Source organism: Dunckerocampus dactyliophorus, chromosome 9 (genome assembly GCF_027744805.1).
Source record: "Dunckerocampus dactyliophorus isolate RoL2022-P2 chromosome 9, RoL_Ddac_1.1, whole genome shotgun sequence".
NCBI classification, from domain to species: domain Eukaryota; kingdom Metazoa; phylum Chordata; class Actinopteri; order Syngnathiformes; family Syngnathidae; genus Dunckerocampus; species Dunckerocampus dactyliophorus.
This window is the reverse complement of record NC_072827.1, coordinates 32432138-32504226: the sequence shown is the minus strand read 5'-3', so window position 1 is coordinate 32504226 and position 72089 is coordinate 32432138. Positions and strand designations below refer to the sequence as shown.

The following is a 72089-nucleotide window of genomic DNA, read 5'->3' as shown; positions in this document are numbered from 1 at the left end:
AATGGAGCGATTGGGGGATTAGAAAAGAGTCAAATGCCACATTCCCTTGGGCTCATTTGTCCTAATTTAGCTTTCAGTTTTGACCTATCTCAGGTTGACGCTTGATGTTCTGTTGCCCCCCTTGCTCTGTCCTCCTGCACAGCGTCAGTTCTTGGCTGTAGGCAACGGTCCTTCTTGCATCTGAGCATCGTCCACCGAGCCCTCCGGGAGATGAACGGTCATGGTGCAGGCTCGGATCCCCCCCAGAGGCTCCAAGACGTTGAAGACACGGTCCCAAACATCGCCCTCTGGGTCGTAGCACTGCACGATGTCCACCATACACCTGCTGTTCCACGAGTACCCCCCCACCACGTAGATGCGACCCTGGAAGACGGTCACGCCCACGTCGCTCTGGCCCCGCGGCATGGGTGCCACCACGGTCCACTGGTTGGCGGCGGGGCTGTAGTACTCGCAGCCCAGCACGTCGTCGTAGTCGCTGCTGCCTCGGAAGTGGTTGCCGCCCATGACGAAGAGTCTGTCGCCCACCGTGCACATGCAGTGGAGGCCACGCAGCTCCATCATGTCGGCTTTCCGGCTCCACGCATCAGATGCCGGATTGTAGCACCACAGTTCTTTCTGGAAGGTGTCGTGGGTGATGCCACCTTTGGGACATCATAGGAAACAACGCATCATTATTGTGCTAACCCAATATGTGGCAGTAGCCAATACACATTAACTCACGAAATACGCACATTTACACAAGTGCTTGAATTGAAAGTCGGTCGCTGCTGAATATCGTGCAGTTTTTCAAGACTGTGAAGCCATGTTGTCATCTACAGTATCTCTCACAAAAGTGAGTAGAGCCTTCACATTCCAGCAACACAAGAAAGTAGCAAGATAGTTGTGCCTTGCCTCCAGTCAAGCATGGTAGTGGTAATGTGCACGAGTGCTGCCGGGACTGGGAGCTGCAGTATACTCCCCCAGTGCCAGCAGCACTCGTGCATCCTCAGACCATGATGGTACTACCACCATGCAAGACTGTCGACAAGATTGTCAATTGTTTTGCTCCTCACATGTTGGAATTCAAGTTTCCCCTCAATGAACCGCAGGTCCCCCGGTGCCGGCAGTACTCATGCATCCTACAGCCAACGACAGTACCACAACCATCCAAGACTCTAGGCGTGTTGAAATTCATGGTTTCCTTCATCAAACCGCATCTCACCCAGTGCTGGTAGCATTCATGCATGCTCCAGTCAATGATGCTCCCACATGCTAGACTGTAGGCAACACACATTTATCTTTACTCACGTGTATTGTAATTCATGTTTCCCCCCAATAAACCGCTGCCCGCCCGGTCTTGGCAGCACTCATGTATTCCCCAACCCATGATGCTACCACAACTATGCAAGGCTTTCGGCAAGACACAGTTATCTTGCTATTCACATGTTTTGGAATTCATCTTAATAAACTGCAACTCTCCCAGTAACGGCAGCATTCATGCATCTCCAGACCATGATGCAACCACCACCATTAAAGAATGTCAGCAAGACACAATAATCTTGCTACGCACTTGTGTGGGAATTCAGGTTTCCTCTGAACGAATCGCAACTCCCTCAGTTCCAGCAGCATTTGCGCACGTTACCACCACCATGCTAGACTGTAGGCAAGACACAGTCATCTTGGTACACAAGTGTTGGAATTCTTGTTTCCCTTCAATAAACCACAGCTCTCCCAGTGCTGGCAGCACTCATGCATCCCCAACCAATGACGCTACCACAACTATGCTTGACTGTAAACGAGACACAATTATCTCCTTACTGACATGCATTATCATTCATGTTTCACCTCAATAAACCACAGCTCCCAATTGCCGGCAGCATTCGTGCACGTTTCCACGTCCATGCTTGAGTAGGCAAGACATAATTATCTTGCTCCTCCTTTTGCCAGATATTTACACAGTAATGTCTGTGTGTTGACAGTAAATCTATACTGCTAGAGAAGCTGTACACTGAGTACTCCAAAGTATATTACTAAGTTTACTTTTTGTAGTACTGTCTCTTGACAAGATATACCATCATAAAAATGCTTGGTGAATGAAATGTGAGGGCTGTACTCATGCGTATGTGTGTGTGTGTACTGTATGTTGTGTATTACTTGATCTAAGCACACGGGTAGCAGCTGCAGATGTTACAAAAAATGTACGTGTTTGCCGTTCTTCAGTGCGACAGATGGAACTTTGGTCTCTGAGCAGACACCTGTTTCCTGCGCGAGGCGCATACTATACATACGCCTCCTGCGAGAGTGCGCTTGTGCAACAGGAAGTGGTTCGACAAAAAGGTCAAATAAAAGGGGGAACTTTTAAAGTCTGGTTTGTGGGTCACGAGTCTGCTTCACGTCGGAGTCCATCCTTGTTTAGCCTGCTTTTTGATTTACTGTAGTTCATGGTAGCTTTTCTACTGCAGTTCATGCCGTTATTTCATGATTTGATGCCAGAAAGTATCGTGACGGTGTTGAATGAATCACAATATGAATGCATGAAAATTAGAAATGGAGTTTGAAATCATTTTTAATCCATCCATTTTCTATGCTGTTTATCCTCACTAGGGTTGTGGGGCTATGCTGGCGCCTATTCCAGCTGACTGCAGGGTGGTACGCTGGACTGGTCAGCAGCCAATCGCAGGGCACATATAGACAAACAACCTATAGCGTTTTTACTCATTTAACCAATTTTAATATTTTTTGAACCATTATTTCCCATCTAAGAGACAACGGGCGGGTCTATAATCTAACGGCTTGAGCTGAAAAGAAAGCTGCTTTGCTTTGTTCGCTAGATTTCTCGCTAGTTGCTCACTGGCTAGCGCTGCTAATGCTGTTAAAATCCATTCATGTCTTCAGTCGAGCTAAGCTACAGAACATGTGCGACAATCGTTTCACCGGCAGCCCAGGCTCTTGCGTTTAAGAGTCTGTCAACTGGTTGCTAGTTCTGCGATACCCGGTGCAGGTCTCTGCAGTCAATTAATCAAAGGATTTATTGCTGATTCTTATCTTAACAATGCAGCCGCATCTCTCGCTTGTCAAACCAGATATCTGGTCGCATCGGTCTATTTTTCACAACCCTAATAATAAGCTTTTTCACTTATATGACAAATATGAGATGCAGTTTTTTCTTGAAATATGCAGTGGTACCTCGGTTCACATCCGCCCTGGTTAGCGCGTTTTTCAGTTAACGACCAAAATTCTTTGCGTTCGACTGCTTGTTGAGAGTCCAAAATACCGTCCGGTTTGTGTATGCTGCCATCTTGGATCATGTGGCCAAGATGAAATCTTGCGATACTTGTCTAATGTCTCTGTCATTGGCTGCGATGCACACCCATCTATTCCAGTTCCTGCGTAACAGTTTATCAACCCGGGGGTACATCGAGTGAGACACTTGAGGGTGTTTCTACCTGTCTCATTTTGCATCCATAACACTCATTTCTCCTTCCAACAACAAAACAGAAGCATTCAAACCTACTGTAGCATGTTTGTGGCAGCTTAGTCTGCAAGCTTAGTCAGTCTGCTTATTTAGTGTTATTTCATTAATTGATGGTTTGGTGTTTTTTTTCCAACAAAACTAGGTAAAAGTGATGTTAAATGTTCAGTTGTCATTTCAATCTTTTTTTTGCATAGTTTTCTGCATGTTAAACTCTATTATCTATAAAATGTGTTTTGTGTTAAGAAGTTTGGGACAGATTAATTGGATTTACATTATTTTCTATGGGAAAATTTGCTTTGGTTAGAGTCCGCTTTGGTTTGAGTCGGATTTTCTGCAACGGATTAATGTCGTTAACCGGGGCACCGCTGTCTATAACTCCTTAGCATATCTACGTGTGTTTGTCTCTACAGTATGTGGCCCTCGCTGGAAAAAGTTTGGACACCGTGTCATTTGAAAACAGCAAGTATAGGCCATTCCCAGGCTAGGTTCCTACACTGTCACTAATAGAAGCATTACCTGAGATGTACATCAGGTCTCCGTGGACTGTCCCAGCATGTCCGTAGTGAGACTCCATCATGTTGCTCACAAACGTCCACTGGTTTCTCTTCAGATTGTAGCACTCCACCGTGGCTGGTGTAGATTGTTTTAAATATAATAAACCCAAAAAAAAAAAAAAAAGTTTGGATGAATGAAACGAGGCGATAAAGGGTAGTCGTTGTTTACACACTTTGCAACCGTTTGACTTTACGAAAGCGTACCAAATCACGGCAGGTTAGGTTTGCATGGGTAAATCCTGATGTGTATGGGCTTGATGATCAATTACGCAGAGCACGAGTAAATGAGCATACTGTAAATCAGGGGTGTCCAAAGTGCAACCTGTGGCCCATTTGTGGCACGCGGCTGTTTTTTTCACATTCTAAAAATACAATTTAATAAGAAAATGAAAAAAAAGTAATTTTTCAAGGATAAAGTCCAAATATTAAGAAAACAGTTTTAATCTAATAAGAAAAAGTTATAATTTCACAAGAATAATATTGTAATATTATGAGGAAAAATAACTAATAATAATTGCAGCACAATGTTGAAATGAGGGGTGCATGATAATTATGATGTTCTACCGATAAATCAGCAATATACAGTAAATCCGATAACATTAAAAATAGCTCTGATGTATGTTTGCCAGCAGAGTATGACATGATCACCACACTCCTGCGTGTAAAATTGTGACTTTTCTCGTAATGTTTCAAATTTATTGCCGTAAAAAATTTTTTTAAGTTTTTTTTTCATTTTTGACTTTTTTTTTCTTGTAATTTTTCTTGTTTTTCCAACTATTACAACTTTATTCTCGTACTTATGACTTTCTTTCCCTAATATTACTTCAGTCTTATCATATTTTGACTAAAGAAAATGTACAAAGATTATCTAAGAAGAAAGTTGAAATTTGACATAAAAGTATAAAATATTAGAAATAAACAACAGCAAAAGTGAGGAAAAAAGAACAAAAATAGAAGTTCATACTAATAGGCTTTTTCAACTATATCACAAAGCTTAGATGCATTTTTTTTCTTTCATTTTTCAGTATGTGGCCCTCGCTGAAAAAAGTTTGGACACCCCCGTACTACTGCGACCGTGCTGAAAAGTGTGACAGTACTGCTCTGATATTTTGCGACTCTATAATGTAAACGTTATGGTTGAGAGAAGTTGAGACGTCATTAGCCTCTATGTCAGAGAAAAACGTTTTACAGACTGAAAACCTTAGAAAAGGGTTTTAAAAAAGTCTCTTTTCTCAATGGTGAGTATGTCATATTCAAGCGGTCGTTGTTATCTGTACTCGGCGTATGTCCACAACAGATGCTTCTTGTCTAAGCGTGTCGTCCAGGTTAACTTGTGCCACATCGGTTGTAACGCAACATGGTCGTAAACTGACGGCGACCTGCGTGAGTCTTTAAAAGCAACTCACCTATTTCTCCTGTGGCGTTTCTGCCGCCGACTGCGTACAATCTTCCCTTCAGAGCGCAGAGGTGGAAGAAGGTCCTCTTCTCGTTGAGCGAAGCAATCTGAAGCCACGCATTAAAGCGCGGGTCGTAGCGGTAGGCACTGTCAATGGCCGTCTTACCCTTGGTGTCGTAAGTGCTCTGACCTGAGAAGCCAGGAAATCAACAGCAAAGCGGTCAAAATTGAATTGTTTTTCGGCCGCCGTGACGTTCTCACCTCCAACGATGAAAAGGAAGCCGCCCAGGAGAGCTACGCCGTGCTGGTAGCAAGGCACCTCCATCGGCTTCAGGGCTCTCCAGTGGCCGGTGTTCTCGTCGTACATTCTCAGCTCGCGGCTCACCACAAGCTGCTGCCGCATCACGCCTCCCAGCGCCACTATGTGCGTAGCGTCCGAGCGAATCTGCGTGCGCTCACTTTGCAGAGCCGGCTGCATGAAGGGCATCATCTGGTAGTTGCTGGCCTCTAGCAGGAGGTTCACGCAGGAGGTGTCTGAACGCATCAGGGAGTCTTGTTCATCTTCCTCCTCCTCTTGGGAGATGTGGATAAGCTCGCAAGGGCTCATCAGCGGGAAGCGGATGTGACGCATCAGTGCAAAGACGGATGAATTGCGCTTGGCGGGGTCGTGACTCAGCCACCCTTTGGCGATGTGGTAGAGCTCCATTTCAGAGAAGCCCTTCAGAGAGTTGCTGGCGAGAGCGCCGGTGATGGTCTTCTCTGAGAGTTGCAGATGGCGACCGCACTGCACCATCGCCGATAGGTTGTGGCTCACAAACTCAGCTAAAGGAAAAAGTGTCAGCAGCGAAGCTAAGGAAGTTAGTATTCTGTAAATATAGAAAGCCCGGCTTCTCGTTCCTCACCAATGTTCTTCTGCACATCCTCCAGAAGTAAGTCAGAAGCAATGCTCTCCACCTCCACACAATTATCAACCGTGATCTGCAGCATTAAGGGGATGGAAGCTACAGTTACTATCCCACAGGTTTCCCTAGAATGCGACACGGCACGCAGAGGCTCACCTCGCTGCTCAGAAGCTGATTACAGAAGGCGAGAACGGGCATGACCTGCAGGAAGTTTGCAGCTTCCAGAGTGTCCTGGAGGTTGCTCATATCGAGGTTGACTTTGGACGTGTAGATGAAGTCCAGAATGTTCTTTAAACCCGATTTAGTGACTCCGTGCAGCTTGATCTCTGTCATCTCCTGCTCCCGCATGCCTCCTGAACAAAAAAGTGGATAAGAGTAGGACGCGATGACGCCCCGGTAGAGGAACCATCCATACCTGCAGGGACCTTCATAGATAACTCGCCTGTGAACATAGCCTTGAAGTAGTCGCTGGATGATGCCATGATGACTCTGTGCACTGGGAACCTTTCCTGACTGTCTCCCGCGACCAACACGACATCACACAGGACGTAATTTTCCCGAAAAGCATCCAAACCCTGTAAAGAGCAAACAATTTAGTCACTGAAATCTTCTCAGCTTCTGTAGGCTGTACAAGATTTTGTACCTGTAACACGGCAGAGCCGTGCTCACAACTACTGAACACCTTGCACGGAGGCCGAGGTGGCAGTTTGGGCTTGGTGGTTCTGTCCGGCCGTTTGGGATGCGCTTTGACGGCCAGGGTAGGAGGTGGAGATAGCAGAGCCCGTGATGGAACCTGGGGTGGAGCTGGTGCTGGTGGCGGAACAGGGTCTGGCAAAGGAACCCTGTCATCTTACAGAACCAAACGGAAAGCAGAAGTTGGCTAGGATATCATTCAATAAAGTGTAGACCTCATTGTACAGAAAAGTGTTATCAGTTCGTTAGCATGCTCCTTTCTGATTCAAGGATGATTACTTCATGTGGTATACTGTTAACCCAGGATCTTCGCAAGCTAGAGAGAACGCACCTTGTTGAGCTGGACGCTCCGGTGGCGCTGGAGATCTGTTGGGCTGAGGCGGTGCTCTGGCAGCGTCCCTGGAATGATGCCTGCCGCTAAAGCGGGAGAACCTGCGACTCAGCCTTCCTGGCCCGCTGTCATCTCCGACCCTACAGCACAACGTAATAGATGCCGTATATCACATAAAATGTAGTAACACTAAAGGAGCGGGACAGGAGGGCACAAACGTTAGCAATGCTAGAATAGCTGCAGTGCTCGCTAGCATTACATTTTAGCATCATGCAAGGTTAGCATCCTATTTAATGCAGGAAAACAAGACAATCAAACTTACAGCTCCCATGTCTGCAGCTGGCTGATAGATGGCAGAGCTGCATTTTAAGATGTCTAGCGAAGCCTGCTTTTTATTTTTTTTTACAAAGAGGCGGGTGTACACAAGGGTTGCGCTCATCTAGATAGGGGCAGGTCGGGGTGGTATCATTTCCATGAGGATGGATGTTTTTCCTTCACAATGTCATCAAAAGACGCCACATCAAATGCGAGTGTTTGAGCGCCTACTCCAAGGCTGACCTTTGGGAAAACACTCTGTGGTCTGAACTTTTTGGAAGGTGTGTGTCCCATTACATCTCGCATTTCAGAAAAAGAACATCACTCCAACAGTAAAATATGGTGGTGGTAGTGAGATGGTCTTCGGGACCTGGAAGACTTGCTGTGATCAATGGAAGCATGAGAATGTCTGGCCATCTGTCGGCGACCTCAAGCTGAAAGCAACTTGGGTTCTGGAGCAGGACAATGATCCAAAACACACCAGCAAGTCCACCTCTGAATGGATGAAGACTTTGGAGTGGTCTAGTCCAAGTCCTGACCTGAATCCTATTGAGATGCTGTGGCATGACCTTAAAAAGGAAAAGCCTCCAATGTGGCTGAATGACAACAATTCTGCTAAATTCCTCCCCAGCGCTGGAAGAGACTCATTGCAAGTTGATTGCAGTTGTTGCTGCTAAGGGGGGGCAACCACTAATTAGCTTTAGGGGGCCATCACTTTATCACACAGGGACATGGAGGTTTGGATTGTATTCTCCCTTAATCATAAAAAGTTTCATTTAAAAAGTGCATTAAGTGTTGAGTTGTGTTGTCATTATATTTATATTTAAATTTGTTTGATGATGTGAAACATTTAAGTGGGACAAACATGCAAAAAAAAAAAAAGAAATCAGGAAGGGGGCAAACACTTTTTCACACCCCTGTATGTGAAAAAGCCCATTAGTATTCAGACCTTTTTTTTTTCATTTTCCAAGTATTTCAGCGTCCTTCTAATTCTTGTAATATTATAATTTTATTTCCATAATATTTTTAATTTTAAAACCTAATTGTCCAGAAATTCCAACTTTATTTCTTTTGTTTTCTCATAATATTACAACAAAAAATAACGTTCTTTTTCTTTGATACTGTATTTCAACTCAGTGCAATAAAATAACATTACTTTCCTTATAATATCACAAGCTTAGCATCATCAAATTGTGACTTTTTTCTTGTTAGAATACTACTTTTTTCTCTTAACATTTAATGGCCATATATGTCTTGTTTTTATTATTTATCTTTAATAAAGACTATGGTATTTTATGGCGTCATAATCAACAGGTATACATGTTGTATATGAGGACACTAAAGAAAACCAACTAGCCTTCTTAGACTGCAAGGTAATTATAGGAAGGGACAGACAGCTACTTACAGAGGTCTTTAGAAAGGCCACACACACTGACCAATACCTGCTTTTTGAATCAAACCATCCACTACAACATAAACTAGGGGTTATTAGGACCCTCCAACATAGAGCGGAACAAATACCAACTAGTGCTGAGGGAAAGAAAAAGGAGACACAACATGTCCAGAGAGCGCTCTCAACCTGTGGGTACCCACGGTGGGCTTTTAACAAATGTCAAAAGAAGAGAGTAGGGAAAGAAACCCAAAAGCCCACAGAAGCAAAAAGGAGAGGAGTGGTAGTCCCTTATGTAGCGGGGGTCTCCGAAAAACTCCAGAGGATCTTATGGCAACACAAAATTCCTACCTATTTCAAACCAGTAAATACCCTGAGACAAAAATTAGTGCATCCTAAAGACAAGGCTCCAAACCAGAAACAGAGCAATGTGGTCTATTCCATCCACTGTAAAGATGAGGAATGCAAAGAGCACTACATTGGGGAAACTAAGCAAATGCCCCAAAAAAGGCTTTATCAACATCGCAGGGACAATGCTAGTGGTCCTCAATCAGCAGTACATCTACACCTGAAAGCTACCAATCACTCTTTTCAGGACAGCGAGGTAAAGATTTTGGCCAAAGAAAACAGATGGTTTGAAAGAGGAGTAAAGGAAGCTATTTTTGTCAAACAACAGAACCCATCATTGAATCGGAATGGTGGTTTGAGGTTTAATTTGGACCCTGTGTTCAGCAGGTTACTGAGACCAAAACCCACAGCTCTTAGTCTTGCAAATGAGGTGAAGGCAGGGCCGAGCCAGAACAATAGATGCTAACAAGCCAGTATCAGAGTCGTTCATACCCAATTCAGGGAGCGACACTTCCCTTTTATCGTAGGTGTGAATAACAGGAAGCAAAAAGGAGAGGAGTGGTAGTCCCTTATGTAGCGGGGGTCTCTTAGTTTGCTGACGAAGCTCTTCGGATGAGGAGCGAAACGTCCGACACCTTCTACACAGAAGTACAGATGACGTCTCAAGAAGCCTTTTCCTCGATGATAGCAAGTGGTTACCTTAATTCCTATCCTTGCCAGTCACCCCTGGCTGGGACTCCAGACAGGTGCTAACATTCTGGGCCAGAATGTACCTGAACGCGTGCGACAATTAAGAGGTTGCGTCACTCTCCTCCAGTCACTTGCATGACCTCGTCGCCAGATGCCTTTTATGGTCATGCCCAGGACCCAGTCCTTTTACAACAGTCAAAAAGTCCCTTGTTCCTGTAGGATTCTCAACAGACTTTATTCTTGTAAAATGACTGCTCTTTTTACTATTCCTGCTGTTGCTGTTGTGTTTAAATTTTTTTTAGTATTTAAATTTTCTTCTCCTTATTGTGAATTTATTCCTATATTTTGACTCAACTCTCATAACATTATAACTTTTTTTGTAACCTAATTTTCCAAAAATTATAACTTTATTCGTTGTTTTTCGAGGGAAAGGCTTCTTGAGACGTCATCTGTACTTCTGTGAAGAAAGTGTCGAACGTTTCGCTCCTCATCCGAAGAGCTTCGTCAGTGAACTAACAAGTGCTGGTAGCCTAGGCCTTAAATACAGTAAGAGTGGGCGGAATTGGTGTGCCAACACCCTCCTCCTATGGTTCCTTACACTAAGACTGGGCGGAGTAATCCTGCCATTAGCACCTCCGAACAAAGGGAAGTGTAGCTCCCTGTAGTTGGGTATGAACAACTCTGATACTGGCTAGTTAGCATCTATTGTTCTGGCTTGGCCCTGGCTCCACCTCATTTGCATGACTAAGAGCTGTGGGTTTTGGTGTCAGTAACCTGCTGAACACAGGGTCCAAATTAAACCTCAAACCACCATTCCGATTCAATGATGGGTTCTGTTGTTTGACAAAAATAGCTTCCTTTACTCCTCTTTCAAACCATCTGTTTTCTTTGGCCAAAATCTTTACCTCGCTGTCCTCAAAAGAGTGATTGGTTGCTTTAAGGTGTAGATGTACTGCTGATTGAGGACCACTAGAATTGTCCCTGCGGTGTTGATAAAGCCTTTTTTGGAGCATTTGCTTAGTTTCCCCAATGTAGTGCTCTTTGCATTCCTCATCTTTACAGTGGATGGAATAGACCACATTGCTTTGTTTGTTGTTGTTTTTGGTTTGGAGCCTTGTCTTTAGGATGCACTAGTTTTCGTCTCAGAGTATTTACTGGTTTAAAATAGGTTGGAATTTTGTGTTGCCATAAGATCCTCTGGAGTTTTTTGGAGACCCCAGCTACATAAGGGACTACCACTCCTCTCCTTTTTGCTTCTGTGGGTTTTTGGGTTTCTTTCCCTACTCTCTTCTTTTGACATTTGTTAAAAGCCCACCGTGGGTACCCACAGGTAGAGAGCGCTCTCTGGACATGTTGTGTCTCCTTTTTCCTTCCCTCATCACTAGTTGGTATTTGTTCCGCTCTATGTTGGAGGGTCCTAATAACCCCTAGTTTATGTTGTAGTGGATGGTTAGATTCAAAAAGCAGGTATTGGTCAGTGTGTGTGGCCTTTCTAAAGACCTTTGTAAGTAGCTGTCTGTCCTCTCCTATAATTACCTTGCAGTCTAAGAAGGCTAGTTGGTTCTCTTTAGCGTCCTCGCAAGTAAATTTGATATTGGTGTCCACCGCATTGATATGATCTGTGAAAGACTGAATTTCTTGTTTTTTGATTATGACAAAGGTGTCATCCACGTATCTAAACCAGTGCCGAGGTTTTGTCCCTGAGAAGGAAGTGAGAGCCTGTTTCTCCATCTCTTCCATGTACAGATTCGCCACTATGGGTGAGACTGGTGAGCCCATAGCTCAACCATGAATTTGTCTGTAAAATTTCCCTCTAAACTGAAAATATGTAGTGTTAAGGCAAATTTCCAATAATTGGCAGATGTGGTCAGCACTAAGTTTTGTTCTCCGATGCAGAGTTGAGTCCTCGAGCAGTCTCTTCCTCACCACCGAGACTGCTGCTGAGGTGGGGACAGATGTGAAAAGTGAAGTCACATGATAAGACACCAAAGTTTCCTCTGGCTCCAATCTGAGGTCTTTGATACTCTCCACAAACACTTTTGTGTTCTCTATATGATGATCAGTGTTGATAAGACTGTTTTTACATATTTAGCTACATTGTACGTGGTAGAGTCAATGCTACAGACAATGGGTCTGAGGGGAAACCCTTCCTTGTGAATTTTTGGAAGGCCATAGATACATGGTGTAGCCTCCCCAGGGTATAACCTATGATACATCTGTCTGTCAATTAGTTCTTCCTTCTCTAACTTTTGGAGACAGTCTATGATTTCTTTCTTATACCTACTGGATGGGTCCCTTTTAAGTTGCTCATATGTGTTGGCATCACTAATTAGACTTGTTATTTTTTCTTCATAGTCCAATGTGTTGAGAACCACTGTGCATCTGCCCTTATCAGCTGGTAAGATGGTGATTTATTCGTTGTTTTGTTTGTTTCTCATAATATTGTCTTTTTTCTTTAATAGTTTAACTTTATGCTAATAAAATGACCTTATTTTTTTTGTTCTATTACGTTATTCTTATAAAATTAGATTACACATTTTTTCTGTTAATATGTTGACTTTACTCTTGTAGAACAGGGGTGTCAAACTCGTGCCATGGAGGGCCGAGACACTGCAGGTTTTCTTTCCAGCCAGTCACTAAAGCAGGTGATTTTAATGATCACCACCTCCTCTAATTTGAGGGAAGGAGCTCATCAATCAAATCACCTGCTGGAGAAACTGGTTGGAGAGAAAGCATGCAGCGTCTCGGCCCTCCATGGTACGAGTTTGACACCCCTGTTGTAGAATTACTGCTGATTTTTCCATTTTTTGTCGTTGGTGTGTTTTTGTTGGGTTGTTTTTTTGTTTTCTTGTTAAATAATATTTTTAGAATGTGCTGTGGGCCAAACAAAAAACTGTTGATGCCCACAAATGGCCCCCGGGTCGCATTTTGAACACCCCTGGCCTAGTCTCTTAAAAGCAAAGCAAGCCAAGTGAGGGAGATGATAGATTTGTATAACATTTAGTGCTCATAAACACATATTACTGTTCCGATGTCATTTAAAAAGTACAATTACCTTCGATGCCTTCAGTGACATGAATGGACTCCTGTTGCCTTGGAGCTTTTTTAGGATACATTAGTTTCGATTGCGTCCTTAGGAACAAGACTCCTATTTCCAAAAGTTGATGTCCATCTCATTTAAAGCATTGAGTTTTAGCAGGAAGTGACTAAACGTGACTCAGCACAGAATACGGAAACGTATCAAAGCATCTCGTACGTTAACTATATCAATTGCAAAAACCAAAAAGGTGAAATATCTGTTTGAGAAGATGAGTTGTGGAGATGTCATTGAAAAAACAGGCAGCGCCGTCCTTACCCCATGTGATTGTCGTCGTCGGGTCGAGGACTGTGACTGCACTGGTGAGACTTCCTGCACAGACGCAACGAAAAGTCAGCTCCTTCAATTGAAAAAGTCTGCATCTTCTTCTTCAACCTTTCATCTGGCAAGCAACCGTAGTTGGTAACTAAAAGTGGATGCCGCATGCCTCACTATTAAGCAGTAGTTAGCCAAATGATGTCAATTTTTAAAATATAATTAAATCATTTAAAAAAACAATGACAATGGAAAATAATACAATAATACATAATTTGTGTGTGTGTTTTGGATAAAAATATAAAACATACCATTAATAGTAAATCAGATATGAATGGCAATATGAATGGTCATAAAAATCAATAAAAGAACATATACAATATGACTAACTCTTAATCTGGCAAGGAATCATATTTGGTAACTAAAAATAGATTCATGCATTCATCACTATTAAGTGTTAATTTGCCAAGTCAAGTCAGTTAATAAAATACAGGGGCTAAAATAAATAAAGCAATTTAAAAAAGCAATAAAACTCTTAAGTCTTATAAATAATACAAACATAAAAATTTTCTGTGTTTGAAATAAACAGCTATTACTTTAAATGCCACTTTTGTGAAATATGCCCTCTGACCTGCAACCTTTGCTGGGTTTGGTGTTGAATTTTTGCCGCAAAATAGTGCAAAAGCTTGATAAGGGGCTGGTGAAAGTGAACCTCCTTCTTCCTATTTCACAAAGTGACATCCAGGAAGCATCAACAAGGCACTTTTCCTTTGAGGCCTACTACGTGACGCATCGCCCATTTACCTGGCAGGAATCCTCCTCAGCAGACCAGACCTGACGCTTTCCTCCGGCCCGATGCTGTCAAACCCGTCGCTCAAGTACAAAATGTCGCCTGTGCAGTGTCAGCCAAACCTTGCGACGAGCTTCACTTCCTGTCTTACTTCTCTTTGTGGCTGTTGTCTCGCTTGTCACATGGCTAACCACACTGAGCGATAACACGCAATTTTGTGAGATGTCTCTTAGACTTTTCAGTGGCTTTTATGAAGCCCAACAGGATCAGAGAAGGGCTTCGGGCTGATTACAGTCTGCACATTTCTTAGCTTTTACCGGACACGGGAAGTGTAGACGTAGGCGTGTGTCAAGGGTGTTCAAAGTGTGCGGCACATTCTATATATGATTTAACAAGAAAACTAAAAAACAACAACAAAAAACCCCAGCAAAAATGGAAAAACTTCAAAATACAGTATTAAGACAAAGACAGAATGACGTAATAGTATGAGGAAAAATCATCATTTTAATAGCAGAAAGTTGAAATCTTAAAGAAAAAAATATGAAAAACATATATTAAAAATGGATATAAAACTATATACAGTATATAAAATATATATATTTACATTGAAAAAATTGTATGAGAAACAAAGAAAACAAAATTATAATGTTACGAAAATAAATCATAAAAAACATTTTTCAATAAGAAAGCTGAGATAGTTGGAAAATAAAAAAAACAACAGAAATGGAAAAAACAGCTGTAATTTTTACGAGAACAAAAAAACTTGTGATATTATGAGGAAAAGTGTAATTTTAGTAGCATAGAGTTTAAAGGTGAAAGAAAATGGATTATATTTTGAAAGTCGTAATATTATGAAGAAACACAAAAACAAAGAATAAAGCTGTAATATTTAGAACATTAGACTGGGGGAAAGTCATAATGTGATTGGAATAAAGTCATAATTACCAGAAACAGTTGGAAAATGAAAAAATAAAAATTACACCACTGGAGAAATGGCTGTCTGTCTCTCGCGTATGTCTTCAGATCCTCAGCTCTGTAGCAGCAAGCCATTCCAGCGTCTCGTCGTCCAAGTTTATGAGGGCCAGGTCGCCATTTGGTGGCCGGGATTTGGGGCAGCTGGTCAAGACGTGGTCACCAGTCTGGAGGAGGTCTCCACATTCACAGTGGGCACTGTCTGCAAGGCCCCACCGCTGCATTGATTGGGAAGCAGCTGTCATTTTTATGAGAATAAAGTCAAAATATTAAAACAAAAAGGGTCTTATTCTAACGCAAAAAAGTCATAATTTTCAGAGAATAAACTCAGAATATTATGAAGAAAACCAGGACACTCTGACTAGCGAGGAAATACTCAAGCAATACTGAATGTTTGCTGAAAGATGCCTTAAGATGCCAGACACCTCCAGCTCCTGTCCCAGCTCCGCAGCAGCCCAAGGTTGGTGCCACCACTATTTCCTGTTCTGGCTCCACGGCAGTCCAAGGTCAGCCACGCCGGCCGCCTCCAGCTCCTGTCCCAACTCCCCGCCAGTGCAAGGTGCTGTCCTGCTCATCTGCAGCAATGGCGTTCAACCTGCGACTTCTCATCTTTGGCCAAACACCGAGGGGGGTCCCGACAAGGCCACCGGTCTGGCCGTCCCCCGGAGGGGCCCCAACGACGACGCTGGGCGTGCCTCCCCGACCCTCCCCCGGAGGGGTCTCGACGACGCCTTTGGGCTTGCCGTCACCTTTCTTTCTTCTCTTTGTCTGGCTGTGAGTACACCGGCTGTCAGGTTCTGTGTGCTGCTCTGCTGCCCTCTGGCTGTCTCTCGTTACAGCACACGTCTGAGGTTGCAGGTGGGATTGATTAAGCACACCTGCAGACGATTAGGAGCTGCCTACTTAAGCTGCAGCCAGACTCCAAGCCAGTGCCAGATTGTTGCCAAGCCTCGTATCCCGTATTGTTACTCTGTGACCGTGCTTTTCTTGTATGCCTTTTCCTCCCTGCAGTTGTGTGGTTCCTTGCAGCGGTGAATTTCATATACCAGTTCCTGCTTGATTGCTCAGCAGCATTTTCAGTTCTTGCTCTGCCTATTGTTTTGTGCAGCTTTTTGTGTTTTGTACCTTTTTTCCTCTCTGCTAGTTTTTCCGCAGCACCCTCAGTTTTCTCGTTTTTCCCTGTGATTAGCTCTAGGTGTTTTCAGTTGTACTTTGTGGTTTTTGTTGTATATTTTTCCATTACTTGGAACCCTTTGTTAGAATAAACTTTTGGTTACTTACTGCTTGTCTCTGCTTTGGAATCCAGTTCACGGCTTAGCCGAATCCTAACACCGGCCCTGTACCGGCAATCTCCCCAGTCTTGGGGGGGTACTGTCACGCTCTGCTTGACAGTCTGGACTGTTTGGTTTTCCTTTGTTTCCACCCTTATTTCCCATTTAGGGACTTTTACTTTGTAGCTTCATTTCCTGTTTGGCACCATTGGTGGCGCCTTTACGTTCTGTTTTGAGTGCTATGCACACCAGAGTTGGAGTTGCAATTAGGGTGTCCATTTAATTCAGCTGTGTCCTTTTCTAGTGGTCGGATCATTTTGTGTGTGCGCTTTGGACCTGCTGTTTTTTGGAGATCATTTGTCGTGCCGCTCTGTGTTCATGAAAGACTTCAGTGATTGATTGAGTGATGGTAACGCTACTTGCTACAAAAGTGTACCATGACAGCTTGTCATTTCAATACATAGACAGTATAGAAAATAAATATTAAAAACACATTTAATTAATAAAAAAATATATTTAATGGAATTGTATTATTTGATTATTTGATTATTTAATTATATGAAATCATTTAATATAAATGTGAAAATAATCATAAAATACAAATTCTATCTATAACAAAATACACAAATTCACAGGTTTTATTATACCTACCTAAATTTGTCCTTGACCAAAAAGCACTACATACGCTCTACTGCTCACTGATATTACCATATCTAACTTATTGTGCCGAGTTATGGGGTAATAACTACAAAAGTGCACTTCAGCCACTAACTGTGCTACAAAAAAGGTCACTCAGGATCATAATGCTGCTTACAGAGAACACACAAATTCTTTATTTATAAAATCACAATTATTAAAATTTGCGGATCTAGTAAACCTTCAGACGGCTAAAATTATGCATAAAGCAAACAATAACCTTCTACCGAAAAATGTAAAACAATTCTTATCAACAAGAGAGGAGAAATATGATCTGAGAGGAAAATTTAACCTAAAACACCTATATGCACGGACAACACTGAAAACTTTCAGCATTTCTGTATGTGGAATCAAGTTGTGGAATGGATTGAGTAAGGAACTCAAACAATGCACAACAATGAGCGATTTTAAGAAAAAGTACAAGCAGTTGATGTTCACAAAATACAAAGAAGAAGAGACCTGAACCACTGTGTACATACAATACAACATCTAACCACTACTATACTGACTATTAACTCTTCATTGTGGTGAGTACATGGTCTGTACTCATTCATTATCAATCAAACACTTCTTCAATCATTCTTTCAGTTATTATTATGCCTGTAGCTTCCTTTTAGTAAGTGAAAACCTTGGTTATGATCGCACTACATTGTCATGTAGCCTTACAAAGCATACCTGGAAGAACAAGAGGTGAATAAATGTATTGCAATTGATGTGAAACTGATGAGGGGTAGGATTAAATAAGCTTTGCTTCTTCCTACTCCTTTTTGGACATGCAAAACTGTGAACTGTATTGTGTGATGTACTACTGTTTGACTTGTATGCATGTTCACCTGTGAGCTGTCCACCACAATCCTGAGTTGCTTCTACAGATGCACTATCGAAAGTGTCCTTACCGCCTCCATCACTGTTTGGTACGGTAACTGTACAACACGTGATAGGAAGGCACTCCAGCGGGTGATCAAGACCTCACAGAACATTGTTGGGGCAGCCCTCCCCTCACTGCAAGACATTTATAAATCTAGAGTCCTACGCAGAACACACAACCTCATCAAGGACAGCACACATCCACAACACTCACTATTCACACTCCTACCGTCAGGCAGACGCTACAGGAGTTTGAAGTCCAGGACCACAAGGCTGGCAAACAGCTTTTACCCACAGGCCATCAGGCTCCTCAACGAAGCACTCGCACACGCCGCACGCAACACACGCACACACTCATAGCACTTTATTTATTTATTTATTTGTATTATTTACTTGTATTAATGTCTCGTCTGTTGTTGTTGCTTAATTTATTGGTATATATGTTTATGTGTTTATGTTTCTTATGTTCTTATTCTTTCATTTGTTTTCTTTCTTTTCTTGGGAGAATGAACAGAATAAGATTTTCATTGCATGGTATAACTGCTGTTGTACTATGCACATGACAATAAAACTCTCTTGAATCTTGAATCTTGAATCTTGAATGTTCAAGATGAATTAAAACCATGAACCATGAACCATGAACCATACCTAAAACAAACTCTTTCATGGTGCAAATATAACTTTACAATCTCTGGAACGAAATGTGTCTTCTGTTTTCAAAAAATCAGCCTGTAGAAAAATAATAGCTCTCTTTTTAAGTCTTGCTCGACAAATACATAAAAAATATGAAATAATATTAGCTGATTTAATGTCCCAATGATTTCCACAAAAAACAAACCAAAAAAAAGCCATGTCCTGGGAAATCAGGACCTTTGGTCACCCTACACATGCCACCAGGGAATGCTGCCATGTTTTCCTTTGTGACCTCTGACCTGCTACTACAGCAAACCAATCATTTGAAGTTGAAATAATCGGAAGTAAAAAAAGAATGCTATCGTTTGTTAGTCTGTGTTATGTCGTACTTTTTTCTTATCATGTCTACTATATTGGCTATTAGCAGAGTAAAGGTGACTATAGGGGTGTATTTCATGTCTAGAGTCTTACGATCGGCCAACGGGCGTAGTTGTGGAATCCAATATGCAGAGACAAGACTCCCGTGAAACAAAAGTTTAATACAAAAAATGTCCTCAAAGTGGTAAAATACAAAAAGACAGGAAAACAAGAAACAAAGTACAACCAAATTACACCTGGACCTAGTCACAGGGAAAAAATATAGAAAAACAGAAATCGCTGCTAAGCACATTCACAGAGCAGGAAAAAAGGGTACAAAACACGAACCAAAAGATCTGCATAAAAAAACTAGCAGAAATAGTCCAAACGTAGAGAGACAGCTGCTGGAGAACACCAAGCAGGGAACAAGGTACTTAGAAAAACCAACAAAGTTATTGACCAGAAAGCAGAATATGCTGAGAACAGGATTGCTGGAAGGAGCAGGTGATTGTGGCACGTCAGGTAGCAATCTGGCAATGAGGTGGTGTCTGCACACAGCTTAAGAAAGCCTGCCAATCAGGCGCAGGTGTGACCAATTAGCTCCTCGTGGCAGCATAGAGGTGTGCTGCAACAGACAGCAGACAGATGGTGACAAAGCAGCACACAGAACATGACATAGAGGGCCCTAATAATGTTAAAAAACGTAATTAGAAGGTGGTAAACAGGTTGTCTGTGCTCTACCAAAAACATTCCATTCGTAAATAAGGAATCCTTCTTGGCGCAAATTCTGGAAGCATTTAACCGCGATTTACAGCGGTTAATTGCTTCCAGACGTGATAAATACATTTCCGTGATATAGGATTCAATTTTCACAAATGAAATATTTTCATAGATACAATATAGAAAACCTGTTTTTTTTTTTTTTTAAATAGAATATAATTAACATTATTAGAACCCTGTAGAGATCAAATAACACCCCTATAGTCACCTTTACACTCCTATTCTTCATTGTTTACCACAATCTTATGCTGCAGGGACTCGAGATGGCCGCTAGCTAGCAAGCGAGCCCGCGAGCTAACCAGTTAGCCTCGACTTTATTTCTTGTAAACTTAAAAGTTACCACTTCCACATGGAATGGGAGGAGAACTTTTTTCACTCTATCATGTCGGGCATGCCATAGCTGACTGCATGCTGTGTTGAGGTAATGTCTCAATGTTTTGTGTCATTACTGCTGCCTAGTGACCAGTATACTACATAGCACTTGTGTTCCATCATGTTTGGACTACTGGTAATAATAGACCGAAACAGCCATCACTTATACGAGGGACGGCCATAATAGTTTACAGCATTATGGAGCAACCGATTTTTCCGGACACGTGCTTAACAAAGACATGAAGCAAAATTTACCTCTTCATTCTGCCAACACTCAAAAATTACGACCAGAATAAAGCAATGGATTTTTTTTTTTTTTTGCATTTATTTTAACACACACACACCATCCACTGCGTCTCAAACGGCAGTTTACAGTACCATATTATCCCTTTTTGCGTAGATTGCAGTAAAATGTTGTAAAGTCTTGGGTTATTATGTGTGTGTTGTCTGGACGTGATAAATAAGCTTTTCATGTTGTCTTCTTCTGACAGAGCAGAATTGTGCACAGTGCTGCCCTCTGTCAGAGTTTGGAGAACTGGATGAGGTTCCTGTTGATTTCCGCCACATTCCGGCAACCTGGAGGATTAAAACAAAGTGAACATCCCACAGCCGAGTGGACATGGATGACGTGACAATGTGGAGCCCTCGCACTGACCTGATAAAGCCATGGAGAGACGGAACTCATCGTTCAAAATTTGCAGCACCTCCCTCACGCCGTCCTCCCCCTGAGACAAAGAAGTACATATTTTTCTGATGACATTTACTTCATGTACTGCCCAAACTTTCCCCACCGATTTCAACAGTCAGCATTTTTTTTCTTGTCACCGTTGACTGTGCTTTTGTTTCTCTTCACCATTAATCTGGCAAAGAACCGTATTTTTAACTACAAATGGATGCCACATGCCTCACTGTTAGGCATTGACTAGCAAAATTCTGTCCATTTAAAAAGTATGAATGTTACAATAAATGAAATCATTAAAAAATATCACTGAACCAGTAGCAATTCAAAAACTAGAAAAGCACTCGGAGAACGCAGACCTTCGCCAAGCGCCTTAGTTCCCCTCATATTGTGATTTACACCATAAATGTTAGTCCTGCATTTATTTTATCCACATATTTAGATTCCTTGACCATGAAAACATACCATGGAAGGGTTTGAATGACTTAAAGAATGGTAACAATGTTAACATGTTAATATTAGCATGCTAACACCTATCATAATAGCAATAGCAAGTATTTGTATAAGTGGCTACCTCTGAAAATGTTAATATAATTATGTTAGCATGCTAACACCTAGCATGATAGCGCTAAGTGTCTGCTCAAGTTTTTTTTCATGAAGATCGCAAAAAATACGATCGCTAATGTTAACATGCCAACACCTAGCGTAATTGTGTCTACCTGTGAAATGGCTACAAATGCTACTATGCTAATGTCAGCATGATAGCAAGGTTAACACCTAGCATGACAGAGCTAAGTGTTCATAGACGTGTCTACCCATGAAAAGAGCAAAAAAATGCAAGTATGCTAATGTTATCATGATAACATCATGTTATCATGATAACATTAGCATGCTAACACCTAGCATCATAGCGCAATGTACCGGGAAGGGTAAATGTCCCAAACAAGTGCAATGACCATTTGGTGGAGTTATAAGCACAAATGCCGAAAATGGTCCTATCTCGCAATGTTAATTAATCCTTTAAAAAAATCCTGGATACAGACGTTGGTCCAGATCATCAAAATGTAATCAGTTCTTCCATATCCCATTTACGACAATTCCTGAACATTTCATCCAAATCCATTCAGAACTTTTCAAGTTCTTTTGAACACAAAGATAAATGCCCCTAAAAACATAACCTAATAATAAATGATATAATAATAAAATGTAATGCTGTTTTTTTCCCGGTGTTTTAGACAAGAAATATGAAATAAAATAGAAAATAAATTGTAATTAAATAAAATATTCAATGGCAATACTAATAAAATGTTAATACAAATAAAAAAACTCCAATATAAGTCAATATAATGATGGTGTACTGTTGAAATATTAATACAAAATTATTGTGTTGTTAAATTGTTGTTTAATTGTTAAATGTTTTTACAAATGAAAATAAGAAAAAGTACAATAAAAAATGGGTTTGGATAATTAATTTTTAAAAATTTTAATGAGTGCCCTACAAAGGGAATATTTTCTTGGTTGGAGCAGAGAAAACCTGTTTACGTCCTTCTAGTATGCTTTGTAACATTATTAGAGCCCTGTAGACAAGAAATAACACCCCTATCTTCACCTTTACACTCCTCTTACCCAATATAGTTGACATAATAAGAGAAAAGAATGGCTATAGTCTCATCAATGTAACATTACTGACACCTAGTGACCAGTGTAGAATACTACATATCATCACAACGTTTTTCAATGCGTCTTCTGAATGCCTTATATTTGTATTTTATGTCATTTGGCCATTTTTATGCTTGAAACTTCCTGAGAAGACTGAGGAAATTTGGCATGCCCACTAAACTCCTGGGTTGCTTCTATAGATGCACTATGGAAAGTGTCCTTACCGCCTCAATCACTGTTTGGTACGGTAACTGTACAACACGTGATAGGAAGGCACTCCAGCGGGTGATCAAGACCTCACAGAACATTGTTGGGGCAGCCCTCCCCTCACTGCAAGACATTTATAAATCTACAGTCCTACGAAGAACACACAACCTCATCAAGGACAGCACACATCCACAACACTCATTATTCACACTCCTACCGTCAGGCAGACGCTACAGGAGTTTGAAGTCCAGGACCACAAGGCTGGCAAACAGCTTTTACCCACAGGCCATCAGGCTTCTCAACAAAGCACTCGCACACGCCGCACGCAACACACACGCACACACTCATAGCACTTTATTTATTTATTTATTTATTTATTTATTTGTATTAATGTCTCTTCTGTTGTTGTTGCTTAATTTATTGGTATTTATGTTTCTTATGTTCTTATTCTTTTTCTTGTGTTTTTCTTTCTTTTTTTGTGGAGAATGAGCAGAACAAGAATTTCATTGCATAGCAGAACTACCTGTTTTACTGTGAATATGACAAAAGTCTTGAATCTTGAATTTAGGCCAGGGGGTTTCCAAATGTTTTTCCAGCGAGGGCCACATAGTGAAAAATGAATGATGCAACTTTGTCACTTTCATATTTTGTAAAACAACACGTGTAGATAAGCTAACAATCACACAACACAATGTTCATGTAGCCACACAACACAATGTTTATATAGCCCTACAACACAATGTTTATATAGCCCTACAACACAATGTTTATATAGCCATACAACACAATGTTTATATAGACATACAACACAACGTTTATATAGCCATACAACACAATGTTTATATAGACAAACAACACAATGTTTATATAGACAAACAACACAATGTTTATATAACCATACAACACAATGTTTATATAGACATACAACACAATGTTTATATAGCCATACAACACAATGTTTATATAGCCATACAACACAGTGTTTATATATTTATATAGCCATACAACATAATATTCTGTGTGCCTTGAATCACAATCGTGTAAAATGGCTGATTCTGAAGCGGTTGTCTTATGAAAAATGGCTGTGATTGAATGAGTTAATCATTAAAAATCATAATTGTTGTTTTTTACTTTCTCATAATATTCCAACATTATTCTTGTAAATTTTCCACTTTTTCTCGTTAAAATCCAACTTTTTTACCCAATATTTTGACTTTATTCTTGTAAAATTATTGCTGATTTTTCCATGCTCACGACTGGTTGCGTGTGTGCTTTTTTTTTGTTTTCTTGTTAAATTCTATTTTTAGAATGTGCCACAGGCCAGTGAAAAATAGTCAGCCGCAGGACTGCTGATTTAGCCAAAAAGTATGTATAGTTCGTCTATATACATGCATATGTTAACATTGTTAGCATTCTTTAAGTCATTCAAAGCAGTTAGACATTAAAAGGTCTCACACACACTTGCACACATCGTACCTTGTACGCAAGACCCCACACCGCTGGCCGGCCAATGAACACACACTTGGCCCCCAAGGCCAGCGCTTTGAGCACATCGCTCCCCGTCCTGATGCCCCCGTCCAGGTAGACCTCGATGCGGCCCTGCACCGTGTCCACGATCTCTGACAGCGCGTCAATCTGTAAGGGCATGTTTTTATAGACATAACTGACCCCAGCCCCAGCGTCACCCCGCCCCCAAACAATTCTAAGTGAAATACCGAGGCCGGGCCGCCGTCCAGCTGTCTCCCCCCGTGGTTGGACACAATGATGCCCTGCACGCCGTGCTCCACAGCTAGCTCGGCGTCTTCCTTGGTCAGGATGCCCTTGATGATGATGGGCAGCCTGGTGATGGATTGCAGCCAGTAGACGTCTTTCCAGCTGATAGACGGGTCCAAAGTGTTGGCCGGGATGCCGTACTCCTCAGGGCCCGCCGCTTCCTGATCCCATACATCAATATTATATTCATTCATGGCAAAAAAACGCCTAATATTATAATTAAAATGTAACGCACAGTAGCCAACCGAGGTTCCACTGTAAAGTACGTTAAACTGGTCGATACAAGTGTGTTTAAAATGTTACACAGGGTATTTAAGTATAAACAATGTTGTGTGTATTTCATACTGCATCATCTGGACCAATGAGAGTGCTACTTGTTGGCCTGTGAGCCCACTGGCTAATTAGCACTAGCCTCGATACTAACCTGTCGCATCGAAACGTCCTTGTCTTGTGCTAAAACGGCTAGCGACCACCCAAAAGTAAGGTGCTGAAATGTGTGGCGTCTGTAGGCCAGGGGTGTCCAAAGTGTGACCCGCTGCTGTTTTTTTATTGGCCCGCGGCACATTATAAAAATATAAATTTGGAAAACTAACAACAGCAAGAAATCAGCAGTATTTTTACAACAATAAAGTTAAAAATGCTGTATTATGAGAAAAATGTTGTAAAATGTCGTAATCTTACAGAAAATAACGTAACATAAGGAAAAATAACGTTGTTTGAGTAGCATAAAGTGGAAATATGCTTTTTTAAAGTCATAATATTATGTAAAACAAACAAAACAAAAAAAAGATGTTGTTTTTGGAAAATTAGGTTTCGGGAAAAAGTTACAATGTTATGGAAATAAAGTCTTAATATTACAAGAATAAAATTTACAAGTTGAAATAGTTTGAACATTTAAAAAAGCAACAGCAGAGACAGGAAAAAACTGCTGTAATTTTACAAGAATAAAGTCAAAATATGGAGACAAAAAAATTGTCTTCCAATAAGAAAAACATTTAGCAATTTTATGTATTTTTCTTTCTTGTAAAATTACTACTAATTTAAAAATGTTTGCTGTTAGGCTTTTTGAAAAAAGTTTTCTTGTTAAATTATACTTTTACAATGTATTGCAAACCACTAAAAAAACAGCTGCGGGCCCAAATGGCCCATGGGCCGCACTCTGGACACCCCTGTACTGTTCGTGCACGCCATGTTTAGCGTGTTTTTCAATTTAAAAAATTGCCTCAGCTTGCGTACACTTGTCATGTTATTGATACACTGCGTGAATCCAACTGTGTTTTTAAGGTGTCTTTGTCACAAAACGTCCCTGTTAGCAGCCACGCCCGGCTCCAACCAGGCTCAGCAGAATGAGAGTGGAGAGCGCTAGCCATCGAGCTAAAAGTCGGGACTCTGGTTTGCTAAGGGCCATGACAAAGAATCCAACCGGGGCTGCTGCGAACAGAACGCAGAGTACTCAACACTGTCCTTCTAACTTGATGGCTAGCACCGTATTTTCGCAACCATAAGGCACACCGTATTTAAAGGCACAGTCTCAGTTCCAGATGCTATTTAACACATATACAAGGCGCACCGTATTATTGGGCGCAGGTATGGGCTCTCAAGAGTCAGCGAAGAAGTGTTAGTGCTTTATTTCTTTGGACAGATTAAGAACAGAACTCTCATTGAGTTTATCAAACCCACTTGAAATCAGGATGGTCATCACTCAACACAATCGTTTCAGTCACGGTGCACAACTAAAAACATCACACAGCAACGCAGCAGATAGACAAAAACAGACAAGACACTACCGCTATTTGTGCAGAACAATAACTAACAACTATGTAGCTCAAACATGTAACTTCAAGAGCATTTGCACCAAAACACTACCGCAAAGCACGCTGGGGAACAGGAAGTGCTCCCAGTGACGCTACAATATGCTAGCATGCATGCCATCGTATGTTTTTAAAAAGGCAGCGGGAGCAAAACTGAGTTGGGTTGTACTTTATTGAAGTATTTAACAATGTACTCACGTTATTTTTGATCAAACCTCATCCACAAATCCATCAAAGTCCTCATCTTCTGTATCCCAAATGAATAGCGGGGCAAGTTCTCCATCAAACACGCCAGGTTCCCTGTCGTCATTGTCAGTCAGTCTCGTTGCCGCGCGGCGCCTCAGAAATGATGCTGGCTTTAGTGAAAGCTACAACAACAGTGCATCAGACACGTTAGCCCAAGCATCCACAATACATTAGTGAAGCTGTGTTCGCTAGCTGTCATCTATCGCTCCCACGCCGCTTGTGAGATGGGTGCGCATGGAGTCACAGATCAACAGGACGGTGACGGGTGGAAAAAAGCATCCGGTCTCTTTCCGCACACGTCACTCAGCCACTCAGCCACTCAGCCATTTTCTCCTCGTCCTTCCAGCCCTTTTGATCGGTCTTAATGATGACTTCGGCTGGAAACTTTTCTTTAGGCAGCGTCTTCCTCTTAAAAATCACCACAGATGGCAGTTTCTGTCCATTACCATGGCAACCAAGCACAACAGTAAAAGCCGACTTCTCGTACCCCGTTGTGTGTATCTACCGTGCTGGTCCCCTTCTTCTCTACAGTGTGCTTCATTGGGATGTCGAAAGTGAGCGGCACGTCGTCCATGTTGGTTATGTAGTTGGGCTGGATGTGTTTGACGGCAATTTTTTATACTGCAGTAGGAGTTGCTGCGCCACGGTAGTCCTTGCCTGGATGGATAGATGGCACCGTTTCGTTGATCTTGAATTCTCTTGATCTGCTTGATTCCCATGTTCCTCCGCGTAACTGATAGCATAACTGATAGCTTGCAGTTTAAACTGGGCTTCATAAGCCTGTCTCTTTGTAGGTGGCATTTTCGAGGGTCCTGCACATACTGGCACTAGGTATTACCTACTGGGGGCGTGCCTTTAGGTCTTCTTTCACGCCCACCCTTCCCCCTTTAACGTCTGCATGCTGTCCTCAGTCACGTCCGCCTTTGGTCTGCTGTCCTCAGTCTATATTTGGTCTATATAAGCAGCGTGTTGGTAGGAAATGCTTCCAGTCAGTCAGGCGGAGTGCTCATCAAAGTCACACAACAACATGAACAGATTTTGAAACTCGGTGCACACACAAGGCGCTCTGCATTATAAGGCGCCCCATCCATTTTGGAGAAAAATGTAAGACTTTTAAGTGTGCCTTATGGTCATGAAAATATGGTACATTGTAAATATTTACGGTGACAAAAGTCTTCATTTATATCCACGGCTGCTGTTTTTGGATTCGGAATCAAAAAGAACCTTGTTCAGGAGATGGACCGAAGACTAAAACAAAACTCCAAATGTGAAATGTGGTAAGAGTTCTTTTCACCGTGTTGAGGAGTTTTGCGGTTATAAAAGAATCAGAATCAAGTCAATGACTGCTGGCTAGAGGTGGTCGATTCCTGAACCTCCTGTGTTAGCCATCTGAATCTTCCTACTGAATCAGGATTCATTAGTCTGGGGTTGTGCTGAGTACTCTGGCTGCTGACACGGATGATTGTGTTCAATTGGTTCATTGACTCAACTCAGGGAATGATTTGATTCACTGACTTCACTCGAGTAACAGGACAACACAAGCGACAAGTCCACAAATCAACCGGATCACTTTAATGACTCAGAAATGGATGCAATTCACCGCCACGATCTTACTAAAGTTGGAATATGAGTCATCTTGAACGTGATTCCTCTTACCTGAAAGACGCCATCAAAGTTCTTGACCTTGAGATGCGGCGGCAGCTTGAACTGGTTCCGTATGTCATTGCGGCGCTTGCCCGTGTACGGCACATCAACGGTGAGGACCAGGGCCTTGAAGCCCAATGCCTCCACGCGGTGCACGATCTGCTCCGACAGCTTCCTGTCCCGGTAGACGTAGAGCTGAAACCAGCGGTAGCCGTTCGGCGCCGCCGCCACGATCTCCTCCACGGAGCAGGTGGAGTAGGTGCTGGTGATGTAACATGTGTTCAAGGCCTCAGTGGCTGCGCAGTGTAGAAAGGAAGCCGTGTTAGTTTAGGAACTTTCACAGATATTCATCATATTACATTTCAACACAAATGCATGCAACTCAGGCCACACTTTATTTTAATTTGGATGAATTTCTCACAGTACTTGAGACATCGACGTGGGCCAAAAATGTATTTGTATTTGTATTTGTATTTGTACTTTATTTATCCCACAGCGGGGAAATTCACTTGTTACAGCAGCAAGCAAGATACGCAAGTAAAGAGTACAGTGTAAAGAATACATATTGACTACAACATGGTTGAGGTGGTGCAGGTGTTGTAGAGCCTGACAGCGGTCGGTATGAAGGACCTGCGGAACCTCTCCTTCTTACACCGTGGGTGTAACAGTCTGCTGCTGAAGGAGCTGCCCAGGGAAACAACAGTGTCATTTAGCGGGTGAGAGGTGTTGTCCATGATGAATGTCAGCTTAGCCAACATCCTTCTCTCCCCCACGGAGTCCAGAGGACCGTTCAGGACAGAGCTCGCTCTCCTGATCAGCCTATTGATCCTGCTCCTGTCCCTGTCCGTGCTGCCCCCTCTCCAGCAGCCCACAGCATAGAAGATGGCTGAGGCCACCACAGAGTCATAAAAGGTCCGTAAAAGAGTCCTGCACACACCAAAGGACCTCAGTCTCCTCAGCAGGTGGAGGCGACTCTGGCCCTTCTTGTAGAGGGCGTGGGTGTTGACGGACCAGTCCAGTTTGTTGTTAAGGTGAACACCCAGGAATTTGTAGCTGTCTACCAACTCTATGTCCGCTCCCTGGATGTTCACCGGTGTGGAGAGATATGTTTTCCTCTGGAAGTTAATGATCATCTCCTTTGTCTTGCTGGTGTTGGGTTGCAGCTGGTTAAGCTCACTCCAGCTGACAAAGTCCCTGATGACCGTCCTGTATTCCAGAGTGTTCCCCTCTGAAACACAACCCACAATGGCTGTGTCATCGGAGAACTTCTGGATGTGACACTGTGTGGAGTTGTGTGTGAAGTCCGAGGTGTAGAGGGTGAAGAGGAAAGGGGAGAGCACCATACCCTGAGGGGCACCTGTGCTGCAGAGTACCATGTCAGACACACAGTGACGGAGCCTCACATACTGTGGTCTGTTGGTGAGGTAGTCTATAACCCATGCAGTCAGGTGTTGGTCTACTCCCACACTCTCCATCTTCACTTTGAGTAGTGACGGCTGGATGGTGTTAAAGGCACTGGAGAAGTAAAAAAACATGACCCTCACAGCGCTCCCGCTGTCCTCCAGGTGTAGCAGTGATCTGTGCAGCAGGTAGATCACTGCGTCGTCTACTCCGATCCGAGGCCGGTAAGCAAACTGCAGGGGGTCCAGCTGAGTGCCCACCAGGGGTCGCAGGTGCTGCAGGATAATCCTCTCCATGGTCTTCATCAGGTGAGAGGTCAAGGCAACAGGCCTGAAGTGGTTAGGCTCCTTGGTACGCGGTGTCTTTGGTATCGGGACCAAACAGGAGGTCTTCCACAGGGCCGGGACTTTCTCCAGGCTCAGGCTGAGATTGAACAAGTGCCTGAGAACTCCACAGAGCTGGTCAGCACAGTCCTTGAGGATTCTAGGGCTGATGCCGTCCAGTCCCGGGGCCTTCCTTGCCTTGATCTTCTTCAGCTGACTTCTCACCTGATCATCAGTTTTGGAGAGGGGGGTAGAGGATGGCTGGGATGGGGATGTGGGGGTGAAGAGTGGTGATTGGGTAGGGGAGGGGTTTTCAACATCTGTTGAAAAACAGATTGAGTTCATCTGCTCAGATCTTGTCCCCACTGGCTTGGTCTCTCCCCACTCCTTTACCATGGCCTGTGATGGTCTGCAGGCCTCTCCAGACTTCCCTGGCATTATTCTCCTCCAGCTGCTTCTCCAGTTTCCTCCTGTAGCAGTCCTTCCCCTTCCTGATCTTATGCCGGAGTTCCCTCTGGACTCTGCACAGAGTATGCTGTCACTATCTTTAATTTTGATCAAGCTATCACATATTTCTGGGATTTCGAACGGTACATTATTTTTTGACTAAAATAATGGCCCATATTTCCAAAATTGATATCCCTTTACATAAGATTTTTTGTAGTTGCGTATTGAATCGTTTACCACAAAGGAATTTTCATCCCTACTTATTATAGAATTAAATGCAATTAATTATGACTTAACTATGGACAAAATGCAATTAGTCACGATTAAATTGATCAACAATTGATTTACAGCCCTTATAAAAACAGATTTCTATCTGTGATGAAGTGCAATTAATTTTAAGTTAACTATGAACAAAATTATGTGATTAATTGCGATTAAATATTTTAATGGATTGACAGCCCCAATATAAAAATACTGTATATGATAATATTATCATATATATATATATATATATATATTCAAAATATTTACAACACAAAATGAAAAAATGATTTTCTTGCATTGGTGGAAAAAGTGACCCTGGTGAGATACGTGGTTGTGGTCTACAGCAATTCATTTCCAGTCCACTAAGATATTAGGGAAAAATCCATCCATCTTCTTCCTCTTATCCCGGACTTTCCTCTCCCCGGCTGCTTTGTCCTTCCGGCAGATCCTGAAGCGTTCGCAGGCCAGTTAAGAGACATGGTCTCTCCAACGTGTCCTGGGTCTTCCCCGAGTCGGACGTGCCCTGAACACCTCCCCACGGAGGCGTCCGAGAGGCATCCTGACCGGATTCCTGAGCCACCTCCTCTGGCTCCTCTCAATGCGGAGGAGCAGCGCTTCTACTCCGAGTTTCTCCCGGATGACGTTGCTTCTCACCTTATCTCAAAGGGAGAGCCAGCCCAGCCACCCTACAGAGAAAACTCATTTCGGCGGCTTGTACCCTCCATCTTGTCCTTTGGGTCACTACCCAAAGCTCATGACCACTTTGGACACCCCTGGATAAATGCTCAGAGGAACACAATGACACAAAATGAGAAACATAAAAAAAACTGTGGGCTTTCTAACTGTATATTATTTTTCCAATAAAAAATTGTTTCAAAAATGTTTCCACGGACCGGTACTGGTCAGGGACCTCTGATCTCTGGGGAAAAACATGATCCACACTGTGTGTGCGTCGTCTGTAGACTGTTAATTGCGCTCTGCAAAGAAGAAAAAGTGAGACGTCACCTCTCGCTGTGGCCATCTCGCCTTCGTGCCAGGCCAGACAGTGAAAGGCCGTGGGTGCGATGCCCACCGGGAAGCTGATCTCCGTCCCCTGTACCGTGGTCCTGGTGTCGCTCACGGACACGTCCCGCAGGATACGAGGCCTCAGGCGGATTCTGAGTGTGGAGAGAACGGAATTCTTTTTGCAGTGGCATCGTGCTGAGAGCTATTTCTGATATAGTGACCAAGTCTCCAGTCTAAGGTCAAAGTTTGGTCAGAGTCCTTGTTAGTTTGTAGTGTTTGTTGGTAGGGGTGTCAGATGACACCCAAGTCACGAGGCGAGATGATGCAGAGGATTGGGTCCACGAGAACGAGACAAGACGAGACAAGATTTTAATGTGAATTTTAATAAAAGTCAAAACTTTTATTTAACCGAGTCATAAAACAATGCATGAAATGTTTGTTGTCCCACAAATTGACGCGCAAAGATATTATTGTCCACGTTTTTGAGACCAAATAAATCATCATCATTATGATAATACATAATAATAATTAATAATAATTAGGGATGTCCGATATTGGCTATTTTGCCAAAAAACTATATGCTGATATTGTACAAATCTCAATTTCTGATTCCGATATGTGTAACATCACATCTATCCATCTATCTATCTATATTGTGTATGGTTTTTCGGCACTACTTTTTTTTTTTACTCTATAGCTGATGTAATGTGAATTACTACTTGTGTTGGATCAATAAAGTTCTTATCTTAGGCATCTGATCAAAGATCAAATCCATTGGTTTTGGTGCCTAACTGCTTCCCAAGTATGTAAGTGCGTGTGTGAATGTATAAATGAGAAGCATTAACTTAAATTTGTTTGTAGAAAGGCGTTTTATGAAGTACATTTTCTGGTATTGTCACTTACGGTGCGGCCTTGCCACATCCAATATGGCGGCGAGGCTGACGTACGGCTCAGCGAAGCGGCGTCTACGCATGTAGTGCTTCCTGTTTCCCAGCGTGATTTGCTGTACTGTTGTTGTAAATAGCCGCTATGGTACACGTTTAGAGCTCACACAGTTGTGGGTTATTCTGCATTATTCGTTGGCAGTGTTATCTGTTGTTATCTACCTGTTACGTTGCTGTGTAATGTTTTTTTTAGCTCTTTCTTAAAAAAAAACACACAGTGAGTAAGATTAGTGTTTGGAATGGTAAACTCTGTGATTTCTAACGAGCTGGTAAGTTCATTGTGAACCTTGGTGTTCTTCTGCTTGTTTAAATAGAGAGTAATCTTATCCGATGTTGGCCGATATCACGTTTTATGCCAGTATTGGCCCATAATATTAGATAACCCTAATAATAATCGTACAGCTCAATGTTTTCCTCTTGTTTACTTGTCTTTGTGTGTTTATGTCAAGGCTGTCCAGCTGTCGTTTGATAGTTGTAATTAAAATAACAATTTCTAATAAAAACAAACATTATACATTTAAAGACAAGTCTTTGTGTTTGTATTGGCTATTAATTTATTCAATACCAAAGATGTACTTATCGTTTTTATAAACCCGACTGCCCGATCCCAACAACATATTTATACGTCTTTTATGTTTTTTTGTTTTTAACGAGAGGCAAAATGAGGTGATGACACAACTCCACTAATGGCGTTCACTTTATGGCAGTTTTAAGCCATAAAAACAGCCACAAGGTGGCAGAAGTGCATTTGATAAGAGCTTGGCAGAGATCATGTGGATGAAAAAACACACAACAAGAAGGAGGAAGTTAGAGAGCGTGGAGGAGTGTAGCGTGTTGAAAGTTACGCATAGTATGGGAAATTTTAATGCATGCACACATGCGCTCACACATGCACACTCACATGCACACACATAGTTCAGTTCCAAATGTGAAAATTGTATATAGTCCATGGTGTTACACTTGTAAATAAATTGTTATTTGGATGTAAAATAACCCCTTTTTTGTGTTGTTTAGATATTTGAAGCAAACAATATTTGTGTCAAAGTCAAATTTATGCTTGAAATGTATCTTTTCACAAAAAGCTGTTTTTTCCCTTTTCTAGTTGGGAACTGATATTTTCCTGAAACTTACCTATGTTCTACTGCTGATTACTAAAGGACGCAAAAAGATAGAAACAAACGTTTTTTTCCTGATGACAGACGGGAGTCTAATGTTTCCTTTGATAGGTTCAATGTTTATATAGCCGTAGAACACTATAGTCTATTCTGTGTGCCCAGAAAGGTCAGTCAAAATTGATCTTTTCTATGAATGAGGTGTTATGAAACGGAACCGGTCATCATGAGTGGTTGAAAGCTGGCACTTAACCAAATGCAATGTGCATCAATAGAACCGCTCAATGATTAAGGGTGTGGACAAGTCCAACATCTACGTGGGTGCATGTGACAGCCCTATTTGTTGGTAGTTTGTCATTGACTGAGGAGATAAATGTTCAATTCCAACGTAGGTGCAGTGTAAATGATTCAAAGTACCTCTTGTAGGCCAGAAGGTTGTCATCTCTGGTGCAGCATTCGTCGGCTCCGGCAGCGTAATAATCCCACGTGGCCTTGGAGAGATGCTCCTTGGCATACTCCTCGAAGTCTGTCAGGCATACCATCGCCATCTCGGCACATTGACCCCCCTCTCTGTGGGACAAAATGTTAGCAACACCATATCATGGGAATACTTCTCAAGTTTTCATTTTACTTCATTATCCTCAGTCAATGTGCTGAACTCCTGCTTCCACGGCAGTGTGCCGACATAGCCAGCAAGCAAGTTAAGGCTGACTCATTTAGCGCCTGTGCTGGTTGCAGCCGAGTAGCGCAGGCACTCCAGAAGTTGCATCTTTTCATATTTCCAAATGTGGCCTTCGCTGGTAAAAATTGGGTCACTCCTGCTTACCATCGCCTTCAGGTGAATGAAATGTTTTGAATTTTTTTTATTTTTGGAGAGAAAAGGCACAAATTTCCTCCATTCCACTAATGTGCAGGAATGTGAACGCTGAATCAAAAATATGCTGGGACTTGGAAAAGAAGCTTTGCTTTATATTTGGGCTCTATACAAACACACCAACAAACCCAGACCCGCTCCTGAAGCGTTCTCTGTTGACTTGTTTGGCTCCATGGCGTAGACCAGGGGTGTCCAAACTTTTTTCAAGATTTGGTGAGGTGAAAATGTCACGGGCCGACCATTTAGCCTGACATTCTTTTTTACATGGAACACCAATAAATGGAAACAAATTTTAGCAAACCAACCTGCCTTTCATATTTGACTTCATTTAAATTTCAAGATTGTTAATCATGTCTTTGGGTTCATTTGAAACATGACACATTACTGGCAATCACATGTTCACTGAACTTTCCGATTTAAAAACAGGGAAATAAGTAACAGTATTTACCATCGCAAACTACATTTCATAACTTCAAATTACACCACTGGCAACTAAACGTTCTCTGAACTTTTTAGTGCAACAACAGGGAAATATGTCAATAAAATCATATTCACCAGTGTAGGGTTCATTTGAAACACAGCATATCGTTGAAAATAAATGTTCTCTGAGCTTTTAAAGCTCAAAAACAGGGAACTCAGTCATCTGATTCAGAAGTGGTTTTGATCCAAAAAAAAAAATAAATTCACTGACATTTTTATATTAGTCATTGTAAATGACAGATGACTTGCCTGCGTTCATGTTCACAGTGATCTGGATTGCAGGTCTGACTCAGTGGCAGTGGTATTGATGATGAGGTGAGAGTCAGTTAGTCGTGTCCGCATGCGGCTCTTGTTAAACTTCATAATCGAGAATGTTTTCTCACACAAATACATCAATTTTCTTAGCAAATGTTCAAATCACTTGGAGCCTGCCTTCATCCAACTGTCGGTAACAGTTGGCGCGAGAGAGCTGCTGGTGTCGACTTCAGCTCAGTGAGCTCCAGCTGCAACTGGTCACGTTCCTTGTTTTATTCATTGTCGCCATTTTAGAAACTGTCCAGAAACGGCCACACAGTGTCATGGAGTTGGACAGAGTGCTGCTGCCCTCTTGTGGGTAAATGTAAAATTGCATTTAGCGTGTATTTAATACGCTGGTCAACAGGGCTACGGGCCACAAGTTGTTCATTTTATGACAGAGGCTGCGAGCCGGATAAAATTTGCCCACGGGCTGCATTTGGCCCCAGGGCCAGACTGTCAGGCGCAGACACTTGACAAGCAAGTGCGCTTGGCAGGGCAAACACATTTAAGGGTTGCTTTGAGCTGAACCATGAAAAACACAGCACACCTTTAACAAACAACAGTGGAGGAGTTATGATGCTAATTTGCAGACGCAGTCCAGCAACCGAGCTAATACGTACTGTCCATCCATCCATTTTCTATACCGCTTCTCCTCTTTAGGGTCGCGAGGGAATGCTGGAGCCTATCCCAGCTGAGTTCGGGCGACCCAGTCCAGGGTACACCCTGGACTGGTTGCCAGCCAATGGCAGGGCACATATAGACAAACACTCACATTTTAGAGTCACCAATGAAGCTAACATGCATGTTTTTGGAATGTGGGCGGAAACCCCCACACACACGGGGAGAACATGCAAACTTCACACAGAAATGCCCGAGGGAGACTCGAACCCAGCTCTTCCCCATCTCAAGATTGTTACTGTGTTGGCCAACATGCTAACCACTAGACCACCGTGCGGCCTAATAATCTAGAATTATGGTAGGTTCTTCCTACTCCTTTTCGGATATTTTGCTACTTGTTTGTTTCCAAGGTAGATACGCCAGCAAGTGAAATACACTGAAAGAGAAAAAACAGCCTTTATGTTCCAGGTGACAATTGCTATTGTTAGTAGTATTGTTATATTGACATTGTTGCAGTTGTTTTCTTGTGTAATTGTATTCTTTTCTGCTAATCTTCCTGAAAAACATTGTGGTTTTATTGCAAGGTTTATTAGACATATTCAAAGAAACAAAGCAGGAATTGTAGCCATGACATTTTTGCCTGGGAATGAACATCATGACTATTTGTTGATAACAAAACGCCTCTCATGCTGGCGAGATAAAAGTCTTTAGTCGGTTATTACGTGGCACACAACCTCACGAGAAACATGAAGACTTACCACCAGTGATTCCTGACGCAGTGCCCATGCAGGTGGAAAGTCAGCCAGTGCTACCACCACTTTTAATGAGTGTCTCTCTAAACCCCACTGCGTCACTGACAGTGTCTGTGTGTGTGTGTGTGTGTGTGTGTGTGTGTGTGTGTGTTTGTGTGTGTACTCAAACATCAAACACTGGCAGAACTCGCATGAACGCCACTGACGCTGTGACTCGCGGGTGACGCCGGGGGGGTGGGGGATGTTGTGTGGACATAGCGGTTGGAAATGTGCTGATGGCGAGGACACGCCCAGTACACACAAGCGATACACATCACAGTCCCACATTTTAATCAGCTCAATTAGCCTAAAAATGACAATACTGGCAAACCTGAAATAAACTGTCAGAACATGAATATTAGTTAAAGTCAACAAGTGTGGCTTCTTCCTACTCCACGGGTGTCCAAAGGTTTTTCCAGCCAGGGCCACATAATGAAAAGATGCATCTTTGCCACTTTGATATTTTCCAAAGCAACACAAGTTTTAGATACAGTATTTCATCTCAGCTTTGTCATATACAGTGGTGTGAAAAAGTGTTTTCCCCCTAATGGATTTCTTATTTTTTTACATGTTTGTCACACTGAAATGTTTCAGGTTATCAAACTAATTTAAATATTAGTCAATGACAACACAACTGAACACTTTGTGTAGTTTTTAAATGTAACTTTTTAACATCCAAAGCTACATGTCCCCGTGTGAAAAAGTGTTTGCCCCCTTCCTGATTTTTTTAGTTGCCTGTTTGTCACACTTCAATGTTTCAGATGATCAAACTAATGTAAATATTAGTCAATGACAACACAACTCAATACTTGATGCACTTTTAAAATGAAACCTTTTATTATTAAGGGATGAAACCTCCATGTCCCTGTGTGAAAAAGTGATTGCCCCCCTAAACCTAATAAGTGGTTGGGCACCCCTTAGCAGCAACAACTGCAATCAACTTTAGCAGAATTTAGCAGAATTATTGTCATTCAGCCACATTGGAGGCTTTTCCTTTTGAAGGTCATGCCACAGCATCTCAATAGGATTCAGGTCAGGACTTGGACTCGACCACTCCAAAGTTTTCAGCCATTCAGAGGTGGACTTGCTGGTGTGTTTTGGATCATTGTCCTGCTGCAGAACCCAAGTTGCTTTCAGCTTGAGGTCACCGATATTCTCCTGCAGCAGAATTCATGCTTCCATTGATCACAGCAAGTCTTCCAGGTCCTGAAGACCATCACACTACCACCACCATGTTTACTTTTACACCAGATGTAATGGGACACACCTTCCAAAAAGTTCAACATTTGAATATTTTCCCAAAGGTCTTGGGGATCATCAAGATGTTTTTGAGCCTTAATATTGTTTTTGTTCAGCAGTCGTTTTGGTCTTGGAACTCTGCCAAGCAGGCTGTTTTTGCCCAGCGTCTTTCTTATGGTGGAGTCATGAACACTGACCTTAACTGAGGCAAGTGAGGCCTGCATCTTTGGATGTTGTTGTGGGGTCTTTTGTGACCTCTCAAATGAGTTGTCGCTGCGCTCTTGGGGTCATTTTGGTTGGCCGGCCCCTCCTGGGAAGGTTCACCACTGTTCCATGTTTTGGCCATTTGTGGATAATGGCTCTCACTGTGGTTGGCTGGAGTCCCAAAGCTTTAGAAATGGTTTTATATCCTTTTCCACACTGATGGATCTCAATTCATCTCGGTGAAGTTGTTTTAATGGTAGGGGGCAATCACTTTTTGACACAGAGACATGTAGCTGTGGATTTTTTTCTCCATTAATAATAAAAGTTTCATTTAAAAACAGCATTTTGTGTTCAGCTGTGTTGTCATTGACTAATATTAAATTTGTCTGATGCTGTGAAACATTTAAGTGTGACCAAAAAAATAAGTAATTAAGAAGGGGGTAAAAACTTTTTCACACCACTGGGGGTGAAAAGCCTATTATTAATATCAACTTCACTCTTTTCTCTTTTTTTTTCTACATTTTTGCTGTGTTTGAGAAAAATATTTCTTCAATAATCTTAATAAATTTTCTTCTCGTAATATTATGACTTTATTCCCATAATATTGTAACTTTTTCCCCAACCTAATTTTCCCAGCTTTATTTTGTTTGTTTCTCCTAGTATTCCGACTTTAAAAAATAAAAAAATTATTTCTTTGACATTTCAACGCTATGTTAATAAATGACGTTATTTTTCTGTCATAATATCACCAGTTTATGCTCATAAAATTGTGACTTTTTTCTCATTAGAATACGACATCTTTATCATAATATTTTTACTTTATTCTTGTAAAATTGCAGCAGTTTTTTCAATTTCTGCTGTTTTTTTCCTCAAATATTTCATCTTTCTTCTCATAATATTTTGATTTTGTTCGCATAATGTTATGACTTTTACCGCAACCTAATTTCCCAAAAGTACAACTTTGTTTTATTATGTTTGTTTGTCACAATATTATGACTGAAAAAAAATTACTAGCACTAGAGCAAAAAGAAGTTTACTACTGCTAGAGTAAAAACTAAATGTACAACTTTATTTTATTTGAAGTTTTGTTATTTTTCCTCATAATATTATGAGTTTATTCTCTTAAAATTACAACTTTTTCCCCCCTAATATTTTAAATTTATTCTTGTAAAATTACAGCTGTTTTTTTTTTCATTTTTGATGTTTTTTTATGTTCCAATTATTTCAACTGTCTTCAGAAATAATCTTTGTTGATTTTGATTTCGTAATCGTATGACTTTATTCCTATAATTGTACAAATTTTTCCCCAACAAATTTTTTTTTGTGGTTTGTTTCAGATAATATTATAGTATTTTTCCTTTAATATTTCAACTCTATGCTACTAAAATGACATTATTTTTCCTCATAGTATTACAAGTTTATCCTCGTAAAATTTGCAACTTTTTTCTCGTTGGAATACGACGACTTTCTCATTATATTTTGACTTTATTCTCATAAAATTACAGCATTATTTTAAATTTCTGCTGTTGTTTTCTCCCCCTCCCCTCATCTTTCTTCTTGTAATATTATGAATTTATTCCAATAATATTTTTACTTTTTCCTCAACCTAATTTTCAAAACATTACAACTTTATTTCGTTTTGTTTGGTTCTCATAATATTATAGTACTTTTTTCTTTAATACTTCAACTCTATGCTGCTAAAACGACGTTATTTTCCCTCATAATATAATGTTGGCTTTTTCAAGTGTGCTGACTTTGAGTGGAATGCATCAACAAATGCAAGTTTTGCTTCTACTGACCGGTTACAAATGCTCATTCTCAGCAGAACTTCACCCCTCCTGACAAGGTCATAACCTGTGGACAAAACACACACTTAGAACTTCATTTCGTTTTACAATCGCCGAGTGTCACTCTTTTTGTCCTGCCGTGATGCCTGACCAAAATGTGCATTCTTTCATGTGATGGGACTAATCAGTAGTTCCGGTCGTAAACACTGGGAGGCAGTGCAACATTGAATAAAAATGTCACGTAGACCTAAACTTGCCTGAGAAGTTCATACATACGCCGTAGACAGCATATTGTTTTATGTTCAATAAAAGCACGATAGAAGGACCTCCTGTGTCATTTACAACCGCTTTCGCGATAAAATACTGCAATGTCAGCAGAATAACAAGCAAGCAGGATGACTGAGAACGAGTCAGCCTTTGGGTAGAATCCACCAAACACAAAGATACAACCCACTCTTTTACGACTGCTGAAGTTAAAAATACACGAAGGACGTTTACTACCGCTGAAGTTGAAAATACACAAAACTTTTACTCCAGCTAAAGTTAAAAAAAAACGCAAAAAACCTTTCAGTCCACTGAAAGTAACACAAACACAACACTATTGCTAAAATAAAAAAAAATACAAAACCTTTACTCTCATGAAAGTAAGACAAAAAACCTCACAAAACTGAAGTAAAAAAAAAAAATACCACTAAAGTAAAAAAAAAAAGACTTTATTCTTGTAAAAAAACAAAATTCACAATGTTAATCTTGTAAATGTACACCTTCCATCCATCTTCTATGCTGCTTATCCTCATTAGGGTCGTGGGGGCAAGCTGGAGCCTATCCCAGCTGACTTTGGGTGAGAGGCGGGGTACACCCTGGACTGGTGTCCAGCCAATGACAGGGCACAAACACTCACATTCATACCTATGGACAATTTAGAGTCTCCAATGAAGCTAACATGCATGTTTTTGGAATGTGGGAGGAAACCGGAGTACCCAGAAAACCCACACACACACGGGGAGAACATGCAAACACCACACAGAAATGCCAAAGGGAGAATCCAACCCAGGTCTTCTCATCTCCAGACTGTTACTGTGTTGGCCAACATGCTAACCACTAGACCACCGTGCGGCTGTATGTACAACTTTTATCTTGTAAATTTACGACTTTATTCTCATAAATTCACGACTTTATGCATGACAGCATTTATTCTCATTAAAAACACAAAATTTACAACTTTATTCTCATAAGAAACCAAATTTTATTCTTGGAAATTGACAGCTTTATTCTTGTAAATTCGCGACTTTATTCTCATAAATTCACAGCCTTATTCTTGTAAATATATGACTTTATTCTTGTAAATTTACAAGTTTATTCTTATAAATTGATGACTTTATTTGTGAATAAATTGAATGAATTTGCTGCTGTAACAAGTAAATTTCCCCGCTGTGGGATGAATAAAGTACATACAACACAATACAATATTCTCCTAAAAAAATCACAACTTTATTCTTGTAAATTTACGACTTTATTCTCTAAATCTGCAATTTGTTTTTCTCAGTATGGCCCTAATACTCCGTTGTGTAAAGTAGACCAAAAGCTAAAAATAATATCCACTACATGAATGCTAATGCTAATGGGTGCTCCAAAGCATCCTGAAGATGAGTTCTTGCTGATCAGTAGAGTTGAACTTTGGAATGAGGACTTCTTTCAATAACAACACCAATCTCGTATGTTAACGTCCTAATAGCACATGATTACGTCTTCACGCTTGCTCTGTGTGTGTGTGTGTGTGTGTGTGTGTGTGTTTGTGTGTGTGTGTTTGTGTGTATATGTGTGTGCGTGCGCGTGATGAATGGTCGTGTGAGGGCAGTGAAAGCCGCCAATCACGCGTTGAATGGCTGCTCAGCGACAGCATATTGTCCAGGTGACTTTCTAGAAGAGCTGCTCTTTGACGTTTGTTGTGTAGCCCAACAATGGCTTGCTGTTTATTTTCTACGTTGGTTTTCTACGTCTTCCTGCACACGACTTGTTTGTTCTCATCTTTTTTTCCAAATGTGAACCGTTAAATGAAGCCAGCGGGCCGACTTACCTTATCTTGCTGTCCTGTCAGCCTGCCTCTCGGCGTGACGCTTCCGCTCTCGTGTGACAAGGTCGTGTCAGAGGGCACACCACCTTTCACTCCCCCTCTCCTCCCAACCCCTGCCATCCTCGCTTCATCACAGTGGGAAGCTCCGCCTCCTAATGCTGCCAAACACCACCCCTACGGCGAGGCACCATGAAACAAGCTTTACATCAGGGGGGTCCAAAGTGTGGCCCGGGGGTCATTTGCGGCCGGCGCCTGTTTTTTTTTTTTGGCCCACAGCACATTCTAAAAATATCTTTTTACAAGAACTACTACTACTACTACTACTCTAAGGAGAAAAAGTTCAAGAAGAAAGAAAGTACAAGAATAATGTAATATTATGAGGAAAAATAATGTAATTTTAGTAGTATAAAGTTGAAATATTAAAAAAATAATCACAATAGAATAGTCAAAATTTTATGAGAAACAAACAAAACAAAATAAAGTTATTTCTTTAAAATTAGGTTGGGAGAACAAGTTAATAATACTATGCGAATAAATTCAAAATATTATGGGAATAAAATCATCACATGACAAAAAAAAAGTTTAAATATGAAAAGAAAACAGGAGAGAAATGATGTCATTTTCTGAGAATAAAGTCAAATTATGAGAAAAAAGTCAATCTAACAAGAAAAATATTCAACATTTTAAGAGAATAAATTTGGAATATTATGAGGAAAATTTTTTTATTGAGTTGGGGAAAAAGTTATAATATTATGGGAACAAATTCCAAATATTATGGGAATAAAGTCATAACATTCCAGCAAAAGTGGGGAAAGAAGAGCAGAGAAAAAATTACATTGCTTTTTTTTTTTTTTAAATCATAGTATTATTAGGAAAGAAAGCAAAATAAAGTTGTACTTTTTGGAAAATTAGGTTGAGGAAAAAGTTATAATAAAATGGCAACAAGTCAAAATATTATGGGAATAAAGTCATCACATTATAAGAACAGACTTAAAATATTTTGAAAAAGCAAATGGGAAAAAGTTGTCATTTTACGAGAATAAAGTCAAAGTATTATGGGAAAAAAATCGTATTCTAACGAGAAGGAAAAATTTCAATTTTAAGATAATAAATAATATAATAAATATAATATTATGAGGAAAAAAAACATTTACATCATTTTAGTAGCATAGTGTTGAAATATTAAAGAAAAAATACATCAATATTATGAGAAACAAACAAAACAAGGGCCGCACGGTGGTGTAGTGGTTAGCATGTTGGCCAACACAGTAACAGTCTGGAGATGGGAAGACCTGGGTTGGATTCTCCGTTGGGCATTTCTGTGTGGAGTTTGCATGTTCTCCCTGTGCGTGGGGGGTTTTCTCCGGGTTCTCCAGTTTCCTCCCACATTCCAAAAACATGCATGTTAGCTTCATTGGAGACTCAAAATTGTCCATAGGTATGAATGTGAGTGTTTGTCTATATGTGCCCTGCCATTGGCTGGACACCAGTCCAGGGTGTACCCCGCCTCTCGCCCGAAGTCAGCTGGGATAGGCTCCAGCATGCCCCCACGACCCTAATGAGGAGAAGCGGCATAGAAAATGGATGGATGGATTATTTATGAAGAAAGGTGAAATATTGGTTAAAAAACAGCACAAATGGAAAGAAATTTATGATAATAAATTAATAATATTAGGAGAAAAAAAGTCGTATTCTAACGTGATAAACACTTCATCATTTACGAGAATAAACTTGAAAAATAATGTCATTTTAGAGTTGAAATATTAAAAGAACTTTTTTTAAAAGTTGTAATATGAGAAACAAAGTTGTAATTTTGCAAAGATTAATTAAGAAGAAAGTTAAAATATTTGAAAACAAAAACAGGAAAAAAAGAGCAAAAAGTGAAGTTGATGGCTTTAGAAGGATTTTTCACCTCCATGACAAAGCTGAGATACCTTTTTTTCTTGAAATATATATAACTTCTTATCATATTTTACAAAATACCAAAGTGGCAAAGTTGCATCTTTTCATTTTTCACTATGTGGCCCTCGCTGGGATCAACTGGGACACCCGCTGCCTTAGTACTTGAACACCAAGGCTAGCTGGAACCACGATACAGTGGCGAGTAAGCAGCTATGAACAGGAAATGAGCAAAGCTGGCGAACCTATGAGAAGCTAGAAGCACCACTGCCAGACAGCGCCAGGTTGGATTTGTCTCTGGGGCCTCAGCTGAGTGGAAAAGTTCTTCCACATGCCGGCCCAGCTTGCGGCCCCGAGGGCGCGGCCCAGCACGGCGCAGCACATGTGTGCGGCATTGTCAATGTGTTACCGCAGCGCCTCCGCCTTGCCCGCCTTTTTATTGTCACGCTAAACAGCGACAACGCACAAACGCCGTTCGTCCCGATACGTCCGTCAGCGCGTGCAGCGTTGAAATATTTCCATATCGTCTTGGTGGGAAAACACTGGCCCGCCATCTTAAAAGCGATGTCAACCCGCCGGGGCCGGACGCGTTTTCATTCCGCTTCCTGCTTTCCCATGCAATAAAGGCGTGAGCGATAAAAAGCGATTAAAAGAAAGAAACGGCAGTAAAAGTCAATGAAAAGATGGCGTTGTTAAAGGGATAGGAAGATTTTCTTCATTCTTTCAGTTGAGGCTCCATTTTGGCCTGTGAAAATAAAAAGCACTGATTATTTTACGTGTGATGCTCGCAAACAACGGTTTTGTTGTTCTTATAAATACTTTTTTTTAATTTTATGAAGGCTTTATGTGTGTAATTGTCAAAAATGTCAACAATAAACAAGCTAAATGGTCCATGTAATTACTGTTTTAGTGCATCACCATTTTAAATAGCATTTAAAGGTATTTTTACTGACAAATAACATTTTCAAGTTTGAACTTTTGGTGTGCCCTAAATGGAAAAGAAAGCAAACACTCTTTAATCAATATTGTATTATACAGGGGTGTGTAACAGTGTTTGTCCCCATCCTGATTTCTTATTCTTTGCATGTTGGTCACACTTAAATGTTTTCAGATCATCAAGCAAATGTAAATATTATATTAGTCAATGACAACTGAACACAAAATTCAGTTTTGAAATGAAACTTTTTATTATTAAGAGAGAAAAATAATCCAAACCTTCATGGCTCTGTGTGAAAAAGTGATTACCTCACTCAGAAAGATAGTAATTGAGATCTATCCGTGTGGAAAAGGTTATAAAGCCATTTCTAAAGCCTTGGGACTCCAGCCAACCACAGTGAGAGCCATTATCCAAAAATAGCCAAAACATGGAACAGTCGTGAACCTTCCCAGGAGTGGCTGGCCAACAAAAGTGACCCCAAGAGCACAGCGACGACTCATCCAATAGGTCACAAATGACTCCACCATAAGAAAGTCACTGGGCAAAAACGGCCTGCATGGCAGAGTTCCAAGACCAAAACCACTGCTGAACAAAAACAACATTAAGGCTCATCTCAGTTTTGCCAGAAAACATCTTGAAGATCCCCAAGACCTTTGGGAAAATACTCTGTGGTCTGACGAGACAAAAGTTGAACTTTTTGGAAGGTGTTTTTGCGCGAGAGGCAAAAAGAGGTGATGACGCAACTGCACACTTAGAAGTCAATGTCACTGCAGTTTTAAGCCATAAAAACGACCACGAGGTGGCAGAAGTGCATTTGATAAGAGCTTAGCAGGGATCTTTTGCATGTAAAAACACAAGAAGTGAGAAAGCGTGGAGGAGTGTAGCGTGCAGGAGGTTGCACATTGTAGGGACATTTTAATGCATGCACAGTTTAGTTCCATATATATGTATGTTACGATTTGGCGTGTGTTTGTCTGGACCCCAGATGCAAAGGCGAGAGAAGGCGCAGGTTTGCAAGAGTCTTTAATGGACAAAAACTTGAACAAAAGGCGATGGCGAAAAAACGTACCATGAGAAAGAAAACACAAGATACCCTGGCAGAGGCAGGTAGCTGCTGGAGGTATAAAGCAAACAGACGAGAACAAAGCTCAGGCGTTTGTGTAGCAGGTTCAATAATCCGACGCCTCACAACTGGCAGGCAGCACAGGGCCTAAATAGGTCCGTGTTAATCGGAGTCAGGTGCGTCCAGCAGCTCCGCCTCCCGCTGGGAGTGTGGAATCTGAAGAAAGAGAAAACAAGGAGAAGGCAGGAACCAGAACGAGGACATAGAATGTAACAGTATCCCCCCCTACCAATGGGCGCCACCTGGTGGCCTACCTGGCTTCTCCGGGAAACGGCCGTAAAAGTCTGCCAAGAGAATGGGGACTAAGATAAGGGCGCGAGCGATCCAGGAGCGGTCCTCGGGACCATACCCCTCCCAGTCTACCAGGTACTGGAAACCCCTGCCCCTTCTTCTCTAAAATGGCCTTGACCGTAAATGCTGGGTGACCGTCGACAAGCCTGGGAGGAGGGGGAGGCACCTCGGGAGGGCTCAGGTCGCTGGAGGTGACCGGCTTGAGGAGGGAGACGTGGAACGCCGGGTGGATCCTGAGGGAGTCCGGGAGGCGAAGCACAACGGAGGACGGATTGACGATACGTTCGATGGTGTATGGGCCAATGTACCTGGGCCGTAACTTCTTGGAATCCGTGTGGAGAGGAAGGTCTTGGGAGGACAGCCAGACCCTTTGTCCAGGTTTATAATCCGGAGCGACCGTGCGATGCCGGTTGGCCAGGCGTTGGTTCCGCTCCGACGTCCGAGTCAACTCTGCCCTGGTGTTGCGCCATGCCTGGCGAGCACGGCGTAGGTGGGACGACACAGAGGGAACTGCTGACTCCGACTCCAACAAGGGGAAGGCCGGAGGCTGATATCCATAGGCCCCATGGAAAGGGGAGAGGCCAGTGGCAGAACAAACCAGGGTGTTACGGGCGTACTCTATCCCGGGTAGGTGGAGGGCCCAGGAGGCGGGTTGTTGATGGCACACACATCGGATGGCGGCCTCCAAGTTCTGATTGGCCCGCTCCGTCTGGCCATTAGTCTGAGGATGTTAACCGGACGACAAGCTGGGCGACCCCCCTTGCAGAAAGCCTTCCACACCGCAGACGAGAACTGTGGCCCCCGGTCAGAGACCACATCGAGGGAGATGCCATGGAGCCGGAACACATGGCGCACCAGCAGGTTTGCCGTCTCGAGGGCAGAGGGGATCTTGGGAAGGGCGACGAAGTGGGCCAGTTTGGAGAATCGGTCCACCATCGTCAGGATGACCGTGTTGCCGCAGGGCGGTGGAAGGCCTGTCACGAAGTCCAGAGCCACGTGAGACCATGGACGGGAGGGAATGGTCAGTGGGCGAAGGAGTCCAGCCGGAGGCTGATGGGACGGCTTGTTCCGGGCACAGATAGGGCAGGCCGCCACAAATGCTTTAGTGTCCACGCGAAGGGAAGGCCACCAGAACCGCTGCGAGAGAAGGAACATGGTGCAGGACACTCCTGGGTGGCATGCCAACTTAGACCCATGTGCCCAGCGCAGTACCTCCGAGCGCAGTCCCGGGACCACAAACAGGCGCCCGGCCAGGCAGTTCTCTGGGCGGGGGCCGTCCTTGCAGGCCTCTTCAACCTGCCTCTCAACATCCCATTGCAGGGCCCCGAGGATGCGAGACTGGGGCAAAATGGGTTCCTGGCAAGCCTTTTCGGAGGGAGGGGAGTGCAGTCTGGAAAGGGCGTCTGGTTTGCAGTTCTGGGTGGAACGTCAGGGTGAAATTAAACCTATTGAGGAAAAGGGCCCAGCGTGCCTGTCTGGGGTTCAGTCTTTGAGCGGATAGAAGGTAAGCAAGGTTTTTATGGTCCGTATGCACGATGAAGGGGACCTCTGAACCCTCCAGCCAGTGCCTCCACTCCTGCAGCGCCAGGACGACAGCCAGTAGTTCCCTGTTGCCAATATCATAGCTCCGCTCAGCGGGGGTCAGGCGGCATGAGAAGAAAGCGCAGGGGTGCAGCTTGTGGTCGGAGGTGGAGCGCTGGGAGAGCACTGCTCCCACACTGGTGTCGGAAGCATCCACCTCGACAAAGAATTGAGAGGCGGGGTCAGGGTGAATGAGCACGGGAGCAGAAGTAAACAGTGTCTTAAGTTTTTCAAAAGCAGAATTGGCGTCTGGGGTCCAGTGAAAAAGTACCTTAGTGGATGTGAGTTTAGTCAGAGGTTCTGCCACTCGACTGAAATTTCTAATAAACCGACGGTAGAAATTAGCGAAGCCCAGGAACCTCTGAAGGTGCTTCCTTGTTGTAGGAGCGGGCCACTCGACCACAGCCTAAATCTTGGCAGGGTCGGCTGGGAGCTGCACCTTCTCCACAATGAACCCCAGGAAGGAAACAGAGGGAGCGTGAAAAGTGCATTTTTGGATTTGACAAACAACCGGTTCATAAGGAGTCTCTGAAGGACTAGCCGGACCTGTTGGATGTGTTCCTCCAGGGTGGCGGAAAAAATTAAAATGTCATCTAAATAAACGAAAACAAAGCGGCCGCGCATATCGCGAAGGATGTCGTTGATAAGATTTTGGAATATAGCAGGGGCATTAGTGAGGCCAAAAGGCATGACGAGATATTCGAAGTGACCGAGAGGGGTATTAAAAGCGGTTTTCCATTCATCCCCCTCCCGGATCCGAACTAGATGGTAGGCGTTCTGCAGGTCGAGTTTGGTAAAAAATTTTGCGGAGTGGAGGGAGTTAAAGGCGGAGTCTAGTAACGGGAGAGGATATTTGTTTTTAACTGTGATGTCATTAAGAGTGCGGTAGTCAATGCACGGGCGGAGGGAGTTGTCTTTCTTTTCCACAAAAAAAAACCCTGCTGCTAAAGATTCAAGATTCAAGATTCAAGAGTTTTATTGTCATATGCATAGTAAAACAGGCAGTTATACAATGCAATGAAATTCTTATTCTGTTCATTCTCCCAAGAAAAGAAAGAAAACACAAGAAAGAATAAGAACATAAGAAACATAAATACCAATAAATTAAGCAACAACAACAGAAGCGACATTAATACAAATAAATAAATAAATAAATAATAAATTGCTATGGGTGTGTGCGTGTGTTGCGTGCAGCGTGTGTGAGTGCTTCGTTGAGAAGCCTGATGGCTTGTGGGTAAAAGCTGTTTGCCAGCCTTGTGGTCCTGGACTTCAAACTCCTGTAGCGTCTGCCTGACGGTAGGAGTGTGAATAATGAGTGTTGTGGATGTGTGCTGTCCTAATGAGGTTGTGTGTTCTTCGTAGGACTCTAGTTTTGCAATGTCTTGCAGTGAGGGGAGGGCTGCCCCAACAATGTTCTGTGAGGTCTTGATCACCCGCTGGAGTGCCTTCCTATTACGTGTTGTACAGTTATCGTACCAAACAGTGATGGAGGCGGTAAGGACACTTTCCGTAGTGCATCTGTAGAAGCAACTCAGGATTGTGGTGGACATGCCAAATTTCCTCAGTCTTCTCAGGAAGTACAGTCTCCTTTGGGACTTCTTCATAATTTGTTGGGTGTTGTGAGACCAGGTGAGGTCCTCGCTGATGTGTGTGCCAAGGAACTTGAAGGTTTTCACCCTCTCCACCTCAGTCTCATCAATAAACAGGGGTCTGTGCGGCTCCTTTTCCCTTGTTCTTGGGTCGATGATCATCTCTTTAGTCTTATCTGTATTGAGAAGGAGATTGTTATCACGACATCAAGCTATGAGGTCCGCCACCTCTCTTCTGTATGATGTTTCAACACCACCAGTGATCAGTCCGATGACTGTAGTGTCATCCGCAAATTTAATGATGCTGTTGTTGTTCTGGGAGGCCACGCAATCATAGGTGAAGAGCGTGTAGAGGAGCGGACTCAGCACACACCCCTGTGGGGTCCCAGTGCTCACAATTCTTGAGCTGGATGTGCGATTGTGGACTGACTGGGGCCTGTTAGAAAGTTAAACACCCAGTTACAGAGGAGGGTTACAGTTACAGTTGAAGTTACAGTTGAAGTGGCGCACCCCGTCATCGTTCGTGGCGTGGGGTGGTGAAGTGTTGTGTGCGTCCGTCGATGGCCTTTATCCTCCTCTCGGGCAGCGAGGCGCTTATTCATACGGACAGCCAGGGAAATGAGGTCGTCCAGGTCCGAAGGGGATTCCAAAGGGATCATGTGATCCTTGATGGCGTCTGATAATCCGGAAAAAAACTCATCCAGAAGTGCCGCGGGGTTCCAGTCACTTTGGGCTGCAAGCGCATGGAACTCTATGGCGTAGTCCGATACGCTGCGCCGTCCTTGGCGGAGACAAAAGAGTGCACGCGAAGCCTCGTGGCCCGGCGGCGTCTGTTGAAAGACTTGTTCCAGAGTCCGGGAGAAGGCAGCATAGGAGGAGCAGATGGGGTATTGGCGCCCCCATTCGGCAGTGGCCCAGGCCACTGCTCGTCCAGACAGGTGAGAGGTGACAAACGCCACCCGGGCCCTTTCAGAGCGGAAGGCCTCGGCTTGTAACTCGAAATGCAGTTCACACTGAGTCAGAAAAGAGCGCACGTCACCGGTGTCGCCTGAAAAGCGCTCAGGCCTTGAGAGCAAGGGGCAAATGGAGGGCGAGCCGGCGTCAGGGGCCGCGGGGTCCATAATCCTCTGGTGGGATTATTCTGTTACGATTTGGCGTGTGTTTGTCTGGACCCCAGATGCAAAGGCGAGAGGAGGCGCAGGTTTGCAAGAGTCTTTAATGGACAAAAACTTGAACAAAAGGCGATGGCGAAAAAATGTACCATGAGAAAGAAAACACAAGATACCCTGGCAGAGGCAGGTAGCTGCTGGAGGCATAAACCAAACAGACGAGAACAAAGCTCAGGCGTTTGTGTAGCAGGTTCAATAATCCGACGTTTCACAGCTGGCAGCACTGGGCCTAAATAGGTCGGTGTTAATCGGAGTCAGGTGCGTCCAGCAGCTCCGCCTCCCGCTGGGAGTGTGGGATCTGAAGAAAGAGAAAACAAGGAGAAGGCAGGAACCAGAACAAGGACATAGAATGTAACATATTTATAGTTGATGGTGTTATTTTTGTAAATAAATTGTTGTTTTGATGTAAAGCAACCCTTTTTTGTGTTATTTATGTTGGTATTGTTGTTTAGATATTTGAGCTGCTACAAAAGCAACATATTTGTGTAAAAGTGAAAGTTCTGCTTGAAATGTATCTTTTCACAAAAAGCTGTTTTCACCCATTTCTAGTTGGGAACTGATATTTTCCTGAAACTTACCTAAGTTCTACTGCTGATTACTAAAGAACGGAAAAAGGTAGAAACAAACTTTTATTTCTGATGAAAGACGAGAGTCTAATGTATCTTTTGGTAGGTTCCATGTTTATATAGCCATAGAACACAATATTCTGTGTGCCTTGAAAGATCAATCATCTAAAATGGCCGGGATTGAATGGGTTAATAAATCAGCACTGTATCATGGGTGTCCAATGTGTGGCCCGGGGGCAGCTTTTTTTTTTTTTAATTCTAAAACTCTAATTTTCCACAAAAAAACAACAGTAAAAATGGAAAAATCAGCAGTAATTTTACACAAATAAAGTCAAAATATAAAGAAAAAAAAGTTGTAATCTGAAGAGTAAAAGTAATATCATGGCAAGTATGATAAATAATGTTATTTTTGTAGCATAATGGTGAAGTATATGTAAAATATATATAAATTTTTAAAAGTGAAGCATTATGAGAAACCAACAAAATGATATTGTAGTTTTTGGAAAATTAGGTTGCAGAAAAAATAATGTTAAAGGACTCAAGTCAAAATATTATGGGAATAAAGTCATAATATTTCAAAAAGAGAATTTACAAGAAGAAAATTGAAATAATAAACAGCAAAAATAAAAAAAACAGGTATATTTTTCCAATTTTCCAATTTAATGTGAATTGAAAAAAGTTGTGTTTTAACGACAAAGAAAATTAGCAATTTTAGGAGGATAAACTTGTAATATTATGAGAAAAAATAACACAATTTTAATAGCTTGGAGTTGAAATATTAAAAACTACGTACATTTTTTTATAGGTCGTAATATTATGAGAAACAAAGGTTGTAAAGGAAGTTGTAATTTCTGGAAATTCATGTTGGGGAAAAAGTTGTAATGTTATGGGAATTAAGACAAAATATTATGGGAATTTCAGTCATAATATTACGAGAAGCAAATTTACAAAGATTATTTCAGAAGAAAGTTGAAATATTTGGAAAATGAAAGAAAAAACAACAGCAAAAAGGGTGAAAAAAAGAGCAAAGTTGCTACTATTAATAGGCGTTTGTGTTATTATGTCAACTATATTGGGTAGTAGGAGTCTAAGGGTGACTATACCAGTGTTATTTCATGTCCAGAGGGCTTTCTAATGTTAAAGCGTATTTAGAAGGTCATACACAGGTTTTCTATGCTCTAACTATGAAAATATTTCATTTATAAATGAGTCCTGCTTTCACTCGTCATGGTCGGCGATAAACGAGGGATAACTGCAAGCCAGTGTGTGAACATGTGACTGACAAAAAAGATATTTATATGGGTGGAAAATGAGCTATTATGTTGAATGTCTGGTACAAGTACACATAAAAACAGTCTGCGCTTCCACCTTTGACAATAGTTGGCCCAGTAAGTTACATTGTAAAAGTCTTTTTTTTGTAGTAAAATCTTCATTTGAAATAACCAAATCTTTACACATCATCACTTAAACCAAGGGTGTCCAAATGTTTTCTGGCAAGGGTTGCATACATAAACTAGAAAAGCAGAAAAACAGACCTCCGCCAAAAGCGTGGTAGTTCCCCCCCATATTATGATTTACAGCATAAATATTAGTCCTACATCTATTTGATCAACATATTTACATTGCTTGACCATGAAAACAAAGCATCAGGAACTGGATTCATAATGATATCAATATTAGTTCAGTAGTTATTCCCAAAAATGGCATTTTGTAACGGTGCTTTCTTCTGGATCTACAGTAGCTCCAAAGCTTTTGAAGATGCAACAAATTCAGATTCCACAGTGTCTTGGCTTTATGTAATGGTGTTTGTTGCATGTTTATCGCTTCATTTGTTGCCTTCCTCTGATGAAAATTCCAAAGGTCCTCTATTATTTCATATTCTGAATCATAATATCCAGAATTATTCCATTATCTGGATCAGTCTTTGATATTTTGTAGAACCTGTTGGAAACGTGTCCTCTATTGTGGTGCTATGACCATTTTTTGTGGAGTTCTATGCACAAATGCTGAAAATGGCCCAATCTTGCAACGTTAAAGAATCCTTTAAAAAATTCCTGACGGTGATCCAGATCACCAACAAAATTTAACCGGTCCTCCATATGCCATTTCCGACAATTCCTGAAAATTTCATCCAAATCCATGTACAACTTTTCAAGTTATTTTGACCTCAAACAAACAAACAAACAAACAAACAGCGGCGGCGGAGGTTAAAAAAAAGTAATCCAATATACGCTAAACTATGTGAACAATACAGCCACATCTTAGGTTTGTGTTATATCTGACAAAGGCAATTAGCGTAATTTATAATAATTAGGGGTGAGATTCAAACGTGATGAGATTTCTTGTTTGGGGAAAAGCTACAGTAAATTGCGAGAACAGGGCAGCCAGAAGCCAATCAGACCGTAAACTATGCCATGGCTACTATGAATAACAAGATAGTGGTACCTCGGTTAACGTACGCCCCGGTTAGCACGTGTTTCCGTTAGCAACCAAAATTTTTGTTAAAATTTTGCCTTGGCTTGCGTTCGCCCGTGTCCAAAATACTCTCCAGTTTGGTTACACCGTCATCTTGGATCATGAAATGCATTGTGTTTTCAAGTTTATAAAAATGTACAAATATGTCTTTCGTATTGAAGTTTAACGGCAAGGCACATGTTTATCGGTTCTACAGCGTTGAGTTTTTTCTAGCTGCTTGCAGAAGTTGTAGTAATTGTACATTTGATCAATTTTACTTACGATTTGTCAAATCAACCCGCATCCTTAACTCATTCATTTCTCAAAATTCTAACCCTTCAGTAGGGGCCATTTTTGACGATTTTGACAGATTTTTCAAGACACACAGAATATTGTGTTCTATGGCTATATAAACATGGTAGCTCCCAAAAGAAACATTAGACTCCCATCTTTCATCAGAAAAAAACGTTTTTTCTATCTTTTTCTGTTCTTTAGTAATCAGCAGTAGAACATAGGTACTGTAAGTTTCAGGAAAATATCAGTTCCAAACTAAAAAAAGGGAGTGAACCAGCTTTTTGTGAAAATATACATTTCAAGCATAACTTTCACTTTGACACAAATATTTCTTGCTTTTGTGACAGTTGAAATATCTAAACAACGATACCAACATAAACAACATGAAAATGTGGTTGTTTTACATCAAAATAACAATTTATTTGCAAATATAACACCATTAACTATTTCCAATTTTCACATTTGGAACTAAACTGTTTTTGTGCACGCGTGTGTGTGCATGTGCATGCCTTAAAATTTTCCAACAATGCGTAACCTTCTGCACGCTACCCTCCTCCACGTTCTTCCACGTCCTCCTTGCTGTCGAGTGTGTAAATAAATGTAAAAGGTCCCTGCCGAGCTCTTACCAAATGCACTTCTGCCACGTTGTGGCCTTTTTTATGGCTTCAAACTGCAGTGACAGCGTCCTCTTTTGCCTCTTGCGCAAAGAAACGGAAAAGATGTATAAATACAGTCTTTGGGAGCGAGCGTTTGAGTTGAAAAAAATGTATGAATACGTCTTTGGTATTGAATGAGTTAAATCCCGAGTGGTTCTATTGACGTGCATTACGTTTGGCTCAGCGCCCAACTTTCAAGTACCGGCGATCATTGGTTCCGTTTCATAACACACCTCATACATAGAAGAGATTCGTGTTGACAGTTCAGCGACATTGCTGCTATATTTAGCGAGTAAGGGTGCGCATATCAGTGTTTCTTGCGTCATGCATTTATTTGGTATTTAAATACAAGCCATCACCAAGGCGACGAATCTGCCGAGCAGGCGCGTGGGAGTGAGCCCCAACCCCCGTAAGGCCTTGCAATGCTCGTCTGAAAGCTGTAAAAATCCTTCCACAATGCAACTCAGCCAAGAAGGTAGAGTTTGGACGCAATCCTCTGTCACTTTCCTGGCAAAACATGCACGGGTGTCCAAAGTGTAGCAAGTGGCTCATTGCAGAAATAAAACAAACAAAACCCAGCAAAAGTGTAAAATAGAGCAAAAGGATATAATGTGACCAGAAAAAGCTAAAATGTCTAATAAAAACACAAAGATTTGTCTTTAAATATACAGTATGTGTATGTTGTTTTTTATATATTTATTTATATAAACTATTACATTTTTAATTATATTATAATTTGGACAGCCTTGATGTAAGTAGACCAACACAAGACAAGTAGATCAGAGAAAAACAGTGAGCTGTATTATTGTTATTATACTGTATATTATCATAACAGTGGTTTATTTGGTCTCCAAAAATGTACACAATAATATCATTTAGCATGGATTTGTTGGACAAATAACATTTCAAAACACATCTGCGTTGTTTTTTGACCCAGGTTAAATACAAACGTCATATTTTTTCATTGTACTTTTCTTAAAATTCACGTCAAAATCTCGCCTCGCCTCGTTCTCGTGGAGTCGAGTGTCTCCTGACACCCCAACTAATAATACTTCTCATTTATAACGCAGTCATTTTGTTTGTACAATGTGCCCCGGGCCACAATTTGGACACCCCCGGCTTACCTGCTCCATCTTGTGCTGTCCTTTTTGTTTTGGCACTGTGAGTGTTGTCAGTGTTCTGCCATACTAACAATAAACGGAAGGAAACTTTTGACCCCGTTTGTACAGTATTTGACAATTCAAACGTGCCACAACTGAATTCCAGGACAATTGTTGTCTTCAATGGAGTCAGCATGTTTGTGTTTTATTGCGTGTAATAATTCTTAGCTTTCTGCTCTCAGCAAGGAAGCGAGGAGTCAGGGTGGGCGAGTTTAGCGGCGTAGGGGGGCGGTTTGTTTGTTGTCCTTTTGCATAAATCCACGGTGATGAAGCAGCCGGAGACAATTTGATTCCTGTTTGCTGGTTTTAACGCTTACAGATGGCCCAGATGCGACGCGGCGCTCTGTTAGCCGATTCCGACTCATAGACGGTGAATTTACCGTGAAATCATCCCCAATGACACTTGCAGTTTGCGAGTAAAAAGAGCTTTCAAGGGGTGTCCTGAGGGCAGCCTGGTAAAAGCGTTGACTGGCTGGCTTGAAGAAGAAGAAGAAGTTGCGTTGCCAAATGAAGCCGCTATTAAAAGCCATCAAAGTGGCCGCACTCATAAAAATAATTTTTAAAAAAGGTAATAAAAGCTCAACAGTGATTCCTGGTGATGGCTGACAATCCGGCAAGCTTTGATTCAAAGCTTGAGGGCAGTAAGAACGGGCCCAACAGTCTTGTCCCGTTCACGTGTCCTCCAGGCTGCCTGGCCAATGAAAGCAATCGGCTGTGATGCGTCCTTTAATCAGTCTCTCCTCGTCTCCTTCCAGCAATTTATGCAAATGTCTTTTTGCCATTTGGATAAGATTGATGTGGTGCACATCTGCTGCTTGCGTGGGGGTCAATGATGTCCTCCCCACACACTTAGTGTGTTATATGCTGAATGCAGGCTCATCATATTCATGGATCAATCGTCATGATATGGAACCAAAACAGCAAAAATAAAAATCAACAATTGTAACATTGTGGACTTGACGCTACTTTGCGTGCAGAAACCTCAAATAGCGGATGTCAACAGCTTCTGAAGAATGTTACAGCAGCATTTTTTTGAGATTTTTTTTTTTTTTAGTTTATTTTGGAAAATGCAGGGAAAGTTAGAAAAGTAAAAAATGTAAAAAGAAACAATAATAAAATGGTAAAATGAGAGTGAGTAATTTCAATCAAGTACTTAAAGGATGATATCATGTGATCAAGATGTTCAGCGTAGCTTACTCCATTTAACCTCCTCTATTTATTCTATTTTACTTGTTTGACTGTATTATTATTATTTTCTATTTTTTATATTATATTACATTTTACTTGTATTCTATTATTTATTTTTTTATTTTATTTTCTTCTACTTGTTGTTTTGTATGGTGTCCTTCAGTGCACCACAGAAGCAAATGTATAATTGCTCTTCTTCTTTTAATATGGCAAGTCATGTCGTAAGCATGGGGTCATGGAGTATTAATATAGCCAGTAATGTAGTAAACATGGGGTATTGATATTTCAAGCAATGTAGTAGAGATGGCGTCATGGAGTATTAATATTGAAAGTAATGTTCTAAAGTTGCAGCCATTGTGTATTAATATTGCAAGTAATGTAGTAAACATGGAGTATTAATATTTGTAGTAATGTAGTACAGATGCAGTCACTGAGTATTAATATTGCAAGTTTTGTAGTACAGATGCGGTCATGGAGTATTAATATTGCTAGCAATGTAGTACAGACGCGGTCATGGAGTATTAATATTGCAAGTAATGTAGTACAGGCGCGGTCATGGAGTATTAACATTGCAAGTAATGTAGCACGGATGTGGTCATGGAGTATTAATATTTCAAGTAGTGTAGTACAGATGCAGTCATGGAGTATTGATATTGCATATGATGTAGTACAGATGCGGTCATAGAGTATTAATATTGCAAGCAATGTAGTACAGATGCGGTCATGGAGTATTAATATTGCAAGTAATGTAGTACACACGCGGTCATGGAGTATTAATATTGCAAGTAATGTAGTACAGGCGCGGTCATGGAGTATTAACATTGCAAGTAATGTAGTCCAGATGTGGTCATTGAGTATTAATATTGCATATAATGTAGTACAGATGCGGTCACAGAGTATTAATATTGCAAGTAATGTAGTACAGACGCGGCCCTGGAGTATTAATATTGCAAGTAATGTAGTACAGATGCGGTCATTGAGTATTAATATTGCAAGTAATATAGTACAGGCGCGGTCATGGAGTATTAACATTGTAAGTAATGTAGTCCAGATGTGGTCATTGAGTATTAATATTGCATATAATGTAGTACAGATGCGGTCACAGAGTATTAATATTGCAAGTAATGTAGTACAGACGCGGCCCTGGAGTATTAATATTGCAAGTAATGTAGTACAGATGCGGCCATTGAGTATTAACATTGCAAGTAATATAGTACAGACGCGGTCATGGAGTATTAATATTGCAAGTAATGTAGTACAGATGCGGTCATTGAGTATTAATATTGCAAGTAATGTAGTACAGACGCGGTCATGGAGTATTAATATTGCAAGTAATGTAGTACAGATGCGGTCATTGAGTATTAATATATCAAGTAATATAGTACAGACGCGGTCATGGAGTATTAATATTGCAAGTAATGTAGTACAGATGCGGTCATTGAGTATTAATATTGCAAGTAATGTAGTACAGACGCGGTCATGGAGTATTAATATTGCAAGTAATGTAGTACAGATGCGGTCATTGAGTATTAACATTGCAAGTAATATAGTACAGACGCGGCCATGGAGTATTAATATTGCAAGTAATGTAGTACAGATGCGGTCATTGAGTATTAATATATCAAGTAATATAGTACAGACGCGGTCATGGAGTATTAATATTGCAAGTAATGTAGTACAGATGCGGTCATTGAGTATTAATATATCAAGTAATATAGTACAGACGCGGTCATGGAGTATTAATATTGCAAGTAATGTAGTACAGATGCGGTCATTGAGTATTAATATTGCAAGTAATATAGTACAGACACGGTCATGGAGTATGATTAGCTCCCGTGGAGATCTTTCAGCGTCAATTAAAACCAGCCGTTCCCCAACAGCAAACGCTGCCATTGATTAATGATGACGTCAACGTAGAAAAGGCAGCTGATGAGCGCAGCTGCGATCAGCATCGAGTACATTGTGTTCCTTGTGCCGTTGGGGCGCATCTTCCTCTCCATTAAAGTCATTGTTTTCCAGATGTTTTTGTTTTGTTTTTAGGGACACAACTACACAAATGGTTTTGCTTATCTGGAGCATTCTCAGGGGCCGCACGGTGGCCTAGTGGTTATCATGTTGGCCACACAGTCAGGAGATCTGGGTTCGAATCTCTGTTGGGCTTCTCTGCTAGGGTTTTCTCCTCCAAAAACATGAGCTTAATTGGCGACTCTAAATTGTCCATAGGTATGAATCATGTGCCACAGCTGCACCAAAACACAAACGTCTTGAAGAGTATATTTAGCTCAAAGAGGCGAGCGGGGAAGTCAGTGTTTGGACGGGATTTCATGCAGATGTGGAACCCGGGGCCCGGGGAATCACTGGAGTGTCAAGCGCCGATCCGAGTGACTTTTAAAGTCGGCGCACAAAAGAGGTCAGCAGTCAGCGATGCTCTAGTGCGGCCAAAACGAGTCGCTTGACTTTTCAAGAGACTTTGTTCGTCTCTGCCAACAGAAACTTTCTCTTTTCTCATCAAGTTGGGTCAAATTGTGGCTTTCTTGAAAGAGCAGCTGCCTCCCAAGTGAATGCATGTGCACGCAATATTCTCTTTGCAATTCCTGCATGAGTGTGTGTGTGTCAGCCAGAATCACATCGCTGCTTCTTCCCTACGGCTATCGCTTAGCGTCGTCCATCACCTCCTTCTTTTAAGTCCCGAAAGATGAGCGATGGCACGCTGAAGCCTTGCCCGCCTCGCCACGGGGTCTGGCCTGGCCTCTGAGGCCGCCGTCCGACCCAAATATGAAACCAGGGTGACGGATACATACGTTAAAAGCCAAAAGAGGACGGCGTATTGATTTAATAAAACACCAATCATAAGCTAATTGTGAGTAAATGTGAGGTGGGGGGGGGGGGGCACGTTAGACGCTGGACGAAGGAAGACCCCAGTCCAAAGCGCTTGCGTTTGTCGCACGACGGACGGAACCAGATGTTTAATGGATCTGTTTGAACTTTAAATGTCATTTTAGGGGGGGTACTATTTTCACAAGGTGGAAAACATCCGAAGCAGAAATGGGAGGATCAGTTTCAGCTATAAAAAAAACAAAAAAGAGAAAAAGTCCACTCCAGCAGCCAGCAGGCTGACTCATTGTGGGAATGAGCAGGACTTGAAAGTGAGATCTGGACACCCTCCTTTTATGTCACGCCCCAAGAACTCGACATCACGCTTCCTCTTAGCCTCGTTTATGCTTCTGCGCAAGCGGACGCTTCACCGAGCTTTCATCCAAACCAGCCACGTCCAAAGGATTTTCCAGTGAGGGCCATGTAGTGAAAAATGCAAGGATGCAACTTTTCCATTTTGCAAAATGCTATGCTAACAACTTCGATACTGCATATGTCATATACAGGAGGTGAAAAAGCCTGAAAAATGATGATATCACTTTTTGCTCTTTGTTCCCCCATTTTTGTTGTTAGTTTATGTAATTAAAAAAAAAAAATTAAAAACATTCTTCTTAAATAATGCGTCTGTGTAGGCTTGTGTGTAGGCTCACAGAAGTACAGATGACGTCTCAAGAAGCCTTTCCCTTCTTAAATAATCTTTATAAATGATTTTTGTTTCTCATAATATTATGACTTTTTAAAAATTTATATATTTTTTCATTAATATATAAACGACATTATAATATTTTGACTTTATTATTCTAACATTATAACTTTTATTCATAACTAACCAAACCAAAAATTATACAATGAATTATTCATTCGTTGTTTTGTTTGTTGCTCATAGCATTAGGACTAGTATATTACGAAAAAATAACATCTTTTTTATTTAATATTTCAACTTTATGCTACTAAAATTATGTTATTTTTCCTCATAATATTACAAGTGTATTGTCGTAAAATTGGGAGGTTTTATTCACGTTAGAATACAACTTTCTCTTCATATTTTGACTTTATTCTCGTAAAAATACTATTATGTCAACTTTCTTCTGGTACCTTTTCTTTTCCTAATTATGACTTTATTCCCATAATATTTTGACATTATTTTTGTAACTTTTCAACTTTTATTCACAACTGACGTAACATCGCAATTGTCCGAAAATTAATTTGTTGTTTTGTTTGTTTCTTTTTTATTTCAGCTTTATACTACTAACATGACTTTATATTTCCTCATGATGTTAAAGCGTTATTCTTGTCAAATTATGTCTTATTCTTGTTAGATTACGACTTTTTTTAATCATAATATTTGGACTTTATTTTCATAGTTACAGCTGTTTTTTGCCATTTCTGCTGTTGTTTATTATATTCAGACTATTTCCACTTTCTTCTTGTAAGTTTTCTAATTTTCCTAATGATGACTTTATTCCCATAATATTTGGACTTTATTTTTGTAACTTTTATTCATAAGTAACTAATCATAACTAACTAAAAATTAGAACTTCATTTGTAGTCACAAAAATATTAAGACTATTATAGTTTAAAAAAATAGCATCTTTTTTTTTTTATATTTCAACCTCATGCTCCTAAAATGACTTTATTTTTCCTAATAATATGACAACATTATTGTTGCAAAATGACAACTTATTCCTGTTAGATTAAACGTTTTTTGTCTTAATTTTTAAAATTGATTCTCGTAATAATATTTTTTAGACTGACTTGTTTAAAGGGAAAAAAATGTAAGTTATATATTGATATATAGATATATATATAAACAATGGCTTTTAAAGGGTTAAAAACATGTAGAAGTAATAACAAAAAATATTTTAAAACAATGAATTTAAAAACTACTGTAAATAAAAATATAGTTAATGTTTGATGTAGTTGAACATGAATATATGATATATTGAGTGCAGTTTTTGTTTATTTGCTCTTGCAAAATTCATACCTCCTCCACATAAGTGTGAAAAAGAAACAATGGCCAGTCAAGGTGAGACAGTCTTGTTGGATGGACAGTGGACGCACCGTGGGCAGTGTGACACCCCCCTGTGGCCACCTGCTATCACCACTGCCCGCTGACCTCCTACTGAGAGCGTCAGGGTCACGGAGGACATCGATGGAGGGTGGATGCATGCGTGTGTAGGTGTGCATCTGAGCATGTGTGCATTTACGAGTGTGTATGGTGGGGGCGGAGGGATCGGTGGGTGACGGGAGAGGAGCCCGGACCTGTTTCCTCTTAAAAGCAGAAGCCCCCACAACAAAGGCTCCGGTCGGGGAAGTCGTAACGAGGAGAATATCATTTTTCTTGGGCCCTCTGCGACGCAGCGTTCTTGCATTTCACTTTCAAAGCTCTCTCTCGCCGCCACGAGTCCGCCGCTACGCATCTTTGACGGAAACGCTGCTCTCCCGCCCGTCCCATCCATTCCTCAATGCCAGTCTGGTGATTTATTAAAGAAGTCTCAGGAAGTGTATTTCTCCGTCAGCTCAGCAAAGGATCAGCAGTAGTCCTTTAGCCGCCTGTTTAAGGCTTTGTGGCTTCCTGGTAAGGAATCCCTGAGGAACCCCCTTTTCCCTGGCCCCCGCATGGGACTTGGACTTCAGTGCTCTTGAAGCACTGTCACTCAGCACCGTCACACGACGTGAGAGAAGCGAGCCAGACTGGCCTGGAACTGACAATCCACGCACGCTCCACAATGAGGTCCTCTTCGCAAGCTTTTGGTGGCCGGTGGACCAATGAGAACACGGCGATGTGTCGTCTTCCTCTGTGAAACACGCACTGAACTCTATACTACTGAAAGGGCCCTACTGACCGCATGAAGCCATTGGTCGGCCATCTTGCTTCACCCAAAAAATCACACATGCATACACATTCATGTATCTTCATTCACTACATTTATTATGTTTCTGTATAAAAATTAACACGAATTAACAAAAATTCCATTGAAACAGAGTAAATGTACTAGACCCAAATCTCAACATTTCCCTCCAGTTTAAGGTTTTTCTACCTCCATGGTGTGAAATTACAATGCATAACAAGTCAATTTCAGTGTTCACAGGGTATTTGTTACAATAAGGATCTACATAGTATCAAAGTTAAATGCTAGCATACCTTTAGAAGATGATCAGGAAAGTCAAATATTGTTGGAACTGCATTTTGTCCTAATCTAACAGTCTGGCCGGTCCTGTCCAAGTTCTCCTCGGTGAAATGACTTGAACAGAGTTGTGATCTGGCTGCACCTCCTCTTTTTTGCACGAGAGGCAAGAGGAGGTGATGATGCAACTCCTCACCAATGGATGAGGCTTGACAGCAATTATAATGCCACAAAAGTGGCCACTAGGTGGCAGAAGGGCATCACATGACAGGAAGAGGAAGCCCTTGCATGAAGGCAGCTGTCGCGTTGCGTACCACAGGGAAAAGATGACGCGTTGTTGGGAAATTTTAACGCATATGCACACGCATGCACATACATAGTCGGTCCCAAATGTGAAAATTGTAAATAGTTTATGGAGTTATTTGTAAATAAATTGTAATTTTGATGTAAAACAACCCCTTTTTTGTGTTATTTATGTTGGTAGAGTTGTTTCAGTATTTTAGTTGGGAACTGATATTTTCTTGAAACTTACCTCTGTTCTACTGCTGATTACTCAAGAACAGAAAAAGGTAGAAACAAACTTTTTTCCTGATGAAAGACGGGAGTCTAATCTTTTTTTTGGCAGGTTCCATGTTTATATACTGTAGCTATAGAACACAATATTCCGTGTGTCTTGAAAGATCAGTCAAAATAGACGCTACTGAAGGGGTGGTCTTTTGAAAAATGGCTGGGATTGAATGAGTTCATTATCGAGTAAATGCATGATGCATGGCTACGATAGCTAAAAATGGTTTGAGTTAACATTTACCTGATCATTTTATCAACCATATGTTGTTTTCAGCAGCAACACTCAAACAAAATGAGCTCACGCTCGACTTCCTGGCCAGCACCAAACAAAAGACAAATGACATTTGGATGAAGAAGAAAAGATCCATAAGGACCTTCTGTGACGTTCTGTCTTTTTTTGGGTGGAGGTGGAGGTGTGGTTGACAGGTGTTAGCAATCAGAAGTATGTTGGTCTAGCTCAGGTGGGTGACTGCTGTGATCCAAGTGAACAATATGGACTGGGTTTAGCTCACAGCTTGGTTGACCCATCAGAAATAATGTCCATCCATTTCATCCCTTCTGGAAGTCCAGAAATGTTCACGCAAAACACCTTTTGGTGGAGGAGTTCAAGTATCTCAGGGTCTTGTTCACGACTGAGGGAAGGTTGGAGCGTGAGGTCCAAAGGCGGATCGCCGCAGCCGGTGCAGTAATGCAGTCGCCGTACCGGACCGTCATGGTGAAGAGAGAGCTGAGCCGGAAGGCAAAGCTCTCAATTTACCGGTCGATCTATGGTCAAGAGCTTTGGGTCGTGACCGAAAGAATGAGATGGCAGATACAAGCGGCCGAGTTTCCGCCATAGGGTGGCTGGACTCACCCTAAGAGATAGGGGGAGGGGCTCAGAGTAGAGCCGCTGCTTCTTAAGATGGAGAGGAGCCAGTTGAGGTGGCTTGGACATCTAGTCAGGACGCCTCCCTGGTGAGGTGTTCCAGGCATGCCCGGCCAGGAGAAGGCCCCGGGCAGTCCTAGGACACACTGGAGGGATTATGTCTCACAGCTGGCCTAGGAACGCCTTGGTGTCCTCCTGGTGGAGCTGGAGGAGGTGGCCGGGGACCGGAAAGTCTTTTCTCTTTGACAGTATATATACATATATATATACATATATATACTGCTCAAAAAAAATTTGAGGAACACTTTGAAAACACATCTTGATCTTGAATATCTTTCCTGATAATAAGTGGGTGATGTATTAGTAACAAAATGATGCCACATCATTTGATAGAAATGAAAATGATCACCCTATAGAGGGGGGAAATCAAAGACACCCCAAAAATGAAAGTGAAAAAATGATGCAGCACAATGGTCCATTTTGCCAAAATGTCATTGTAGCAACTCAAAATGATTCTCAGTAGTTTGTGTGGCCCCCACGTGCTTGTACGCATGCCTGACAACGTCGGGGCATGCTCCTAATGAGACTATGGATGGTGCCTGTGTATAGCAGTCATCTGTCCAACGCGGCCAGCGGCCGCCCATTTTTTCCCCCTTGGTCAATATCTGACCACATATAGCGGCCAAATTACCGACTCAAGTAGAACCTTCATTCACAAAAAAGTTTCATTTTTCAATCAATGAAGCCGTCATGTGTAGACTTTAATTACTGAGTCCTAGCTCAGTCACAATCATTCACAAGATCCACACAAACTGTCAGTTGTTCCACATAAAAAAGCCGTTTTCTTTTGAGCTTGCTATTTCCTGGTCAAACATGTAACTTTAAGAGCATTTGCACCAAAACATTACCGCAAAGTATGCTGGGAACAGGACCAGCGACGCTACAATAAAAAAAAAAACATACGCTACCATGCATGCGGCAGTGGGAGCAAAACTGAGTTCGGTTGTACTTAATTGAAGTATTTTAGAATGTACTCACGTTATTTTTGATCAATCCTCATTCACAAATCCATCAAAGTCCTCATCTTCTGTATTCAACACAAAAAAAGCCGTCTTCTTTTCCGTTCGCTACTAGTCTGTTAACTTGTCAGTGTTATTCAGCTCCGAAGCAAAGAAGGAAATTTCTCCTGTTGCTTCTGCCAACTTTATTTATTGAACGCGGCCACCAGACAGCAGCTCAGAACACACACACATCTCTCAGCATCGTCTCTCCTTCCTGCTTGCCCACAAGGCAAAGGTTAAACAAGCCCCACTACATAGCTGTCCAGGCAATGCCTGTAACAAGTGACACCGTTTATTTCCTGGTGTGAGACAATGTGCACAATGTGTGTCAATACTGTAATGCCGCTTGTTGTGGGGAAGGAGAGACTCACGTCGGCGATGCACTTTAATGGCTTTATTAACAGCGGAGAACACTGCAGGACTTTACATCCACGCCAACATAAACACACTTCCCAACTCTCTCTCTTCTTTGTTCTGTGGGTCGTGGATAATAACAAGCCTAGTAGTGCTGTACAACTTTTATCCGCAGTCACACAGTGCTCTCTATCGGTCAACATTATTCTTATTATTTTTTTCCCCCTTTTTTTTTTTTTTTCTTCCTCTACTGGTCAACGTTCAAACTGGACGCCAACCTGTCTATTGAGGCCACCTGTCTATAGCAGCCACTTTTGAAAAAAAAAAAAAATATATATATATAACAGAATAGAACGAGGGAAAGGCTTCTTGAGACGTCATCTGTACTTCAGTGAAGAAGGTGTCGGACGTTTCGCTCCTCATCCGAAGAGCTTTGTCAGCGAACTAACAAGTGCTGGTAGCCTAGGCCTTAAATACAGTAAGAGTGGGCGGAATTGGTGTGCCAACACCCTCCTCCTATTGGTTCCTTACAGTAAGACTGGGAGGAGTTGTGGTATAATCCTCTCCTGCTATTAGCACCCCCGACCAAAGGGAAGTGTAGCTCCCTGTAGTTGGGTATGAACGACTCTGATACTGGCTCGTTAGCATCTATTGTTCTGGCTCGGCCCTGGCTTGACCTCATTTGCATGACTAAGAGCTGTGGGTTTTGGTCTCAGTAACCTGCTGAACACAGGGTCCAAATTAAACCTCAAACCACCATTCCGATTCAATGATGGGTTCTGTTGTTTGACAAAAATAGCTTCCTTTACTCCTCTTTCAAACCATCTGTTTTCTTTGGCCAAAATCTTTACCTCGCTGTCCTCAAAAGAGTGATTGGTTGCTTTAAGGTGTAGAAGTACTGCTGATTGAGGACCACTAGAATTGTCCCTGCGATGTTGATAAAGCCTTTTTTGGAGCATTTGCTTAGTTTCCCCAATGTAGTGCTCTTTGCATTCCTCATCTTTACAGTGGATGGAATAGACCACATTGCTCTGTTTTTGGTTTGGAGCCTTGTCTTTAGGATGCACTAGTTTTTGTCTCAGGGTATTTACTGGTTTAAAATAGGTAGGCATTTTGTGTTGCCAAAAGATCCTCTGGAGTTTTTCGGAGACCCCCGCTACATAAGGGACTACCACTCCTCTCCTTTTTGCTTCTGTGGGCTTTTGGGTTTCTTTCCCTACTCTCTTCTTTTAACATTTGTTAAAGGCCTACCGCGGGTACCCACAGGTTGAGAGTGCTCTCTGGACATGTTGTGTCTCCTTTTTCCTTCCCTCATCACTAGTTGGTATTTGTTCCGCTCTATGTTGGAGGGTCCTAATAACCCCTAGTTTATGTTGTCGTGGATGGTTTGATTGAAAAAGCAGGTATTGGTCAGTGTGTGTGGCCTTTCTAAAGACCTCTGTAAGTAGCTGTCTGTCCTCTCCTATAATTACCTTGCAGTCTAAGAAGGCTAGTTGGTTCTCTTTAGCGTCCTCGCAAGTAAATTTGATATTGGTGTCCACCGCATTGATATGATCTGTGAAAGACTGAATTTCTTGTTTTTTGATTATGACAAAGGTGTCATCCACGTATCTAAACCAGTGCCTTGGTTTTGTCCCTGAGAAGGAAGTGAGAGCCTGTTTCTCCATCTCTTCCATGTACAGATTCGCCACTATGGGTGAGACTGGTGAGCCCATAGCTCAACCATGAATTTGTCTGTAAAATTTCCCTCTAAACTGAAAATATGTAGTGTTAAGGCAAATTTCCAATAATTGGCAGATGTGGTCAGCACTAAGTTTTGTTCTCCGATGCAGAGTTGAGTCCTCGAGCAGTCTCTTCCTCACCACCGAGACTGCTGCTGAGGTGGGGACAGATGTGAAAAGTGAAGTCACATGATAAGACACCAAAGTTTCCTCTGGCTCCAATCTGAGGTCTTTGATACTCTCCACAAACCCTTTTGTGTTCTCTATATGATGATCAGTGTTGATAAGACTGTTTTACATATTTAGCTACATTGTACATGGTAGAGTCAATGCTACAGACAATGGGTCTGAGGGGAAACCCTTCCTTGTGAATTTTTGGAAGGCCATAGATACATGGTGTAGCCTCCCCAGGGTATAACCTATGATACATCTGTCTGTCAATTAGTTCTTCCTTCTCTAACTTTTGGAGACAGTCCATGATTTCTTTCTTATACCTACTGGATGGGTCCCTTTTAAGTTGCTCATATATGTTGGCATCACTAATTAGACTTTTAATTTTTTTTAATTTTTTTTTTCTTCTTCATAGTCTCCAATGTGCAACACATTGGACTATGTAGAAAAAAAATATATTATATATATATATATATATATAAAGGGATAAAACCTACAGAAATAGCCTCGGAGATGACAAATGAGCTCCACTCACATGTATCTGGATGATAAGAAGGACAAGGAGGCGCGCCAATATTGTAATCCTACCCATACGGCACCGTGTTGCAGTAAAATGCAAGCGCTGTAGCGACACGTGCATACAATGTACACACAATGTACATACAACGAACACACAATGTACACACAATGTACATACAATGTACACACAATGTACACAAAATGAGATATATGAACTCTGCACTGGCTTGTATCTCTCATGTGTTGCACAGAGCTGTGATTTTTTTTTGCTGATCTGTGGCGTAGCAGGGCCGCCATCAGTCATCGGCGGAGATATTTATGGGCGGAAGGAAGTGAGTCTTTGTTCACCATCAAAGAGAACGTGTCATCGGTCTTGACAACAAGCTGATCCTTTCTTCTGTCGCATGCGCGCTTCCTGCACGCTGTCCGACATGATGCCGGGTCGGATTTGTGAAAATGACGAAGCCCACGTGTTGGTCAGGGTTCCTCCTCCCCCTTCTCCTCCTCCTCACCAGTCCTGAGAGGCTTTCTTGGCGCTTTAACAACAGATGCAGGCGCGGTGCGCTATCGGGCCAACAGGAAACACGGCCCGATTTGTCATTAAAGGAACGCGTCGTGAAATACCCGACGTCAACTTGTCGTTGCCCTCTTGTTGTGGAGGCTGCTGGCCAGCACGAGCATCCGCTAGGCAGGATGCCCTCTTCATGCCGATCCTCTCATGTTCTTCACCAGCAACTCAAGAGTAGCCTTAGAAGTGTTCATGAAATGCAAGCCAGGCTGATGCTTTCTTTCCACGTGGCTTACTAGCATCTTTGGTAGCAACCCGTGTTTTCTCATGGTCCTGACGTCACCACCCACTGTTATAGAAGCACCGTCTTACAGTGCCTTTGGCTAAAGCATTTCCAAGCATCATCACATGGGCAAACATGGGCAGAGTGCACTCCAGAGCACCAAATGGACTTTCAGCTTTCAAATAGATTGAGCACCAAATATCAACATGATAAGAAAGAATTTAGAAAGGTGTTAGAAATGTCAGAACCCCACAATATACTTGATTTTGCGGCTTTCTTTGGATTTTATGTCCCTTCAGAAGCAAGATTGGATGTGCATTCTTGATCCTTAATTGCTGATGAGAGATTTAATTTTTTTTCATTAATAACAGTATTTTTTGTGTGTATTTTTAAATACATATAAATAAAGAAATAGTAAAAATACGTCTTTGTTGTATCAAATCATATGCGTATTATTTATATGTTCAAATATATAAAAACATCTATATCTGTATTATTTCAATAAATAAATTATGAAAAAATAATATAATATTTTGGCTTTATTTCCATTTCATACTGGAATTTCCCCTTGTGGGACTAACAAAGGCATATTTGATCTTATTCTTATCTTATCTTATCATGTTTTCCCCCACCTGATTTTCCATTTTATTTTATTTTGTTTTGATTTTTCTTATTACTGCAAATGTATGACGTTATTCTCAAAATCTCTGAATATTTGTTTTTTTTCAAAGTGGCCCTAATACATAATTGTTGATATAGAGTATAAGTCAAAAGTTTGGAGTTGTTTTCTCATGCTGTCAAATGAGAACGCGTCTCCAAACTTTTGACTGGTACCGTATACACTCTTGGTGTGTTTATTATTATCATTATTATTATTTTTTAGCTGAAATTTAGGCAGCCACATGGTGGCAAGGCTGGATCCTTCAACTTTGGCGTTACTGACAACAGTGTGTTTGGTTGAGGACGTGTGTGCCACGTGCTGCATGGGGGCTGCGTGGCATGTGTGACACACGCATCTGTGGTACGTGCGTGCGTACGTGCATGCGTGCGTGCGTGCGTGCGTGCGTGCGTGCGTGCGTGCATGCGTGCTTGTGTGTGTGTGTGTGTGTGTGTGTGTGTGTGTGTGTGTGTGTGTGAGAGACGGCACTCTGAAAAGCAAAGAACGATACGCTGAATCTGTGATTTGAAAAGGCCTAACGAGAACAAGGTGCAATGCAAATCTAGCATGTGTGGCTTCATGAGTTTCTTTTCTTTCTGCTTCTGCAGCCGCGTCCGCTGCTCTCTATTTGTTTCTGTCGGCACACACTTCCACTTCCACTTCCACGCCAATGTGAAAATTCACCAAGCTCTGAGGACACACGGCCTGTGGCAGCTTTTTCCAAATATCGCAAGCGTTGAAATGGTGGGCCCGTCTTGGATCTCGACTAAGCATTTTTGCCATTTTTGTGGTTTCAGTCTCATTTCTGTTTTATTTTTGGTATTGATTTACTCGCAGGGGGTGTCATTTAAGCAATAGCGTGGCGTGATATATTCTGTCACATACACGCCTCTTCTCTTTTTTTGCATATATGTAGCTTATTCTCACAAATATATATCATCCAAAAATACACTCATCACGTCATCCGATAATAACGTAAAAAATGTACAAATTTGAATCATGTCGTACAAAAATAACATTAAAAAATCAAATCATGTCATCCAAAAATAACAAAAAATATTCTAATCACGTCATCTTAGAATAATTAAAAAACAAAATGAATTATGTCATTCATATATAAAATCTTATAACGTCATGCCAAAATAACTAAAATATTGTATAATCATGTTATCCAAAAATAGCATTTAAAAAAAGTTTAATCCTGTTGTACAAAAATTACAAAAAAATTCAAATTATGTTATCCAAAAATAACTTTAAAAAAAATCAAATCACATCATACAAAAATAACTTGAAAAAAATCTAATTATGTCATCCAAAAATAGCTAAAATATTCTCATGTTTTCTTAGAATAACTAAAAAAAAAAATTTAGCGGTGACATTTAAAAATAACTATAAAAATTGTATAACTTCATACCAAAATAGCAAAAATATAACCATGTCATCTAAAAATAGCGTTAAAAAAATCTAATCCTGCCATACAAAAACATTTTAAAAATTCCAATGATGTTATCGAAAAATAATTTTAAAAAATTAAATAATTTTGTCCAAAAATAACGTTTAAAAAAATCTAATTATGTCATCTAAAAATAACAAAAACATTTGAATCATGTCATAGATAATCCCTAAAAAAATCTAATTACACCATCCAAAAATAACTACAAAAATCGAATCATGTCATCCAAAAATAGTGAAAAAATATTCTCATCATGTCATCTTAGAATAACTAAATAAGAAATTTAATGATGTCATTCAAAAATAACTACAAATATCTTAGAATGTCATCCAAAAATAACTAAGATATAATCATGTCATCCAATCATGCTTAAAAAAATCTAATCTTGTCATACAAAAATAACAAAAAAATGAAAATGATGTTATCCAAAAATAACTTTTAAAAAATCTAATATTTTCATCCAAAAATAACAAAAAAAATTTCAATGTTGTCATACTTAATTCCTACAAAAATGCAACTACATCATCCAAAAATAAATACAAAAATCTAATCATGTAATCCAAAAATAACCACAGAAACCCAATCACCCAATCATCTTAGTGCTGGTCTTAGTGCTGCCCGCCCCAGTGGGCCCAGTGGCTTTCTGGTGGTGGGGGCTCGGCCTGGCTGTGTGGGGAGGAGCTTGCTGGATGGTGGGAGGCAGTCCCTCTCCTCTCATGCATTGTCAGTGATAATAACACGCTCACACATTGGTGTACATTTACAGTATATACATGACGACTTCCCCACATACAGAGATACCTGTACACACGTACATATGCACACTCACAGTACATACGTACTTCCCCAAGTTACTCACTGAGTTAACCAGGGTGTTATTATGTTGTTGCTTTTATTACAGTGACGGTGATGTCAGCAGTATAATGATAGTTTTTACAATGATGTGCATTACAGTTATTGTCATTGTGATCACTATAA

At 41.4% G+C, this 72089-nt stretch overlaps 2 protein-coding genes across 5 annotated transcripts in view; both read right to left on the bottom strand.

Annotated features, from left to right (window-relative positions):
• Nucleotides 1-14371, bottom strand: part of si:rp71-68n21.9 (kelch-like protein 9) — a 15756-nt gene extending 1385 nt beyond the window's left edge. Inside the window, exons 1-11 of one of the 3 annotated variants that reach the window (XM_054788268.1) lie at nt 14230-14371; nt 13429-13482; nt 7331-7470; nt 6950-7155; nt 6722-6881; nt 6463-6659; nt 6307-6382; nt 5666-6226; nt 5415-5594; nt 3971-4084; nt 1-641 (exon numbers count right to left, since the gene is read on the bottom strand). The exon at nt 1-641 is cut by the window's left edge and continues 1385 nt beyond it. In XM_054788268.1, coding sequence (XP_054644243.1) covers nt 145-641; nt 3971-4084; nt 5415-5594; nt 5666-6226; nt 6307-6382; nt 6463-6659; nt 6722-6881; nt 6950-7155; nt 7331-7470; nt 13429-13433 — 2136 coding nt within the window. In that variant the 5' untranslated portion in view covers nt 13434-13482; nt 14230-14371 and the 3' untranslated portion in view covers nt 1-144. The remainder of the gene's footprint in view (nt 642-3970; nt 4085-5414; nt 5595-5665; nt 6227-6306; nt 6383-6462; nt 6660-6721; nt 6882-6949; nt 7156-7330; nt 7471-13428; nt 13483-14229) is intronic. The other 2 variants (XM_054788269.1, XM_054788270.1) reach the window with 2 other exon arrangements.
• Nucleotides 14372-20280: 5909 nt separating this feature from the next.
• Nucleotides 20281-42169, bottom strand: hao2 (hydroxyacid oxidase 2 (long chain)). Of its 2 annotated transcripts, XM_054787281.1 has the most exons (9): nt 42046-42169; nt 39981-40035; nt 34096-34248; nt 31623-31774; nt 28195-28478; nt 24424-24642; nt 24185-24343; nt 20819-20888; nt 20311-20739 (listed from the first exon to the last, which is right to left on the bottom strand). In XM_054787281.1, the coding sequence occupies exons 2-9, from the start codon at nt 39995-39997 to the stop codon at nt 20684-20686; spliced, it is 1110 nt and encodes a 369-aa protein (XP_054643256.1). In that variant the 5' UTR covers nt 39998-40035; nt 42046-42169; the 3' UTR covers nt 20311-20683. The 2 variants fall into 2 exon arrangements, with proteins under 2 accessions (XP_054643257.1, XP_054643256.1); XM_054787282.1 differs by lacking the exons at nt 39981-40035; nt 42046-42169 and adding an exon at nt 36706-36807 and having other exon boundaries at nt 20281-20739.
• Nucleotides 42170-72089: the final 29920 nt, after the last annotated feature.

Excerpts from the sequence above, each read along its gene's own strand:
- hao2 (XM_054787281.1), bottom strand. Across the intron at positions 28,479-31,622 it reads CGAGATGGCCACAGCGAGAG|CCACTGAGGCCTTGAACACA; the intron begins GTGACGTCTCAC and ends TACACTGCGCAG. Across the intron at positions 24,344-24,423 it reads TGGACGGCGGCCCGGCCTCG|ATTGACGCGCTGTCAGAGAT; the intron begins GTATTTCACTTA and ends ATGCCCTTACAG.